This window comes from Sabethes cyaneus, chromosome 1 (genome assembly GCF_943734655.1).
Source record: "Sabethes cyaneus chromosome 1, idSabCyanKW18_F2, whole genome shotgun sequence".
In the NCBI taxonomy this organism is placed as follows: domain Eukaryota; kingdom Metazoa; phylum Arthropoda; class Insecta; order Diptera; family Culicidae; genus Sabethes; species Sabethes cyaneus.
Window position 1 is genome coordinate 59,053,881 of NC_071353.1, and position 60,231 is coordinate 59,114,111.

The following is a 60,231-nucleotide window of genomic DNA, read 5'->3' on the forward strand; positions in this document are numbered from 1 at the left end:
GCAGCGTTACGGGACACTATCCCTACTATGCAAATCAGGTGCTATTTCATCAAATCCTTTGTATTCAAGCGGAAGATAATGTCTTCGTTAATCAACTATTTTACAAGGTATTCGTCGAAACATTTGGGAAACAGGAAGCATTCCTTACAGTAAAAACGGGTGCTAATTGTGTCCCGTAACGCTGGAATGTGTCAGTTACGTAACTATAAAAGCATTAGTAGTTTAATATACAGATTTTCAATTTTTCTTCACAGGAAAGTAGAAAACAACTCCTCCCATTGCTTAGCCAGATAAAATAAAGCAAATACAATTTAAATATTCGCCATGATTGTATAGCATTTCGCCGAATACCATTTTGCGGAAAACCAATTCTCGGTTGACCAGAAAACCTATGACGTAGGTGATTTCTGTGGGGGTCCTGCACCCCCTTGCAGTGAAACTCGAGAAATTTTAGACTCTTCCATAAAACATTAGTCAATAACAAGACCATTAAAAACTACCTATAGTAACACTAGATAATGCAACACCCGCGGCCTGCGACCGTGTTACTAGTGTTACTATAGGTAGTTTTTGATAGTCTTTTTATTGACTAACTAGCTGACCCGAAAAACTTCGTATTGCCACAAATCAACCTGTGTTGTACATAAATCATGAATCTCGGATGATCTTTGTCACAATCTCGAGTTTTGCAAGCCCCCCAGTGGGCGGCGCTTCCGACGGCGGGTCACCGGCAACACTCGCGACCGTCTCGTCCTGAATGATCTAGTGTTACTATAGATAGTTTTTGTGGTCTTGTATTGACTAATGTTTTATGGAAGAGTCTCGAATTTCTCGAGTTCGATTAGTTTTTGAGTTTCGCAAAAAAATCTGTTTTATTTGTATGAGAGTCCATAATCATATCCCCCTGCCACAGGGGTGAGAGGTCTCTAACTATCGTAAAATAAATTCAAGACTCCAAAATCTCCCACATGCCAAATGTGGTTCCATTTGCTTGATTAGTTCTCAAGTTATGAGGAAATTTGAATTTCATTTGTATGGGAGCTCCCCTCTTAAAAGGGAAAGGGGTCGTAATTCACCATAGAAAAAATTTCTGCCATCTAAAACTCCCACATGCCAAATTTGGTTCCATTTGATTGATTAGTTCTCGAGATAAGAGGAAATTTGCATTTCATTTGTATGGAAGCCCACCCTCTTAAAGGGGAGATGGGCCATAACTCGCTTTCTAAAGAAGAGAGGGGTCTCAATTCACCATAGAAAAAAATCTTGCGTCCAAAACCACTTACATGTCAAATTTGGTTCCATTTGCTTGATTAGTTCTCGAGTTATGAGGAAATTTGTTTTTCATTTGTATAGGAACCCCCCCCCCCCCCCCCCGCTCTTAAAGCGTGGAAATCCATAGAAAATATACCATAGAAAATATTCTTGCCTACAAAAACACCCACATGATAAATTTGGTTCCATTTGCTTGATTAGTTCTAGAGTTATGAGGAAATTTCGTATTTCGTTTGTATAGGAGCCCCCCCTCTTAAAGTTGGGAGGGGTCCTAATTCACCATAGAAAATATTCTTGCCCTCGAAAACTTTCACATGCCAAATTTGGTTTCATTTGCTTGATTAGCTCTCGAGTTATGAGGAAATTTGTATTTCATTTGTATAGGAGCCCCCCTCCTGAAGTGAGGAGGGGTCCCATTTCATCATAGAAAAAATTTTTGTCTCCAAAAACACCCACGTGTCAAATTTGGTTCCATTTGCTTGATTAGTTCTCGAGTTATGAGGAAATTTGTATTTCGTTTGTATAGGAGCCCCCCCTCTTAAAGTGGGGAGGGGTTCTAATTCACCATAGAAAATATTCATGCCCTCGAAAACTTTCACATGCCAAATTTTGTTCCATTTGCTTGATTAGTTCTTCAGTTATGAGGAAATTTGTATTTCATGTGTATAGGATCCCCTCCTCCTAAAACGGGGAGGGGTCCCAATTCATCATAGAAAAAAATTTTGTCTCCAAAAACACCCACATGCCAAATTTGGTTCCATTTGCTTAATTACTTCTCGAGTTATGGGGAAAATTGTGTTTCTTTGGTACAGGAGCCCCCCCTCTTAAAATGGGGAGGGGTCCTAATTTGCTATAGAAAATATTATTGCCCTCGAAAACCTTCACATGCCAAATTTGGTTCCATTTGCTTGATTAGTTCTCGAGTTATGAGGAAATTTGTATGGAAGCCCCCCCCCCCTTTTAAAGAGGAGAGGAGTTATAATTCCCCTTATAAAGAGGGGAGGGGTCTCAATTTACCATAGAATAAATTCTTGTCACCGAAAACACCCACATGCCAAATTTTGTTCTATTTGCTTGATTAGTTGTCGAGTTATGCAGAAATTTGTGTTTCATTTGCATGGGAGCCCCCCCTCTTAGTGGGGGGAGGGGTTTCTAACCATCACTAAAACCTTTCCTGGCCCCAAAAAACCTCTACATGCATATTTTCATGCCGATTGGTTCAGTAGTTTTCGATTCTATAAGGAACATACGGACAGACAGAGAGAAATCCTTCTTTATAGGTATAGATGTTTGATGGAAGAGTCTAAAATTTCTCGAGTTCGATTAGTTTTCGAGTTACGCAAAAACTTCTATTTTATTTGTATGAGTGTTCTCCCCCTGCCGCAGGGCTGAGGGTGAGGGTTCGCAAATCATCGAAATAATCCTCCACATGGTAAATTTGATCCCATTTACTTGATTAGTTTTCGAATTATGAGGAAATTTGTGTTTCATTTGTATAGGAGTCCCCCTCTAAAAGGAGGGAGGAATCTCAGTACACCATAAAAAAAAAATCTGCCTCCAAAAACCCCCACATGTCACATTTGGTTGCTTAGTTTTCGAGTTATGCAGAAATTTGTTTTCCATTTGTTTGGGAGCCGGCCCTCTTAAAGGGCGAAGGGATCCCAATTCACAATTATAAAAAGCTTTTCCGGTCCCAAAAACCCCTGCATACAATTTTTCACACCGATCGGTTCAGTAGTTTCCGAGTCTATAAGTAACACAGACAGAAATTCATTTGTATACGTATAAATAATCTTATTAACTAACGCATCTTAGCGAAATAAGCCACTTTTGTGCTTTACTTAAAATCGATCAAATTTTATATGGGATTGTTATGCTTTTATGGGCAGTATACCTGCGAAAAATAAAACTGCGAAATAAATTGTTATCTGTTTGACGAATTCTGCCCCACTTTTAATATTCAACTGAAAATCAACGTGTTCAGGTAGCTCAGAAAACGTAAACGAGTTCAGCACGGTATTCGATTATTCCTCACTACATACGTCTACGTTCGTAAATGTGTGTTGAGACAAAACTTTGTTTATCAATGCATTATCATACATATACGCATAAATATCGCAAATGATTCAGCAAACATCACAGAGGATATATTATGGACCTCCTCACATGTCGTAAATAATAAGTTCGAACGCAAGACGGCTAACTCTCTGTTTTCCTTCATACTTAAAATAATGCATACCATGATAAAAAAATCGTAATCCATAAAAGGTAGAAAAGTTTTTCTATTCAATAGAACAAGTTTGCAACAAGCGCAAAAACAAAACATTGCAAACTGTGCACAATTGCACGTCATACACAAAAGAGAAAGAGGGCAAAAACGTTGTCTGATCAGCCTGCCTTATTGGGTAGACGCTGAATTACCGGTATCAGTGTTATTTCTTCAGTTGTACTGACGCGATGATGGTCACTCGTAGCCGGGTCTTGTGACCATATTGTGCCGCGTTGGAAAACGACAGTTGGGGTACAAACATCGTTCGTGAGAAATACCTGCAGGCTCAGTCCATCACAGCATTCGGATAGGATTGGATTGCCGAAGTGCGAGTTTCACGCTTATCGTCTACTAACTACAAAGATACGTTTAGGCAATAGCATTTTATTGACTCAAGTGATAAAATGTATTTCGACGGTAAACCGGTTTCGTAGTTAGAGAGTAATTCATCTTTTTTACATGCACGAAGGCAAAGAAGTCGCATTGGTAACTAACTGGTGGTGCGTTTAAACGAGTGGAAAAAATATGTTTATTCGGCAGCAATGAATCAAACATCGAACAGATCAAATATTGATGCATACTCGCTAATTTAATGACCGTGTATTCGATACTGATTAAAGGTGATACCCATTGAAAAAGAGCCGATAAGAAGCTCTGCGAAAAATTTCAAGTTGCACAAGTGTAGTTGAATTTTAAATTATCATAAAAACGAAAGAAGCATGAGTGAACTAAAACTTAAGCCTATTGAAAATTCCAATCTGTACAAACGACGAACTACCTCGCGGGAAAACCTCCTTCATGCGACTGCATCTGGTGGTTCAGACTACTCGCTGACGGTGGCAGTGGGTAATTACGCAAACTTGTACTCACCCGAGCACAACCACTCCTCTCAAGCAATGCAAACGAATGAAGGAATGCTTTATCAGAACACACCAACGGCGATAAGAAGTATACAGTATGTCAACAGTAATGCTGTTAGTGCAAATGTAGGCGAATTTACTGCTAACCCAAATCGAAGTCTGCGCGATGCGGACAAATTCGGCGAGAAACACACGTTTTTAAATCAGCATCGTCAAATTACTGATAATAACTGTGGATATAGTGTAACCGGCGAGAGTGCATTTCCAGCAAACGTTATTCGTGAGTTTAAAAGCATCAATTTGGGTACACGGCAATCGCCATCGATTGGACCATATCAAAATCTACCCGCGGCTGACTCAACCTCAAAACCTAGAAAAATGGAACTCAAGGATCCAACCGGACGTAGCAACGTGGAGGTTATTGGGTTTGTACTTTCATTATAATTTTAGGCTCTTAAGATAGTTTCGAGTTTTACGCGTATCGTATTTTGGAAGCGTACCGAAGGCGATCTTCCTCTCCGTGGCACTGTGACACATAGTTCTAATCAGCCCCAAATTCCGAATACTCATACGAAATAGATGTTTACCATAACCGTAAATGAGTGTGTTCAGATATTCTGCTATGGATTTGTTTGTCAATTGCTCAAAATATTACTATTTTTGACACGGCATGCACCTTAATGGTAGCAAAAAACGCCATCATGTGCGTATGTTTTCATAGCCGACGTGTTACATTAATCAGTTTTAAGATCATTCCAACATCACAGTATAGTATTTTCTTTTTTATCTTTAAATGATAAGTAAAGCCAATAAGTGTGTTTCATTTCATATACATATTTACTTGGTTACGAAATTTATTTTATCACATTTACCGATAGGCAGTAGGAATCGCCATTTTTCCACGTTCCTAGTTCCGAGTGATGCATCAGCACTAAGTTTTCGTAACACTCAATGCGAGTGACACCGCCATTAATCAAGGGGGCTGGGGGCTTTAAGCATAAGCATAGCCCAAGGAACATTTTTGTTGTATAGCAGCTTATCAAGCGCTTGTTCCATTGGTTTTAGCAGTATAATAGTTGAATAAGCTACTCTTAAACAAAAATGTTTGTTGGGAGGATACCGCCCGTGTGTTGCTACTCCGTTATTGACCAGTACCAATGAAGATTGGACTATTCCTCATTGTGCAAACTTATCAGGTCCCTGCATGCTGATCAATACCGACGCCGGCCACGTCCGAATGCGGGTCCTGGTGGGATGGGAAGCAATGTTAGTCCAAAACTTGTTGCTACTAAAGATCAGGGAATCCTCTGCATCTTCACAAGCATTTCGGGAAAGGAAATGTTGTTGGTAGAAGGGAAGAGCTAGATAAAGATCCAACTTAATGGATAGTGTAATCTATCGAAAGCTACACGCGGTTTCGGTATGGTACCGTTTCATTAAAACGTCCGCGAAGTCTCTTAGCACCGACTAACTCGTATATTCAATTCAATCATGGGGGCTGGGGCTTTGACTCAAAATGTTTTATATGCATATTTTGGTCGAAGAATTACAATACATTAAACTAAAACTGTAACTCTGATTTTTTTTAGGAATATGATATGAATATCAGTTTTGCCGGTCACTTTGTATCGCTCTGAGTACTGTATTGTTTGGGTTGAAAATTCTGCATTGTTTGCCCGAAAAGAAACAATTCCACGAAGATAAAAATTATTGTAACAGTAGGGGGGCTCCGTAGCCGCAAGGTTACCGAATCTGCTTTGACGAGCGAGTGGTTGTGGGCAGGGTTGCCACATGCACAGATTATTCTGTGTTTAACAGATATTTGAAAGAAATCGCCTGCACAGAATCTATGCATAGAATACAGATTTTCGCCAAATTACACAGATTAAACAGATTTTTGACCTTTTACATGAGAGTGAAAGAGACGGAAATAGCCAGCAAAATGACTCTCTATCTCTTTCACTCTCATTGTTTTACATTGGACAGATTTTTGCACAGATATTTTTCCTCGCCGTACAGATTGTCAGATTTTTCCAACAAAAAACACAGAATTATATGTGGCATCCCTGGTTGTGGGATCGAATCTTAGTACGATCAGGTCATTTGATGTGAAGTGACTTTAGCATGGGTTAATTCTCAGGCCCTTCATTACCCTTCCTTCATGCTCAACTCTGTATGACCCCCATGAAAGGCACTCTTGACAGTGCAAAGAGTCACTCTTATAGTTAAATGTACTGGTGCGCCTAGCCAGGGATGGCTGTAATTGGAGACAGTACTGGCATTAAGGAGCAAGGTAGGCAAATTGGTAGATAGCATTGAAGGAAGGGGTAAGCTCCACTACACGCAAGCACACAAAAAATTTAATGAGCATATCGCTCATTCAATAGCGATTATAGCAAAAAAAAAAATGCAGTGCATGTTATACAGCAAACACCCGGACGATATCACAATAGATCAACGATACTGGTCGCAGTGATGAGTCCATACAGGGAAAAAAATTGTAACAGTAGGATACAAAATAAAGTAAACATAACCATAAAGATAACCAAACCATCAAACTTATTATAGTCCACCATAACTTTCATGGTTTTGAGAGATTCTATTACAAAAATGACGGGTTGTAAAGTATCTTAACAAAACTAAACTCCAGCACGCTCAGCATACTTTCCTTTCCTCAGCAGCCGATGAACACGACCAACTGACGACGATGTGCACCGTAAGGCAAACAATGTTTCAAATACAACCTTTAAAATTATGCCACGGATGTGACTCGAAAGCTGCCTGTCCGATGTGTCGCAAGCTAGCTGCTTGCCGATGTGTCGCCAACGAAAGCCGCTGACCGACTGACGATGCGCAGTAAAAGGCATAGCAGCCAAAACCATATCGTTCACTGGCGGATGAGTCGATGTATTCTTCGGTTTGTTGGCGTCTCGCTTGGTGAATTTGGATGTCTTCGTTGCCTTATCCGGGGAAGCAGCAACAGCTGAAACTCAACAATTTTCAATCGGATTCTATAGGGCGTAAATTAAATACAGTCATAGCTCATATCGTACATATTTCTGTTATCCGTGCTAGGAAAGCACTGACGTGGGAAGGCAAAAAGAAATGAAAATAATTCAATTTTCCAATAACGCGCATTGAAAATCAATGGTTTTCTGTATTTTCAATATTTTCCAAATCGATTTTCCGATCAACTGGTGTAAATATCTTGGAAATCTATTGAAAATTGACTGAATTACAAGCCGAAGCGTGAAAACGCATTTCCAGTTTGATGACGACATTTCCAACAACCCATCACGAAGCGAGAATTCTGGTAAAACATAGGTTCATTATTTTCAATTTTTCAATAGTTCAATATCAAGAATCCATACTTTTCTTCATTTCTGCCAATTCTTAGAAGATTTTCCAATCGATTGGTGTAAGAATGTTGAAAATCGATCGAGAAACCACTAAGCTAGTAGCGTTCAAAACCTGACCACTTTTCGAGAAAGATTTTTTGGAATGACACCCTATACCAGTTACCTTCCTGAAAGCCGTAGTCCTACGTCAAAACAAGATTCTGCACCGTCTCACCAGGCGAAAGCTACACAGACTTGGTGTGAGGACCATTTTCCGGATTTTCTTTGTTTATTTGTTTTCTTGTCTTCGATATAAAATCGTACAAACTCAATATTAATCTACGTGTCTTATGATAGTCTTAAATGTTTTCGTAATACCAAACTTGTGGACACTGCTAACTACATTAAATGCTCTTAAACAGGAGGTATATGAACCATTATGTCCATAACTGGTTCTATGGACGGATAAGTTGATGGCAGGAAAACTTCTCCGATTTCTCCGAAGGACGTTGAAGTTGATTTGCTACAACAACTCAGAACAATCAATATTTCCTTCTATAATGTCGAATACAAACATTTGCTGGAGTTGTCTTCGCTGTGCTGATAAAGTTTCCAGACCAATGAGCATACAACGGGAAGGGTAGTGAGTCAGGCAAATTTACTGGGTCATTCCATGGGAGTCCACGTAGTGCGTAGCGGATAAATTGCTTTTGCACTCGCTCCAACTTAACGACATGCACCACCTGGTACGGCGCCCAAATTGGAACTGCATATTTATTTCTTTGAAAGAGTCACCTTCCTTTTCGCTTGATTTGTATCCTCTCGACTTCTATGCATGGAGTTACATACCAGGCAAACTAGGGCGCACCAAAGGATCGATTGTGGATGCCTTTAAGCAACATTTGGAGAAGACTTGGGCGGATGAAATGCATTACGATATCGTGCGTGTCTCTTGAAATCACGAAGTTATATTGAGAACAAACCATCAGTTTAAAAGTTATGCTTAAGGGGGGACTCTGGAAAGTTAGAAAAATCGAATTTTATTTTTTTGTATTTTCGAGGCTTATGCCTTCAGAAATGTTATTCCAAAAAGAATTTTTGATATCAGATCTCATTGGAAAGTTATGACAAAAACTGTGCGGTCACCTCAAGAGAAGTGCATCTTTGTACGAAATTTTAAGCGCGTTTTTCTCGATACCATGTTTGTTCAGCTGGCGGTACGTGTATCTCAGAGTTCAGTAGTCCGATTTGGCTGAAAATTTTTTCCAGCCCGTAAAAATGAATTATCTAAATTGCTACGTAGCCGTTTTTTTGATATCTCCATTTTTCAATTTTTGGCGACTTGGCGAATTTTGATTAAAAAACACCTCTTTTTGGAAAAATTTGCGTCAATTTCGCAATTTTTCGAAAACCGTTACCTAACGCTTTAAAATTATCCTTTAAATCCGTTCTTCGATACCCCGTTGGTTCCCGGCACGTGCCGCCAGCAAGCAACTGTTTTGTAGAGAACATCCGCGCGCTCAGCTGCCACCAGCATAATAATTACTATTTTGGCATTTATAAAATACAAAATACATCTTTAAATATACCTTTGCATTGGTTAAGTAAAGACTACCCCAACACTTAACTTCAATTCCAGCATCCGAAAAAAAAAAATTACGAAATTATTTTTCGACCTTCCAGAGTAGGGTCCCCCTTAAATTAATTATCGTCTGTTTCTCAGAGATGGCTAAAGCGATTTGTGCGCTATTAGTCTCATTTGAAAGGTAATATACCTCATAGCTATGAGCAATCGGGTAGACACATTACAATAGGTTGATTTTAACCGAAATAGTTTATGCTATCTGCTAAAAACAAGAATTAGGTTGATCGGTAAAAAAATATTTAAAAAAAGTTAAGTAAATTTTATTGATTTCAAATTAACGGAATAGTAGTGTAATGGTAGGAGAGTAAGCAAAACTATAGTTTATAAATATTGTCGAATCACCTAAACCAATTATTACAGACAATATACGTTGAAGATTAAAATTTTCATTTAGAAGATACATATTTATGTCTTACTAGCTGACCCGACAAACTTCGTATTGCCACAAATTAACCTGTGTTGTACATAAATCATGAATCTCGGATGATCTTTATCACTTCTCGAGTTTTGCAAGTCCCCCAGTGGGCGGCGCTTCCGACGGCGGGTCACCGGCAACACTCGCGACCGGCTCGTCCTGAATGATCTAGTGTTACTATAGATAGTTTTTGTGGTCTTGTTATTGATTAATGTTTTATGGAAGAGTCTCGAATTTCTCGAGTTGGATTAGTTTTTGAGTTTCGCCAAAATTTCTGTTTTATTTGTATGAGAGTCCATATCCCCCTACCACAGGGGTGAGAGGTCTCTAACTGTCATAAAATAAATTCAAGACTCAAAAATCTCCTACATGCTAAATTTGGTTCCATTTGCTTGATTAGTACTCAAATTATAAGGAAATTTGTATTTCATTTGTATGGAAGCCCACCCTCTTAAAAGGGAAAGGGGTCGTAATACACCACAGAAAAAAAATTCTGCCATCTAAAACTCTCACATGCCAAATTTGGTTCCATTTACTTGATTAGTTCTAAAGTTATGAGCAAATTTGTATTTCGTTTGAATGGGAGCCCCCCGCCCCCTCCTAAAAAGGTAAGAAGTCCTAATTCATCATGGGAAAAATGGTTGCCTCCAAAAACACCCACATGCCAAATGTTGTTCTATTTGCTTGATTAGTTCTCGAGTTAGGAGGAAATTTGTATTTCATTTGTACAGGAGCCCCCCCTCTTAGAGTGGGGAGGGGTCCTAATTCACCGTAGAAAATTTTCTTGCCCTCGAAAACCTTCACATGCCAAAGTTGGTTCCATTTGCTTGATTAGTTCTCGAGTTATGGGGAAATTTGTATTTCATTTGTATTGGAGCCCCCCCTCCTAATGTGGGAAGAGGTCCTAATTCATCACAGAAAAAAATCTTGCCTCCAAAAACACCTACATGCCAAATTTGGTTCCATTTGCTGGATTAGTTCTCGAGTTATGAGGAAATTTGTATCTCGTTTGTACAGGACCCCCCCTCCTAAAGTGGGGAGGGGTCCCAATTCATCATTGAAAAAAAAATTGTCTCCAAAAACACACACATGCCAAATTTGGTTCAATTCGCTTGATTAGTTCTCGAGTTATGAGGAAATTTGTATTTCATTTGTACAGGAGCCCCTCCTCTTAAAGTGGGGAGGGGTCCTAATTCACCATAGAAAATTTTCTTGCTCTCGAAAACCTTCACATGCCAAATTTGGTTGCATTTGCTTGATTAGTTCTCGAGTTATGAGGAAATTTGTATGGAAGTCCCCCCTCTTAAAGGGGAGAGGAGTTATAATTCCTCTTATAAAGAGGGGAGGGGTCTCAATTCACCATAGAATAAATTCTTGTCACCAAAAAAAACACCCACATGCCAAATGTTGTTCTATTTGCTTGATTAGTTCTCGAGTTAGGAGGAAATTTGTATTTCATTTGTACAGGAGCCCCCCCTCTTAGAGTGGGGAGGGGTCCTAATTCACCGTAGAAAATTTTCTTGCCCTCGAAAACCTTCACATGCCAAAGTTGGTTCCATTTGCTTGATTAGTTCTCGAGTTATGAGGAAATTTGTATGGCAGCCCCCCCTCTTAAAGGAGAGAGGAGTTACAATTCCTCTTATAAAGAGGGAGGGGTCTCAATTTACCATAGAATAAATTCTTGTCACCGAAAACACCCACATGCCAAATTTGGTTCTATTTGCTTGATTAGTTCTCGAGTTATGAGGAAATTTGTATTTCATTTGTATAGGAGCCCCCCCTCCTAAAGTGGGGAGAGGTTCTTATTCATCATAGAAAACATTCTTGCCTCCAAAAACACCTACATGCCAAATTTGGTTCCATTTGCTGGATTAGCTCTCGAGTTATAAGGAAATTTGTATTTCGTTTGTATAGGAGCCCCCCCCCCTCTTAAAGAGGGGAGGGGTCCCAATTCATCATAGAAAAAAATTTTGTCTTCAAAAACACACACATGCCAAATTTGGTTCCATTTGCTTGATTAGTTCTCGAGTTATGAGGAAATTGGTATTTCATTTGTACAGGAGCCCCCCCTCTTAAAGTGAGGAGGGGTCCTAATTCAACATAGAAAATTTTCTTGCCCTCGAAAACCTTCACATGCCAAATTTGGTTCCATTTGCTTGATTAGTTCTCGAGTTATGAGGAAATTGGTATGGAAACCCCTCCTCTTAAAGGGGAGAGGAGTTATAATTCCCCTTATAAAGAGGGGAGGGGTCTCAAATTACCCTAGAATAAATTCTTGTCACCGAAAACACCCACATGCCAAATTTGGTTCTATTTGCTTAATTAGTTCTCGAATTATGCAGAAATTTGTGTTTCATTTGTATGGGAGCCCCCCCTCTTAGTGGGGGGAGGGGTCTCTAACCATCACTAAAACCTTTCCTGGCCCTAAAAACCTCTACATGCAAATTTTCACGCCGATTGGTTCAGTAGTTTTTGATTCTATAAGGAACACAAAACAGACAGACAGACAGACAGACAGACAGACAGACAGACAGACAGACAGATAGAAATCCTTCTTTATAGGTATAGATAAGCAAAACAAAGCCCAAGTGCTACATTGCGTTTTCAAGTCTAGATCTTTTGTTGTTATGTCACAGACTTCTGTCACTTCGTTTGGAAAATACAGGACAATTGCGGAGACAGTCCTAAGACCCTGTTGACTCTAACTCTTGTTAGACCACTGCCGTACCTCGAGGTGAACCGGGAGGCAACGTAATGATAAATGTCTACTAAATAAATAGTGTGACTGTGACTAAATCTTAACTGCTTAGAACGTTAATAGTATTTTTTAAATTTAGCTTTAACTCTCAGCTACTTGTGCTTGTATCATTTTACAGAGTTTCGGCCAATATGTCGCTTGGCACCATGATGTGCACCAGGTGCGACGAAGGCTTCGAACCACACGAGCGGATCGTCAACTCGAACGGACAATTGTGGCATACACAATGCTTCGTGTACGTATTTTCGACATTTTACAGAAAGCTATCGGAAATGATTGTATGTTTTTACACCGTAGATGCGCACAATGTTTTCGTCAGTTCCAGGATGGAATCTTTTACGAGTTCGAGGGTCGCAAGTACTGCGAAAAAGACTTCCATATTCTGTTCGCTCCGTGCTGTAACAAGTGTAATGATTTCGTTATCGGGCGCGTCATCAAGGCGATGGCCGCCAACTGGCACCCGGAGTGTTTCACGTGTGAGAGATGCAATATACCGCTAGCCGATTCCGGTTTTATTCGAAACCAAAATCGCGCACTATGCCACGATTGCAACCGCAAAGAAAAGGAAGTCGGCTTGGGAAAGCATATTTGCAACAAGTGCCAGTAAGTATTACCAAAGCTAATAAGGTTGAGCTTATCTTTATAGTTAATCGTTTACAGTGGTATAATTGATGAAGCTCCTCTCCGATTTCGTGGAGAGGTATACCATGGTTACCATTTCAATTGTACTGCTTGTGGAGTGGAACTGGATTCAACTGCCAGAGAAGTCAAGAATCGCACTGGATATGCTGCCAATGATATGAACGAATTGTATTGCTTGCGGTGTCATGATCGCATGGGCATTCCGATTTGTGGTGCTTGTCGACGTCCGATCGAAGAACGCGTTGTTACTGCTCTAGGCAAACACTGGCATGTGGAGGTAAAGCTTCTATTCTAAAGTTAATTCATTATGTAAAATAGGAACAATTTCTTCAATTCGGATTAAATAACATTGTAATATTGTTACAGCATTTCGTCTGCGCCAAATGCGAGAAACCTTTCCTTGGGCACCGCCATTATGAAAAACGCGGTTTAGCATATTGCGAAACGCATTACCATCAGCTGTTTGGTAATCTTTGTTTTGTTTGCAACCAGGTTATAGCTGGTGACGGTAAGTGTATTGCACTAAATAATAAGACAAAATATATAGACAATTGATTCATGCTGCTTTCTTTATTGCTAGTGTTTACTGCTCTGAATAAAGCATGGTGCGTTCACCACTTTTCATGCTCGATTTGCGACAACAAAATGGATCAAAAATCTAAATTTTACGAATACGATGAAAAACCGGTATGCAAGAAATGCTACGAGCGCTTCCCAGCTGAACTACGACGTCGCTTGCGCATTGCCCACGAGAATACGTTAAAAAAGAATGTCAACTAAATACGATCATTATCTTGAAGCGTCAAGTACGAGTGTATTGCTGAAAGCATGATTCATGCAAGCCCGTTCACCGGCAAACGAGTATTGTAACTGCATGGCCAAAACGCAAAGGAATGTAGTAAACATTTTATGCTATTTACATTTTTCATTCAGATTAACACAAAACGTGGCTGATACATGGTCAGCTTATTTTTTACTGTTGTGCCTTGAATTTACAAATCTCGAAAAAAGAATAATATATTAAAACTTTAAAGTTTAAAGCTCGATTTTTAACCCAGGTATAATACTTACGATGCTAATAACAAACAAAAACAACATGACCCAATTTATATACTTTTGTAGTCTAATCCGTGTAGTAAATGTGAAACTGACATGTCAAATCGCAATTATGAAAATAAATTATTTTTATTAACAATAAGTTTTATGCAAAATCACAATTTCAACCCTAGTACGTCGGAGGCGGAATATACCTTGTAGGTACTTGTCCAGTATCGTCGTTCTTTTACACCAATGGACTCCAACGTTTTTTACCAACTACCAAACTTTAGTCTTTCTACATTCATCCTAACCATAAAGCAGGTATGTGTGCAGGAGTTCCCAACAAATGTTTTATTTGAAGAGCAGCCCCATGAGGCTTCCAGCATCGAAAACGTCGATTGGATACTTCGTTGTGCATATCTGTGGGTCAATGTTAAACTTTCAGACCGCAGCCTATTCTTAAGCTTAATCTTTTTACATCCTGATTGCACCAGAGACCTTAATATTCTGAATCTAAGCATTAATTCGATTAATGGAGTAGCATCTACAGCATCTACATGGAATGACATTATTATTCTGGGCAATTTCAATCTGCCTGGCGTTAAATGGCGTGAATGTGGGAATGGGTACTTGTACGCTGACCTTGATTCGTCAACTTTATCACCAAAGCACAATTGAATTTCTTGGTTACTAGAATACTGTATCCGTTCAACTAGTAAACGATATACCCAACGAAAATGGGCGACTCCTTGATCTATAGTTTGCTAGTTTTCACAGTCAGGTCCCAAAAGTGACGATGGTACCTTTCCATGTTCCGCACGTTCAGCATCATCCAGCTCTGCTAGTTACTACTAGTCAACAAGTACCCTGTAACGTAAATATTGCACCACTGGCCGTCTTCATACGATATCGCCCATGCTGATTTCGGAGTTATTCTAAATATTTTAAATAGCATCAATTGGAGCATAGTTTTAAAGTGGGCACTGTTAGAAAAAGACCTGCGAGCACACGGAGTTTTCGAACGGCGGGTGCTAACAACCATCTTTGGCCCTGTGATGCAAGAGAACGATGTATGGAGGCGAAGAAAGAACCACGAGCTCGCGCGTCTCTACGTCGAACCCAGTGGTCAGGAAGCTAAGCTAAGCTGTACAGATACGTTGGGCAAGTCATGTCGCTAGAATGTCGGACAGCTATCCTGCAAAAGTGATTTTCGCATAGAACAAGGAACGAAAGAACAAGACGAAGAGGGAGCAGGGAGCGAGGTGGCATAATCTGGGGCCCTACTCGCACAGTCACCTCACCTAATTTTTTTGGGTGAGAGCACAATTTGCGATTCTGAGGATGACTGTACCAATCAAATGGGGCCTGTAAGGTGAGAATAGGGCGCGTGAGAGAAGCGAGGTGACTGCGAGAATAGGGCCCCATGTGGAGCTAGAACTGGCGAACACTGGGTGCTCGCAGAACTGGAAACCAGTTGCCATGGACCGGCATAGATGAAGGAATGACGTTATGCAGGTATTGTCATAAGACCACAGAACAGAAGTGGAAGTCCGAACGATTCGGCGATCAAAACTGGTAACAGAGACTTTTTTGTTTTTCTTTTTCTTTGGGAAGGCTTTCGCAGAGAAGCGAATAACAGCAATATAAGCAGAACGCTCGCTGCCAATCGCATAGCAGCTTTCACATGTTTTCGTGTGCATTCGTATGCGTTCGTGTGTTTTCGTGGGAAAAAGTGAATCGCTACCGCCAGGTTCGCTAGTACCTGTAGAAAGTAGCATGTACGTGTTTGGATTTCTACTTCCACTTCTGTTCTGTGATAAGACGTTAGGCCAACTAAGCGATATATTGGCGATAGTAGCAACGCCGTGAAGTTGAAACTTTACCGGTCTATTGGACCGAACGGTATATCATCTATTTTCCTGAAAGACTGCATCCACACCCTAGCCCCTCCATTGAGAAATTTTTTCCAGCTTATCCGTCTACTGAGGTTTCTTTCCTTCAGCATCGAAATGGATAAGCTAGGCATTGATGGCGTTGCTGCATTGGTTCCGCTCATACCTATCCGATAGCCATCTAAAGGTGAATAGCGACGGCCGTCTCAGGATCTTTCACTGCTCATTCAAGAGTCCAACAAGGCAGCCACCTTAGTCCTTTAATATTCCTCATCTAAGCAGAAGACCTCCAGTTGAGAATTTGTCCGACGCTGCTGTCCTTCAGGAAGAATGATCGACCTTTGAGAAATGGTGTGCCGACAACCGCATGCTAATAAATCCCAACAAGTGTAAATTCATCACATTATCCATTAAGTTGAGCCTATTCGTCTTTGAATACAGGCTGTCAAATATGCTATTAGGTAGCGAAAACTGCGTTATAAGGAACTGGGTATACTGCTCGACTCCAAGCTTACTTTCGAACAGCACTTCGTCGTTCGGACACTAGCATGGGTATATTCTCGGGATTATGGACCTTGTACCTTGCGCAATAGCCACTTTCTGCACTGCCAAATCGACACAAGATATTGTTGAGATCCAAGCATTGTGCTTCTCACGAGAGAGAGCGAGAGAGAGAGAAAACGCTCAAGGACATTTCTGTGCTCTAGGCATACTCATCAGTTATTAGTCTAACAACTATAAAGAAAAACTGGCAGCCAGCGTTTAATTCATAATTTGATATTTTGAAGACATAAAATAGTCATAAAATGTATATTTGTTACATCCTTTAATTATACTTTATGGCAGGAAATCCAATGAAATCAAGAACCTCCATTTGTATAATTCGATTTATGAGATTTACTGGCAATATCTTGTTCAAAAACACAATCTCCAGCAATCCAGGTCGATAATACATTCAGCGAATCGTCCAATAAGACAAAATCAGCATCGCTATCGTATTTCAGAGTTCCTTTCTGCTTGTCTATTCCCAAACAACGAGCAGGATGCAGAGAAGCCGCCTCCAAGGCATATTCGATTGAACAATCTGAAATACGATAAAACATATGGAAATCCACGTGAACACTATATATTTGAAATCACTCACTGGATGCTTTCTGGAAAAATCGTATACATTCATCCATAGGCGCAATGCTACCGCACAATGTATCAGTACCAGCGATGTAGGCTCGTCCTTTGCGCACTTCCAGATCCAGTTGTCCTATTCTATGACGCCCTTCGGTTAGACCCATGGCAGATATCGCATCGGTAACTAAAATTAAACCATCTGGATGTGTTTTGTAGGCGATCCTCAAAGCCGCTGGATGGGTGTGCACTCCGTCAGATATGATTCCAAAATAAACCATAGCATTCGGTGGAATGTTATCGGTAGTCAGTAGGCCAACCAGGCCTGGGTCACGATGGTGAAACTATTATAAAAAATGAATAAGGATAGCTCATTGCGTTATGAATAAGAGATTATTATTAAATGACCTACCGGCAGCATAGCATTGAATAGATGCGTTATCAGTTTAGCGCCATGTTGTACCGCCACTTCTCCATCACTAAGATTTGCCATTGAATGACCAACAGCAACAGTGATACCTCTCTCACTCAGCTCCCGTATCACATTTGAAGCCCCTTCCTTCTCGGGAGCAATTGTAATGATGCTTATGTTATCAAGCGAACCATACATTTCGAGTACAGTCTTAAAACCCTTTAAGGAGATAGATCTTTAGTGTATACTGTTTGTTTTCCTATTCGAAAATTATAAAACTGACTTGTTCAAATTCCTTAATACACTCCAGTGGATGGGCACCTTTTTTATCGCTGTTGATGAAAGGACCCTCCACGTGACATCCAAGAATCGTGGCGCCATGATGACCACCAGCTTTTTTGGAAATTTTCGGTAGCACTGTATGATATGTACTGGAAGGTGATGTAACCAGCGTTGGACAGAACGATGTAACACCATGGGCGAGCAGATTCTTTGAAACTTTTCGAACGCCTTGTTCGACTGTAGTCACATCGTTGGAAAAATCGACACCATAACCACCTGCAGTTTAAAACGTATTTTAGTAATATTTTCATTTCGGGACAACTCGGCCTAATGGAATACTGTCTGAAAAGAATAGAATTTGAGATTGTCTGAAATTCTTTCTCACGAATCACCGCTCGAAAGTTTCCCAACAGATTCATTTAAAAAGTAGCTGCTTATTTGACCTCTAACTTGACTAATATGCGGGAAACAAACAATTTATATGCTTTATATTATGCAACCAAAATGTTTGTTGGGTTACTATATCAGGAGCGATTAAATGAACCGTAAACAACTTTCCTCAAAAGAAATCAAATTGTACTTCGATATGTGATAATCATATTCTACTTCGAACCATTGCACAGTGGGTCAAAAAAGTCCTTTATATCATTATCTCCAAATGCCGCTGGGCTACATTCAATGTTTTGATATCGAACGGAAGGTATTATTATGTGGATTCCATTGATGTGATTCTTGTTTACGGCACGCGTCTGTTCCTAACAGTTTGGGCCAAACAAAGGGGATTTTACCCTTCTTTTCTATAGGAGTACAGAGATATATTGATCAATTACACTGGAACCCGCTGGGATAAAACCGTTTTTTTTCGCCGCAAGAAAGCTAACTCTATGTAAATTCCGATTGCAGGGTATTTGATCGCGCAAAAACAATAATTTTATTCATTTACCTTCCTACTTTTACTCTCAGTTAACGTTACCAAATCTAGCATGATTATTATTTGACCAAAACTACAAGAAACTCAGGAGAAAAAAAAATTATGCCAGCGAAATACTGAAATGTTCACTCTTATTGATAATCATTGAAAAAATTAGAAAAAAATGCCGTTTATTCGACCAAAACAACAAGACACAACCATTTGTCGTAAACAAATACCATGTCGTCGAATTCTTCTTGAAGATAGCTTATTTAGTTCGGAGTTCGGGGATACTTTTTTTTCGAAAAAATCCCCACTGAGCGTTGTATGATTTAACTTGTACCTTCTTAAGCCTAACCCGAGAAGGACGGGGCTTCGAATAGAAAATGCCCTGATTTTTAGTTAAACCCATATGGTCACCCAAATTAACACAGACAATTCCACAGACCTACATATTTAGCTTATTTGTACATTAATTCGTAGTTTTTTAATATAAGTACATTTGTTAGGATATCCAGTATCTCGGAGTGTGCTACAAATGTCTAAATAACTGAATAATTTACCATCTAGCTGAGTAATTGAAATTTGACACCATACTTACCATTAATCTGCAGATCAATGAAGCCTGGTGCTATGATGGCCCCGTTGCAATTTATTTGTAAGCTTGCTTGCTCCTGTTCATCAAAAAACACTTTTTCAGGATCTATAATCTTTCCTGCACGAACCCAGAGATCATCCACAGTCAATCGATGGTTGCGCAGCAGACGACAGTTTTGAAATTGAATAATTTTGTGCTTGGATGCCATTACTACACTTGGTTCAACTCTTAGTCTGTATATTCTAATATAACAGTCACTTTCAGTTTATCAATGGATAAAATACAAAACTAGTTTCATCAGTTTAGAGGCACACAGAAAATAGTTAAGTCACTCAATCGTTTGTCTTTATTCGTTCAATGTATGTACACTTGAATAACAAAAAGCAATTGCAAACGTTGACGAATACTTTCAAGTGTAACTTTCTACTGAATGCTGAGTTCTTTGAATTCTGCTTTATATGAATTGCAAGGTCTATAAACCAACAATCGTACATCTCAGACTGGGAATAATTTATTCACAATGCTTTGTCGAACAGTACAAAAATTGATAACAGAAGTGTGTCATCCATCAACGATAAGAAACTTTAACCACCATGGCTTCTAATTTTGGAAACTTTTGACCAACAACGATTAACAGCTGATCGTGCTTCTTAGCATATCTATAACACAGACCACAATCAACAACCGATAAGATTTTATGAATGATAACAAAATATGTGTCATCAATTAGTCAGTCAGAAGCTCAGAACAAAAAACAGTGTTCGTTGCACTTTCAGGCGTTTCAATCGTTTTGTTTCATCTGTTTCATCCTACAGGGATGCCAAATTTATTTCTGTACTTTCAATTGATTCCAAATGAACCAAATTCGAATAAAACGTTTGCCGGGTTTGCCGACTAAAATTAAAACTACAAAAATACAAAATCACTTACTTACTTACTTAATCAGCTCCAGGCCGTGGTTTCCTCTGCTGTACGAAGAAGTCGTCTCCATTCTACTCGGTCCATGGCCGCAATTCGCCAGCCACGTAGTCTACGTAGGGTCCGCAGGTCGCCTTCCACTTGATCGATCCATCTTGCTCGCTGCGCGCCCCGCCGTCTCGTTCCAGTCGGATCGTTATTGAGAACTTTTTTAACCGGGCAGTCGTCCGACATCCTCACGACATGCCCAGCCCATCGCAGGCGACCGATTTTTGCAGTGGCAGCGATGGGTGGTTCCCTAAGCAGCTGATGCAATTCATGGTTCATTCGCCTCCTCCACGTTCCGTCTTCCATCTGCACTCCGCCGTAGATGGTGCGCAACACCTTCCGTTCGAAAACACTAAGGGCGCGTTGGTCCTCCACGAGCATAGTCCATGTCTCATGGCCGTAAAGGACTACCGGTCTAATCAGCGTCTTGTAGATTGTTAACTTCGTGCGGTGGCGAATTTTGTTCGATCGCAGCGTCCTACGGAGTCCAAAGTAGGCACGATTTCCTGCCATAATGCGTCTTTGTATTTCTCTGCTGGTGTCGTTGTCTGCGGTAACCAGTGAGCCCAGATACACGAACTCTTCTACCACCTCGATTTCATCACCGTCTAAATGAATTCGGGGAGGGAGGTCAGCATTCACTTCTTTAGAACCTCTTCCTTTCATGTATTTTGTTTTTGATACATTAATGACAAGTCCTATCCGTTTGGCTTCAGCTTTCAGTCCGATGTACGTTTCCGCCATCCTCTCAAAGGTACGTGTAATGATGTCAACGTCGTCAGCGAAACCAAGAAGCTGGACGGACTTCGTGAATATCGTGCCACTCGTGTCTATACCCGCTCTTCTTATCACACCCTCCAAAGCGATGTTAAACAGCAAACATGAAAGCCCATCACCTTGCCGTAACCCTCTTCGAGATCCAAAGGGACTCGAGACTGCCCCTGATACTCGAACAACACACATTACTCGATCCATCGTCGCCTTGACCAATCGCGTTAGTTTATCCGGAAATCCGTAGTAGTGCATAATCTGCCATAGCTGATCTCGATCGATCGTGTCGTACGCCGATTTGAAGTCGATGAATAAATGATGCGTGGGCACGTTGTATTCGCGACATTTCTGCAACACTTGCCGAAGCGCGAAAATCTGGTCCGTGGTGGCACGGGCACCCATGAATCCCGCTTGATATTGCCCCACGAACTCCTTTGCAAATGGTGATAGTCGACGACATAAAAGTTGGGAGAGTACCTTGTAGGCGGCGTTCAACAGTGTGATTGCGCGGTAATTGCAACAATCCAACTTGTCGCCCTTTTTGTAGATCGGACACACGATGCCTTCCGTCCACTCCTCCGGTAGTAGCTCATCCTCCCAAATCTTGACAATGACCCAGTGCAGCGCTCTAGCCAGTGCGTCACCACCGTATTTCAGCAGCTCGCCGGGTAGCTGATCAGCCCCAGCCGCTTTATTGTTCTTCAGCCGACCGATCTCTTCTGCTACCTCCTGGAGGTCAGGGGCTGGTATTCTGTCGTCTTCTGCACGTGCTCCAAGATCTATTGCCATATCGTCACCTCCATGTTCAGCTACATCGCTGTTAAGGTGCTCGTCATAATACTGCTTCCACCTCTCGATCACCTCACGTTCGTTCGTGAGAAGATTACCGTCTGAGTCTCGACACATATCGGCCTGCGGCACATGGCCTTTGCGCGAGCGGTTTAACTTCTCGTAGAACCTCCGTTTATCGTTAGCACGGTACAGTTCTTCCATCGCCTCGCGATCCCGATCTTCCTGTTGGCGCTTTTTCCTCCGGAAGACTGAGTTTTGCCTGTTCCGTGCTTGTTTATATCGATCCACATTCGCCCTCGTACGGTATTGCAGCATCCTCGCACGTGCTGCATTCTTCTCCTGCACTAATTGCTCGCATTCGCCGTCGAACCAATCGTTTCTTCGGTTCGGATTCATTGTACCTAGTGCCGCTAGTGCAGTGCTACCGATGGCGGTCTTAATGCCTTTCCAACCATCTTCAAGAGTTGCTGCGCCAAGTTGCTCTTCCGTTGGTAGCGCTGCTTCCAGCTGCCGCGCGTATTCCTGGGCAACTCCGGTGACTCGTAGCTGCTCGATGTTGGGTCGCGGCGTACGACTTCGACGCGTGTTATGCACCGTCGAGAGTTTTGAGCGCATGCAAACTGCAACTAGGAAATGATCCGAATCTATATTCGCACTGCGGTAGGTGCGAACGTTTATAACATCAGAGAAGAATTTACCGTCGATTAGAATATGGTCAATTTGGTTTTCTATTCGTTGGTCTGGTGATCTCCAGGTGGCCTTGTGGATATCTTTGCGGGGGAAGAAGGTACTTCGGACTACCATTCCGCGGGAAGCTGCAAAATTTACGCATCGTTGGCCGTTGTCGTTCGTTGCGGCATGCAGGCTGTTTGGCCCGATTACCGGTCTATATATAGCTTCCCGTCCTACCTGCGCGTTCATGTCACCGATGACGATTTTCACGTCCCGTCGCGGGCAGCCATCATACACCTGCTCCAGCTGCGCGTAGAACGCCTCCTTCTCGTCATCGGGTCTCCCTTCGTGTGGGCAATGCACATTGATGATACTGTAATTGAAGAAACGGCCCTTAATCCTCAACTTGCACATCCTTGCGTTGATCGGTTGCCAACCAATCACACGCTGGCGCATCTTTCCCAGTACTATAAAGCCGGTTCCCAGCTCGTTGGTGGTGCCACAGCTCTGGTAGAAAGTAGCCGCTCGATGCCCGCTTTTCCATACCTTCTGTCCTGTCCAGCAAAGTTCCTGCAGTGCTACGACTTCGAAGTTTCGGGGATGTAATTCATCATATATTATCCTATCGCAACCCGGGAAGCCGAGCGATTTGCAATTCCATGTCCCGAGTTTCCAATCGTAGTCCTTATTTCGTCGCGTGGGTCGACGCCGATTGTTCCGATCCCTATTTTCTTCTTCGTTGTTGGTAACTTTTAGTTTTCCAGGGCGGCTTGTTGGGCCTGCCCCTAACCCCCTGTCTCGCCGGAGGACCATCGTGCACAGCACTGTTTAGAGTCCCTGCTGGCATAAGGACGAGTATAATACTCAGCCGCCCCTAACATGGAGAACAGACGCTGTTTGAGCCGCACCTCCTTGGTGAACAGACGCTCGTGTTTGACGAAGCATTTCCTCTACCGCCATGCTATGGTTACCGCGCCAGTATTCGCATCGCACCTCCTCACTTCGCTATTGTCAGATTGACAACATTGCCCAGGCTACGCCGCATTTGGTATCATATGACTCGTGGAGGCGTGAGGCGGGAGCTTGTGAGGACCAGAGCTGTGTTTGACGCTCCTTCCAGGTTGTCAACTCACCATTTGAAGCAATACAAAATCAGCTTATATTTTTTTAAATAATCTGCGCATATCTTAGCAGTTTTGAATCACAAATCGGGTTTGAATTCATGAAAACTGCATTTTAATCTATTATCTGTTTTGAGCGTGTTGAGTTCACAAGAGACCCATATTCGCAGATAACTCCCATATCGATTTCTATACCGTTTTTGAGTTGGGTGAATAACAAACAATTACTTTTAGTATAGTTTTTAAAGCATTAAAATTGACATATTGTTTTCTACAGGATACAAAAAATACTAAAAAGGACTCGCATAAAGTCCCATGTCCCAAACCAGCTATACTGCGCACTCGTTCGGAGCGTTCTTGAGTATGGAGTTATTGTATTGGCAGTTGGCACCCTACTACGCTGTGTATGGGAATAAAATAGAATCCAACCAACTTTATAACTTTAGATTAGATACGTATCCTAATACCGTGGAACGGTACAATAAATCTACGCTTGTTGACTGCAGCCCTCTTCTTAGCCAGATATAGGTTTATACATATAGATATATATTTATACATGTCCCTCACAGGCAGCTGCGTAACTATAAACTGCTATGTCATCATCCCCACCGTACCAACTATGGTCAAAATTAAACCGTGGGGCTCTGTGCCGTTAAAGTTAAACGTTAAAGTTTATGAAGAAGTACCCATCAGTACTCGCATATAAGCCCCACCTGCTTGTTCTGTTTTTGTTTTTAAGTCTAAAATAATCGGATTGAATTTTAATTTCGATTGCAATGATTAAGTAATGATGGAAAGCAAATATTTTGCTAATATGCCTTTATTCATCAAACTTATATTTCGCCGAAGTAAAGTTTATCGATTGATATCATCTGAAGTAAGCATACACGTTTCATCTTCGCTGCTGCTTGAGCCTTCAATGTCATTCATGCGAGCAATGGCTTCCTTTGACCTTTTCTTTTTCTTCTTTTTATTCTGTTTTTTAATGGATTTTCTCGCATTTTCTTCAGTCCCCATCTCATCTTCTGGAATCCACTGGTTACTTGCATCTGATGCCTTAGGCAACAAAACAACGGAGTTATTGGGCAGAGATACTATTGTTTCGTCTTCCATCTGTTCGTCCTCCTGTTCGGCTTCAGATTTTTTTACAACATCCTCGTCACTTTTATCCTCATCTTGAGAACTTTGTTCCATTACTTCCGTTTCGCTATTCTGATCATTTTTGTCTAATTTGAATCTCTTTAGACGAATATAAAGCCTATCTTGCACTAACGCTGTTATTTCACTATGCCGTATGCATTCACTGAATCCGATTGGCTCATTCTTTTTACGTTTATCAGCGTCTTCTTGAATGTTATCCTTAATTTTTTGGACAATCGTTCTAGCACGTTTAGCAGCTTTGGATGCCGTTCTCAGTAAAACGTCAGAGCTCGTCAAAGTGATTCCTCCCAAATGAATACCACAAAGTTCTCCGTAGGAATTCATGCCAAAGACGATTTTAGCTTCTGCTACGCGCTCCTCCAAATTTGTTGGATCGGCAATTGCTATTTTCCCCTTATTAAAAATTCCATAGCTTACGCAAATTGGGAAATGGTTGATACTAACTGGAATTGGATCTCTTTCGTATATTGTATGTATGACAACTTCCTCCCCATTTAAGCTTACATCAGGTCTTTTGAAGTGTGCTAAAGCGGTTAGCGCTGCAACAGAAGCACAATCTATTATATTACCCTCGTGGTTAAGGACATTTACATCCACTCGCAAGTTCCAAACTTTTTCATCCGCTACGAGACAAAGTGACTCTAAATCCACACAACCAGAGTCTTTAATGGCTCTTTCCAGGATTCGGTTTAGTTGAACACTGGCTTCTGACTGCCGAGCCGGCTCAAAATGAGCTGCTGCCATCGGGCCTAATTCAACATTAATAAACAGTGTCCCTTCGTTGGGCCTTGTTGCTCTTGGTGTTACTACCTCACAACTGACCTGTGCTAGAACTCGTGTCTCACCTAGGGACACATGAACACTGCCCCATTCGGAACCGAAATTAATACGTAACTTACGAAACTCGTCTATAGAACGACCATCAACTCTCTGAAAGTATGAATCTCTTATTTATATAGATTATTGAAATACAATAGTAATGTACCGTAGACTCGAGCACAGCTCGTTGTACAAATAATTTTTCACTATTGGATAACAAACGCTCTTTCATGTTGGAATAGATTTCAAGAAACGATGCCAACACACTATCACACTATATGAGAGCCAAAAGTATTTTATTTTTATTTAATATCGCAATAATAAATTTCTCGTTCACTGCAGGTTATATTTTGAAAAATTCTGTACTTAGAAAGGTTAAGTTTCGTTTGGATCGACGAGTGACGACTGACGACTGTCACCTAGATCGCTATAAAGTATGAGACATTGTAGGGTTTTAGATTTGTTCACTTTGGCGCAAGGGGTTTCCAGTCAGGTGGTATATAATGCTTAGTAATCAGAGATTAATTTTGTAATCATTTACGAACAGAGCTGCCATAAATACAGATATTTGTGCATGCATAAATTTGGGACCCTACCGTTTTCTCCGGAGTACTTAATTTTCTCGATCTAATCTTTTAAATAACATAAATAGTTTATGGACTACTTTAAAATTCAGGAACATTAGTAGAGCCAGAAATCACAGCAACTGAAATAATTGATGGATCCCAAATTTATGCATGCACAAATATCTGTATTTGTGGCAGCTCTGTTTACGAATAAGTCAGGTAATCAATGATAATCCTATAAGTAATCATTGGTAATCATGATTAATTTATATAGTAATCACCTCGGACAGGACATGACACGTTGCATCGCAAAAGAGCCAATTTGCTATCAAAAAAGAGCCAGCTTCATGATTAGCTGATTTCATGCGTGCAACTGTAGAAACAAAAATTCACAAGGGGAGCACAAAAGTGTTGCTAGAAACCACAGCAAACCCAGAAACAATCAAGTTTTTCACGTTACTAGGTTTTTAAGAGTTTGTTTATCGTGGTGTGTTAACATAAAACAAACTAAATAGAAATGTAAGTATTATTCGATCAAATTGGATCTATTTTTGTGTAATGAGGGATCAACTAGGACAAGTGGCTTCTATCATAAACTGCAGCTGCATTCTTGGAAACACTTTTCGCTTGCCGTATAGATCATTTTGCGATGACGTCATTATGCCGTCAAATGACACCACTTGGTGGTTTGTTTATATGTTTTTTGTCCCATCCAGCAGTTTCGATTTGAAATTTCGTGAAGGATTACTGCATCAGTTTCTGTAAAATGCATGTAAGGCACTTTATCTTCAATAAAAACTATAAATTTTTATCATTATCTGCCGGACAAAGATAGAAAACTCAATTCAAAATTTAACACCATGTAAACAAACCACCAAGTGCTGTCAAAAAAGTGTGGTTAGGAGCTCCCGTGTAATGATCTATAGTAAATTTTGAAAGGGCATCGCCAAAACAAGAAGAAGAAGAAGTCACATGTCATGGCTGTCATGTCCTGTCCTACACTCAAAATAATATTCACGTCGAAATTACGGGAAAAGTTATGTGAATATTTTCCATCGTGAATTATTTATTTACGTGAATTTCACCTAATTTGCATTAGTATGGATGCATTTACTTGCAAATCAGATAGATGTTATTGTATTTTTCAATAATGTTCAACTCCCTGTAGAGAAATTTACGTGATTTTTCACGTGGAAAGGACGTGTTTTTTTTTTAACGAGTAAGGAAATCTGCTATCAGACACCTGAGAAGACAACTCAGGGAGTGGGGTTTGGTATCCCGACCCCCCTACTGGGGCGTGAGGATCCAGACCCACTAAAACCCTACTCGAGTCTCCAGCCTCAATCCCCCCTGGAACCACCTTATCGGTATTACTTCAGGGAGGGGCTATTGTGCTTAACGCACGCTCTTAGATAACTACTGGACTATGGTAGTTAGGCTGTTTATTCGCCGTTGATCGGCTTTCCAGCGGTTTTGCAGCTCAAGTACGATCTGGGTAGCAGCCGCATTGACCGCACCCCAGACGTCCGAGCTAGAGCACATCCTTTGGACTAAGTTATCCGGAGTAGTGTCCTGTCCGCTAACTGCCATCATGTTGCTTCTCACGCCCGCGAAACGAGGGCATATGAAGAAAGCATGTTCTGCAGTTTCCTCAACGTCCGCGCATTCGGGACACTCGGGGGACTCCGCATGCCCAAATTTGTGCAGATACTGTCTAAAACAACCATGCCCTGACAGAATCTGTGTCTGGTGGAAGTTGACTTCGCCATGACGCCTGTTGACCCATCCGGATAGTTCCGGGATAAGTCTATGTGTCCACCGGCCTTTTGTGGAATCAGACCATGCCCGCTGCCATGTGATCATCGAGGGCGATCTTGTGGTACTCCGTATGCCTCTAGTTCCACGTTGGTTGAAGCACTCTACGTCCTCGCTGATGATGATACCAATAGGCATCATACCCGCTAAGACGCAGATTGCGTCATGTGAAACTGTGCGGTACGCACTCGCCACTCTTAAGCACATGAGACGATAGGTGCTTTCCAGCTTGGCTAGATAGCTTTTGGTACCTAACGCCGATGACCACACCGGCCCGCCATACCTGAGTATGGACTGGGCCACGTTGGCTAAAAGCCTTCGCTTGCTGCCATATACCGCAGAGCTATTAGACATCATACGAGACAATGCCGAAATAGCTGTGGAAGCCTTCTTGCAGGCATAGTCGACGTGGCTCCCGAACTTGAGCTTGTCGTCGACCATGACTCCAAGTAGTTTTAAGAACCGCGTTGACGAAATAGTGCAGTCGCCGACACTGATATTTGCTTGCTGCACCGACTTGCGGTTGTTCACCACGATAACCTATTTGCACTTTTATGATGCGCTAGGTCCAGTCTCTTGGATCGCATCCAATCTTCAACAATGCTTATAGAGTGGGCAGCCGTCAACTCAACCTCTCTGATAGATTCACCGTAGACTTCCAAGGTGATATCGTCCGCAAAGCCGACAATCACCACCCTGTAGTGTCTGGTCGTTTTTCTACGCCAAATTTCCGAAATACGCACAACGCACCAAAAGACGTCCGTCCAAATCTACGTTCGTCCAAAAACTGACGCGCTCGTTTCGGGAACGATATTCATACTCTGATATCCGTGCGTCTCGTCTCGGACCTCGGACGATCTCCGATCTCCCTCTTTGTCGTACTATTCGTCTCACGAAACCAGTGAGATTCGAATTACACAATGTATGTTCGTTCTCTCGTTCTTTCGAACTTTCGGAATGTCGTATGCATGCATGTATTTCAGTTGCACTGAAACAAATGATACAATCGATCCAGATTCATTAACTCGCTAATTCATTTAGCCTGACATGTTCCCTACATTCACCCCTTCCCCTACTCTATTGATAAATATGACACGAAATCAATTTCCTTAGTCTTTCCGGTTTTAATCACCCTTTTGATCACCTGGATGACAGATATAAAATCAGCCAAATTTTTCGTTTAGACTCTCGACTCTAAAGCCCGGTGGATGTCACTGGCGTTTAAGCATTATTTACATGCAAATTCTCGACGCCACTGCAAAGATTTCATTAGGAAATTTCGAACGAACACGCTGAGCCCAACATCAGAAACGACGTGTCCTTAACGGGAAATTAGTAGTCTTTAACTTTTCTTCGGAAAGCCCAATTTCGAAAAGTTTTCGAGCACAACAAAGGAGTTTTGTATCTAAAAATGTATTCACTGCATTCTTCTTGTCAATCTGAACACAGTAAATATATTGTCATGAAAAAAACGACTCATTTTACCTTAATGGGCATCGATCTAGAATTTTTTATCATCATCATTAACGCCATAAAAATTTACCACTCTATCAAAATCATCATATATCATGCAAATCATCAACAGTTTCAAAATCATCGTCATCCATATCATCAAAGTCGTCAAAGTCATCAACATCATCGATATCAAAATCATCAACTCATCAAAATACTCATCACCATCAATTGATCAATACCATCCACATTATCAAAATCTTAAACACTATGAACATCATCACCATCCAAATTATCGTCATCAATATCCTCAACTGCATCAAAATCATCAGAATGATCAACACTATCAAAATAATCAATATCATCAACACCATCCACATCATCAAAATCAATAACATCAACAATACAAAAATCTTGAACACATCAAAATTTTCAGCATTTTCTGGTGCTCATCATGAGCAACAACAAATTCAAAATATCAATGAATCAATATCATCCACATAATCAAAAACATCGTTATTATAATCATCAACACCTGAAAATCATCCAAATCATCATCAATATCCTCCACACCACCAAAATGATCAACATCATTATAATCATCTAAATCGTCAACATTATCAAAATAATCGGTATTAGATTAGCAACACCATCAACATGATTAATGCCACGCAGATCATCAATATTATCAGCATTATCGATACCAAAATCATCAACACATCAAAATCGTTAACATTATCAAATTATCTATATCATCATCATCAATATTATCACAATCCTATTCAAAACAATCAAAATCATCTATGCCATCCACATCAACAAAATCGTCAAAATTATACGTCTCAAACCTCATATCTTCAAAACGTTCAAAATCATCAACGGCAGCATCATCCAACATCACTAACCCTATTAACTTCTTCAACCAAAATCATCATCATCAATATTCTCAACACCACCAAAATCATCAAAATGACCAACATCAGTCATCAAAATCGTCAACCTTATCAAAGTCATCGCTATCATCGTAATCAATGTAATCAATCCTTCCTAAATACTCGAATCGTAGCACTGATATACATAAACCAAAGCTTGGCATCCTCTGTAAATAACTAATAGATATTTACCTAATGTCTGCACAATCAAATGGTTGTGACAAATAGCCTTCGCAGAGGCATATAAGCGCGTTACTAGGTGTCCCTCTCAGGACACACCTTTCGCACACAAACGCATTTTCAAAGCCTTCCCAGAGGCGCTCAAACAACGCGTACTAGCTTATTTCAACAACGGATTCTGCCTTCCCGCAATTGCACAACATGCTATCATGCATGCAAGCAGTTGGAAATGCTAAAGATGTAGCCCTCACGTCACAGGGGCAGTTTACAAAGTCGGACGCGCACAAGCATCTTTTTTGATATCGCCTATTATATTATATTGGCATATTGGCAATTAAAACCGTCAAAATTATCATCTTCAAAATCGTCAACATCATTAAAATTATCAACGTCAACAGCGCACGCAAGCGCATTTTCATAGCTTGCCCAGAGCGTTCAAACGGCGCACACAAGCGCATTATTCGTAACCCTCTCAGAGGCACACAAGCGCGTTTTCATAGCCTTCCCAGAGGCATTCAAACAGTGCACACAAGCGCATTATTCGTAGCCCTCTCGGAGGCATTCAAGCAGCGCAAACAAGCGTATTTTCATAGCCTGCCCAGAGGCATTCAAGCAGCGCACACAAGCACATTTTCATAGCCTTCCCAGAGGCATTCAAACAGCGCACACAAGCGCATTATTCGTAGCCATCTCGGAGGCATTCAAGCAGCGCAAACAACGTATTTTCATAGCCTTCCCAGAGGCATTCAACCAGCGCACACAAGCGCGTTACTCGTAGCCCTCTCAGAGGCATTCAAACCGCGCACACAGGCGCATTTTCATAACCTTCTAGAGACAGTCTAAAAAGTCACCAGATGCGCACAAGCATCCGTTCATTTTTCAATACCACATGCTATATCGCTTACAACACAAAGCCGCTTCTAATTTGCAGCTCAGTAACGATTTAGCACACAATATTTTGCCGAGAAAACTATACTCACACTTTGAGAGCGTTACTTGCGCCAATGTAGTGTCTGGTCGTTTTTCTACGCCAAATTTCCGAAATACGCACAACGCACCAAAAGACGTCCGTCCAAATCTACGTTCGTCCAAAAACTGACGCGCTCGTTTCGGGAACGATATTCATACTCTGATATCCGTGCGTCTCGTCTCGGACCTCGGACGATCTCCGATCTCCCTCTTTGTCGTACTATTCGTCTCACGAAACCAGTGAGATTCGAATTACACAATGTATGTTCGTTCTCTCGTTCTTTCGAACTTTCGGAATGTCGTATGCATGCATGTATTTCAGTTGCACTGAAACAAATGATACAATCGATCCAGATTCATTAACTCGCTAATTCATTTAGCCTGACATGTTCCCTACACACCCCTACCGGGAACTTTAGCTTCAACACCTCGTCATACATGACGTTCCACAACACCGGGCCCAGTATGGAACCTTGCGGAACCCCTGAGGTGATTGGAACGCATTTCTGACCCTCCTCCGTGTTGTAGCATAGCACACGATTCTGGAAATAATTTTCCAGAATTCTGTACAGCGACACCGGCACTTGGACGTTCCGAAGCGAGCTGGCTATGGAGTCCCAGCTAGCGCTATTAAACGCATTTCTCACGTCGAGCGTGACAATTGCGCAATAACGAATACCTGTCCTCTTGGGCTGGATTGCCACCTCGGCTGTCCTAGTGACAGACAAGATGGCATCCACCGTAGATTTGCCTTTTCGGAAGCCGAATTGGTTCCTTGACAGACCGTTTGTACTGTAAGTAACTTTTTTCAAAGGTGCGTAGTAATCATTGCTGTTGGAAACCACTTGCTTTGGCGTCATGCACAAAAGATGTCCGACGAACAGGCGGGTGGGGTTTCGAAACAATGGACACAATCGGACTACTGATGGGGGAGGAAGGGTTTACGTGATTTCGGACGTCCAACCACAAAAATCGAAAATAATTAAAAATCAAGCAAATTCAATAGTTATCACTCAGTTGTAGCAGTAGAATCAATATAAATAGAATGCCAGTGTCGCTGCAGTGCTCGTGGTAAACATCACACATTTGAAAATTATGTATTTAAATTGTCTGTGCATATGTGTGAGTGCTCGATTCGAAACGAAAAGTAGATTACAGAGGCGCAGAGACACTCAAAATTCGCTAAATTTTGAAACAAAACGGAGAGTACCATCTATATATTGCGCTTATTATCTAAAATTTTTCTTTCGTAGGTTTAGTTGTGCGCCTAACAGTTGCGCGCAGCTCTGTTCTGGTTGCTCGCAGTCAAAGTATCTCTTTTACACTCACAAGAAATCTCGTAAGAAACTGTTAACGCAAGGGTGATGAGAAAAGCAACAATATTTCTCTCTCGCTCATCAGCTGAATGCTAGGGTAGCTTGCTTCTGTTGGACCTAGGTAGATTAATAGAAACACTACTATTTATCTAGCCTGAGTAAAAGGTAAAGTTTATTGGTAACATGTATCGAGGTCATGATTCTTGGTTACATTATAATAGCGATTGATATGGAAACAATACTTATCTATACCTATAAAGAAGGATTTCTGTCTGTCTGTCTGTCTGTCTGTCTGTCTGTCTGTCTGTCTGTCTGTCTGTCTGTCTGTCTGTCTGTCTGTCTGTCTGTCTGTCTGTCTGTCTGTCTGTCTGTCTGTCTGTCTGTCTGTCTGTCTGTCTGTCTGTCCTGTGTTCCTTATAGAATCAAAAACTACTGAACCAATCGGCGTGAAAATTTGCATGTAGAGGTTTTTGGGGCCAGGAAAGGTTTTAGTGATGGTTAGAAACCCCTCCCCCCACTAAGAGGGGGGGCTCCCATACAAATGAAACACAAATTTCTGCATAACTCGAGAACTAATCAAGCAAATAGAACCAAATTTGGCATGTGGGTGTTTTCGGTGACAAGAATTTATTCTAGGGTAATTTGAGACCCCTCCCCTCTTTATAAGGGGAATTATAACTCCTCTCCCCTTTAAGAGGGGGGGTTTCCATACAAATTTCCTCATAACTCGAGAACTAATCAAGCAAATGGAACCAAATTTGGCATGTGAAAGTTTTCGAGGACAAGAAAATTTTCTATGTTGAATTAGGACCCCTCCCCACTTTAAGAGGGGGGGCTCCTGTACCAAAGAAACACAATTTTCCTCATAACTCGAGAAGTAATTAAGCAAATGGAACCAAATTTGGCATGTGGGTGTTTTTGGAGACAAAAATTTTTTCTATGATGAATTGAGACCCCTCCCCGTTTTAGGAGGGGGGATCCTATACACATGAAATACAAATTTCCTCATAACTGAAGAACTAATCAAGCAAATGGAACAAAATTTGGCATGTGAAGGTTTTCGAAGGCAAGAATATTTTCTATGGTAAATAAGGACCCCTCCCCACTTTAAGAGGGGGGGCTCCTATACAAACGAAATACAAATTTCCTCATAACTCGAGAACTAATCAAGCAAATGGAACAAAATTTGGCACGTGGGTGTTTTTGGAGACAAAATTTTTTTCTATGATGAATTGGGACCCCTTCCCACTTTAGTAAGGGGGGCTCCTATACAAATGAAATACAAATTTCCTCATAATTCGAGAGCTAATCAAGCAAATGAAACCAAATTTGGCATGTGAAAGTTTTCGAGGGCAAGAATATTTTCTATGGTGAATTAGGACCCCTCCCAACTTTAAGAGGGGGGGCTCCTATACAAACGAAATACAAATTTCCTCATAACTCGAGAACTAATCAAGCAAATGGAACCAAATTTGGCACGTGGGTGTTTTTGCAGACAAAAATTTTTTCTATGATGAATTGGGACCCCTACCCACTTTAGGAGGGGGGGGGGGCTCCTATACAAATGAAATTCAAATTTCCTCATAACTCGAGAACTAATCAAGCAAATAGAACCAAATTTGGCATGTGGAGGTTTCTGGAGGCAAAAATATTTTCTATGGTGAATTAGGACCCCTCCCAACTTTAAGAGGGGGTGCTTCTACACAAATGAAATACAAATTTCCTCATAATTCGAGAACTAATCAAGCAAATGAAACCAAATTTATCATGTGGGTGTTTTTGTAGGCAAGAATATTTTCTTTGGTATATTTTCTATGGATTCCCCACTTTAAGAGGGGGGGCTCCTATACAAATGAAAAACAAATTTCCTCATAACTCGAGAACTAATCAAGCAAATGGAACCAAATTTGACATGTAAGTGGTTTTGAAAGCAAGATTTTTTTCTATGGTGAATTGAGACCCCTCTCTTCTTTAGAAAGCGAGTTATGGCCCGTCTCCCCTTTAAGAGGGTGGGGTTCCATACAAATGAAATGCAAATTTCCTTATAACTTGAGAACTAATCAAGCAAATGGAACCAAATTTGGCATGTGGGAGATTTTGGAGTCTAGAATTTATTTTACGATAGTTAGAGACCTCTCACCCCTGTGGTAGGGGGATATAGACTCTCATACAAATAAAACAGAAATTTTTGCGAAACTCAAAAACTAATCGAACTCGAGAAATTCGAGACTCTTCCATAAAACATTAGTCAATACAAGACCACAAAAACTATCTATAGTAACACTAGATCATTCAGGACGAGACGGTCGCGAGTGTTGCCGGTGACCCGCCGTCGGAAGCGCCGCCCACTGGGGGGCTTGCAAAACTCGAGATTGTGACAAAGATCATCCGAGATTCATGATTTATGTACAACACAGGTTAATTTGTGGCAATACGAAGTTTGTCGGGTCAGCTAGTAATTCTATAAACACATGATCCTACAATAAGGTCTTGCACGGGCGAGCATAACCTCACTTCTTTGACGTCTATCAGTGGTTTGTTTACATGGACTTGGAACATGGGTTAACATGGTTGAAACTGAATATTGCTTAAGGCCTTAGCGGCAAGTCAGAAAAGCACATGAACTGCCATTCCGAGTAGTTTGGAGGGTGACACTGCTGCATAATACGCTTTCAAAACGTTTAATTCCAATTTATGCATATCGTGTTCGCCTAACAAATAGTAAACAAACCACGAGTGGATGTCAAATGGGTGAATTGCGTTCATTTCGGTTCACTCGTGACGTCACCTTGCAAAACCTTATAGTGAGTTGTTTATGACAGCTGGCGTCGTCTGACAGCTGGAGTCGTTTGACAGCTGACGTTATGTTGACAGCCGGCATTCTGCTGGAACCGTATAACAGTTTCCCTGCTACACTGAACGACAAATTGGTGCGGTAATTCATTTCAACACTTCCCCGCAATTTGCACGTTCAACACATTGAATAACCTTCTATGTGTATCTTTAGGTAACCCCTTTGTGAATGCATCAGCTGGTTGTTCTGCGCTGGGTATGTACTGAAGCTTTAGCCTGCCATCCTTGATTTGATCCCTGATGAACAGATACTTTATATCCAAGTGTTTTAACCGTTGGTGTGATCGGGGTTCCTCTGCTATGCTGATGCATGGTGTGCTGTCTTCCATTATTGTGAAAGGATTTATTGGTATCCCCAACTCATCCAGAAGCTTTGTTAACCACATACCTTCTTTTGTTGCTGCACACAAGGCAATCAGTTCAGCTTCCTTTGTCCCGCTCAATCCTGTAACAATATACCTTGTTACATGTGTTTATGTACGTTGAAATTTAGGTGCAAGTTCGAGTTAGCAAATGATAAGTTACAAAATTTTCGAATGAAACGTTGTGTGGGTACGACTTGCATCGTTGCATATAAGATAAAGCGACACCTAGCGAGGAATAGTAAAACGTTAGATAAGACAGAATACACAGTGTTACTGGATGGTATAAATTGAGGCGTATTTCTGCCACGTTGTACCGACGTTATGACATCATTCGGGAAAGTTCTAGAAATTTTCCATAGAGTATTAATTAATAAGCAGATAGGTATATAGGCACATAGAAAACGACCAATCAGAACACAGCACGAGAATACCTTTCGATCACTTGAGTTGGAAAACGTGATCGACTCTTTCACTTTGGTGGAGACCGTACTCGAGTTTAGTTCGCTTTTCGTTCGAGCAGTGATTTTTTTTTAAAAAAAAAGCTCTTAGTTAACGCGCGTGTAGTGTGCATCTGTGCTGAACAGATTGTAAGTTTAAAAAGTGTGATTCGATGAAATATTGGACGATCAAAATGGACTTTAAATTAGTTTTTTCGATTCATTGCAGTGCGCGTTCAGAATTAAGTTCGACTTGAAAAAATAAGTCAGTTTGTAATTTAAATTTGTGCGATTCAGGTAAGACTCAAATGTATTAAGCTGAAAGCGAAAAATTAACGTGAGTGCGTTGAATAGGTACACCCACCAATTCAACGTGGGTGCTAGTCTAGGCTGAAAACTCGAGGGTGGATTGTGGTCGTGCTGTTTGGCAAGCCGTTGGTTCTCCACCGACAGTATTCCGGGGACGCATTTACCCCGAGGAAGTATTAGCCGTCGTCAACATCGGCTGCGGTGCCGCCATCCAGCGCTTACGACCTGCCACTGGACACTCTGCTCGCCTAGAAACCTCGTGGGAGCTCCCGACCGCCGTTGGATACCCGTAATTCCGGACTCGGTAAGCACTCACGTGAGAAGAATAAAGCCAATAAGAAGTGTATACGCATCAGATAGCAAGTTAGTGGGGCCCAAGAAAAGCTAGTTAGAATTTGCACAAATCTAAATTGTTGGTTTGAAAACGGTTCGAAAGTTGGAAGTTGAAGTGGAATAAAACAAAAGTGCAGTCGAGAAAAGTAATAAAGGCATTTTGATCGGTTCGTTACTGTTCGCCCTGCTCGATAAATATTTCGCTCGGAGATAATTCCTGATAGTGCGCCTCCACCCTCGTGAAAAAAGCTAACGTGGTTCTGATTTGGTCTGGGGTCAGTATACGATTTTCGTAGTAATTTGGTAGGCTTTGTGGTCTGAATTCTGCTACACCCGCCCGGTGGTAAGAGTCTCTGGCCGGACATTGACGTGCTCTAGTGGTCTTCTCTGTTTCAGGGAAGTGGCGCTTAAGCCACTAGAGTTGCTGTAACTGCCACAGAGTTCCAAATACGAACGATTTTGATTGGTACGAACGAAAGGCTAAGTTACAATCCGGTCTTGAACCATTTAGTATTTGTATCCAATGGTGCCCCCACTGGCATACAATTGCTCATTCCATATCTCTTCAGCAGTTTCTCTACGTATTGAGATTGGAAAATCCCTAGCATCTGTTTTTCAAAGTCGCGATTTATTCCCTTATCTAGGAAATGCTTAACTTTAAATAAATCTTCCATTTGGAATAACCTTCCAAGCTTTTTCTTAATCCATATTCTATCACCAATAACCTTGGCAATGAGCAAAATATTGTCGGTATGTGCATCCGAGAATGTCCATTTTGAATAGACAGTCTTTACACCTTTTGGAACACAGTTGACCACTGTCCAGGTGTTATCTTGATGTAGCGAATCTATTTCTTCTTGAATAGCACGCTTCCATTCTTGCCAGTGTTTGAGTTTCTTTAGTTCTTCTATTCTCTGAGGTATCCCCTCTTTAGTCATAGTGGCTGTTTTGGCTGCAAATTCTTGATACCAGAACCGTTGTCTTTTATCCTTCTTTCTTCGTCGTAATGATTGTTGCTCTCTATGATCATTTCGAAGATCATAATTCTCGACTTCCCCACCATTATCGAATCTGACAAAGTACATGTAGTTATGTTTAAAGGTGTCTAAACAACGATAGCCATCGTTTGTTTCCTGCTCTATGCTTCCGCAAACGTCAGAATGTAGTAGTACTAATATTCGGCTTCGTCTTGGTTGTTTCCAAAGATAAAATTTAAAAGCTGCTTGCTTCCCTGCCAAACAACCGTTATATTCATTTGCTGCATTTTTTATTGACGTATAGTTGATTCCCTCAACCATTTGCTTCCTCTTTTGAATGTTGATTTTCTTTATCTTCTCCGAAAATCTTTCAAAAGATAATAGTTGTCGCATGTTTACTGCGCTGTGCTTCCGTAAACATCCGAATTTTGCAAATTCTAATAACCATTTTGATCTTAGCTTTATAAAGCATTGGAATTTGAAAGCTGGCTGCTTTCCTACCAAACGTAGATCTGCTGTATCTGTCACTGAAGTATAGTTGATACCCTCAACCATTTCCTTCTTCCTTTTCGTTTTCTTCGACAATCGTACGTTTACTGCTCTATGCTTCCATAAACGTCTGAATTTGACCAATTCTAACAATCGTCTTAATCTTGGCTTTCTTAAGTTTTGAAATCTGAAAGCTGCTCGCTTCCTTACCAAAAATACATTCTCTGTATATACTCCTGAAGTGTAGTTGATACCCTCAACCATTGCCTTCTTTTTGGTTTCCTCCGACAATCGTTTATTAGACAACGATAACAGTGTCAGGTTTACTGCTCTATGCTGCCGCAAATATCTGAATTTTACCAATTCCAATGGTTGCTTTGATATTGGCTTTTTCATGCTTTGAAATTCGAAAGCTACCCGCTTCCCCGCCAAACAACCATTACATTCATTTGCTATCTCTATCACTTCTGAAGTGCAGCTGATACCCTCAGCCATTCCCTTCGTGATTAGCATCTCTATTCCCGGATTTGTCAAGTACGCTAGTCTTTTATGCCAAGTATTAAGACTCACTTGATATCTATCCAATGCTGAGCAGATTTCTTGTTTGTTCAATCCATTGACAAACTTCCCCGAAGTATCAACTTCGTTCTCGAAAATGACCTTTTCGTTCGTAAAAGTAACCCTTTTATTATCTTCACTCGATTTAATTATCGAAAGTGATGCACGCTTCGTAGCCCAAAGGTTTCCATTAACTTTTGGAGTTGTTTCCTTGATTGGTTTACGCAACTCCTCTTTTTCCGACAGCGACTCGTCATTCGCTCTGTGGTCGCATGCCCCTGAATCTGCTATGGCTCTGATTATTTTGCTAGCCCTATTGATGTTCCTGTCAATTCTCATCACGTATGCTCTCTTGGTTTCTGTCTTATTCTGCAAACGTATTTCTTTTTCATCGTACCTTTGCAACAGTGGACAATTACTTTTATAGTGCCCAATTTCATTGCATATAAAACATCTGCTGGTTAACTTCTTAGACTTCAATGCAAAGTTATGACGTTTTTCTTCTTCGGGTTCATCAACTTCTGCGTCCAGGAATACCTGCTTTAATTCGGCGATTGTTTTCCTACAGAGCTCTTCATGAGATTGAATCATTAGTGACCCTTTGATAAATTTGTACTTCGTCGGTATAGCAATTAGTAGAGCATGCACTTTCTCTGCATGCGAGATGTTAGCACCCATACGATCTAGCTCCTTTATCACTAAATCGTACTCGTCGAAGGTCTTTTCCAGTGTCTGCAGATTCTTATACTTTATGCCGAAAAGTCGGTCTCGCATATTTACTACTGCGGCTGTACCGGCTTTCTGGTACGACTTTACAAGAACGTCCATGACTTCCCTTGCATATTCCAGACCGATGACCTTGTTCAACACCTCGTTGTTGATCAGCATAATAATTTCATCCATGGCTTCAATGTCTTCAAATAATCGCTTCTGCAGCTTTTCCTTTCTTGCTGCCTCCTGCTCAGGAGTAGCTCCTTCTACTGGTTTATAGAACGTTTCCTCCATCGGCGTACGCAGCAGTGTGTGTATCAGACATTTTTGCCAGACGATGCTCCACACGCCACTTCCAGACTGGAAAGGTGGCTCGTTTGCCATCGAAGATTGTTACCCGATCGAAGCCTCGTACTGCAGTCAACGGCAATATGAACTCGAGAGTGCCCCTCTCGTAGCCACCGTTCCGTCGACCGCTGCCGCCGTTGTTCCTATCCGCCATGTTGGCAGAATCGAAGTATGCAGAGAATTACCGGGTTAACCACTTACAGTAGTATTGCCGCAATCGGATCAAATGATGTAAAGTCTCGTAAGTAAATTATACTCGAACCATTCGATTAACCACCGAAAATACACGTTCAGCAGTTTTGCTGCAACAGGATCAAAGGGTCTGACGTCCCGCGAGTAAAGTGAACTCAGGAATTATCCGGTAAACCACCGAAAATATCACGTCCAAAGTGTCCAATGTCCCACGAGTAAATCGAACTCAGGAACCATCCGGTTAACTACCGACAATGTCACGTTCTGCAGTTTTGCCACAGTCGAATCAAAAGATGTGACGTCCCGCAAGTAAAATGAATTCGGGAACCATCCGGTTAACCACCGAAAATATCACGTTCAGCAGCAGTACTGCACCAGTGTCAAAAAACCTGAAGTCCCGCAAGTAAATTGAGCACGGGAACTATCCAGATTGAACCTCTTTCACCGGTTGGCTGCTCTTCCGTCAGTTGCCGCTAGGTGCGCCGGTATCTCCAGTTAACGACTGGGTAAGTGGATTTCCAGTTTACTAGTGGATTCGTGAACTGCCAGTTACCTACTGGGTCTGGCCTACCAGCTGACTACTGGTTAGCTTTTTAAATAAAGGAATTTCTTCCTAGGATTAGTAACCCTAATCCACAAAAACTCTAGTCTCCACTAGATGATCTTGAGGTTGGCTGGGCCCATAACCTGTTGGACCTAGGTAGATTAATAGAAACACTACTATTTATCTAGCCTGAGTAAAAGGTAAAGTTTATTGGTAACATGTATCGAGGTCATGATTCTTGGTTACATTATAATAGCGATTGATATGGAAACAATACTTATAATTCTATAAACACATGATCCTACAATTGGCCTTGCCAGCGTTGCTGATATTGTTCAGGGTTTTGCGTGAGAAAAAAAGAAAGGGAAGTATTTTTGCTTTTGTCAACACTCACGCGTTGACAGTTCGGCACGAGATTTCCTGTAAGTGCGAGCAGCCTACGAAATCTTTTTCAACGCTGGCAAGGCCAGTGAGTTGTTTATGACAGCTGGCGTCGTCTGACAGCTGGAGTCGTTTGACAGCTGACGTTATGTTGACAGCCGGCATTCTGCTGGAACCGTATAACAGTTTCCCTGCTACACTGAACGACAAATTGGTGCGGTAATTCATTTCAACAGCTTCGTGATTGCCCGTTCAAACATGGACAAATTTTTTACAAACGCAATCCGCATTTAAATTTTATCATTTTCGGTTAACGTGCGACATTGTAACTGTGTTGTTTGTAAGTCTGCACGTAATAGAACAAAAAAAGTTATCTAAGCAAAGAATAAGAGCATAAACATAGAAAACTTACACATGCTTACACTGTCAATAATACATTATTTACCTTTGCGCACAATTATATAAAGCTGAAAAACGAAATATTTTCTCGGGAAGCACAATATAAAGGCCCTCATACACGTACGTACATGTTGGCCGAAAATGTTGGTGAATTCATGCTCGTCGAACACGTTCGCCGGTGTGTGAGTGCCACGAACCAAGCTGACAGAAGAAAATGTTCGGCTCGCCACTCGACCGGAATGACCCTCCAACATTTTGTTCATTACCAACCCAACATATGCGTACGTGTATGGGGGCCTTAAAAAAGTGAGCGTGAGTATGTTTGTATGTTTGTATGTTCCACTATAACTTCAGAACGCCTTGACCGATCTCCACCAAACTTGGCACACATGTTCCTTGACATAAGAGAATCAGCACTGGGGAGTCGACAAAAAAGGGGGGAAGGTTCCCTAATAGTTGGGGGAGGGTCTCTAATAGGGAGGGGGAAGGCCATAACTCCGAAACGCCTTGACCGTTTTTCATCAAATTTGGCACACATGTTCCTTGACATAAAAGAATCAGCACTGAAGGCATTGACCAGTGGTTGGAGAATTCGCGAAAAAGTGATCGTTTGAATCGATGAACCTCCCTCATGAACACACACTATTCGCCTGCCTCGCCGATAATGCACGCATCAGCTTTGAAGTTTATCACGAACAGAACCTCAATGTGAATTCGTTCAAAAATTGAATATTGAACATTGAGTGTGTTCGATTTATCGGATATAGAATGCCCGGGGACCACGGAAAGTATTCAAAATAATATTACCACGAAAAGGGAATAGTTTAAAGTAGTGTTAGTAGCTTTACAAGCAGCAGAAAGTAGTAATTTGCACTTTTGCGTTGCTCACGATATTCGTATATTCAGCGATGCTATGAAGCGTGAGTGTATGTTGCTCATTGTTATAGGCGAATTGAACCACTCGCGTAGCTGTTTTATCATGATAAAAACCGTTTGCCGATGCTCGGCGTATCTATTCATTTTGCGAGTTTTCCAACCTCTGGCATTGACAAAAAGGGGACCGAAATGTTTAGACGGTTCTCCCATAAGTGACGGTAGGACAAAAGAGGGAGCTGATGACCGGAGGATGCTGTACGAGACGAGAAGGGGGGTGCAATGCTCGCAGCTGTAGATTTGTCAAGTGTAATTATGCACCGAATCAAAGTGACCTGTATAAAAAGTGTTAGATTATTAGTGCTAATTGTTGTTGGCCGACTCTGTTTAAGCCACAGGGGCAATCATTCGAACAGCGTGGAGTTCATCTGAGAACACCATTTTGTGCATACTTGCTCCTGGTGGTGACACTAAAACATTGTTTACAAACAAGTTTTGTCTCGAAGTGAGACGAAAGACATGACAGGTTTGTTGTATCCATGGAAAAACACTGTTGCACCTTCTACTTTTTTTTATTAGGACAGCATGTAATACCAAACTAATAGCGAATTCATAAATTAACCTGGCTCAGGTCGATTAGCACTCAGTTTTAATCGAAGTGCTGTCAAAGCATTCATAAATTAACCGAGATTGCATCTCGGTTAAACTGACAGCATTCAGTTTGAAGCGCAGGTTAAAACTGTCTAGCATTACGGTTTACGGGTCGATCTGTCAAACTGCCCGTATCGTTCATAAATTTCGGGTTCGAGTTAGCACGAACCCAGGTTAATTTATGAATTCGCTATAATAAATAAACAAAAAGCTGTGTTTAGAAAAGTACAATAACAAAACTATTCATTTCCTATGGGATGGCCATTGTTCAAAGCGGAAGGTGCAAATAGGAAAAACGGCTTTGTTTTTCTTTCTTTATAGGGTTTTATAGAGCTTTCTGACAGCTCAACCACCCACACAGCAAACACGAAAAACGCGTGTATATACATGATGTTTGCCTCATTTTGGCAAAGGGCTGATGCTTGTTTGCCTCATTTTCAGGCACCAACACACAAGAATGGAAAGGTCTATAGGGATTTACGTAAAGAATACAGATGTGCTGGTGGCCGGGTAGACAAAAGCGGGGGAGCTGACAAATGGGGAGGAACGTCAGAAAGAGGAACAAGCGTTAGATTTTGCATTATAAGCATTTCGGTTACAATAACCGATGTACAAGTGGCTGTGAGACAAAGGCTCCTCGAGTAAGATTGGGCACTCAGCTAGTCATAAATAAAGGTAACTCTCCACTTTCGTTCAAAATTTAGCGGTTTTTGAGTGTCTCGACGCCTCTGTAATCTATAATAATTTCAAAAGCATTGCGTCAGCTCGGATTTATCTCGAAAATTGAACGGGACTTCAAGGACCCCTACTGTCCCAAATCATTATATTTTGTGCCCTTGTTCGACCGCTGCTTGAGAATTGTGGCTTGGTATGGTGTCCTCAACAACTAACGTGGACTTTGCGTATTGAACGAGTACAGAGGAAGTTTATCCGGCTTGCCTTACGGCACCTACCATGGAATAATCCTCAGGACTTACCACCATACTATGACCGTTGCCGCGTAAAACCCACCAGGCTGTTTTTGTAGCAAAAATCTTCAATGGTGAGAATCAACTATTAAAAACTGCCTTTTGTCACTCTTGAATTTCCGCGCTTTGCAACGTAACCTAAAGAACGACCGGTTTGCTGCATACACCGTTTCACCGCACCGCTTTTGGATATAACGAGCCAGTTACGGCATGCATTAGAACATTTACGAGAATGGAAGAATTATTCGATTTCGGACAGCCGTCACATAGGTTTGTGCCGAAACTAAGAAATAGCAATTTGTTATAAGTAATTGTATTCATGTAGACTAGTGTCAGATGAATTAATAAAATAAATAAATAAATAACTGATTTTACCATAAAACTGACGGGTTGTTAAGTATCTTAACAATAAAAAAATCTATTTTTTCGCGAACAAAAATTTTCATCTACAGTGAAGCACAGAGTGTTTCTGTGAGTGAAAGTTATCGTCCTTTTATGGTAAATAAAATAAAATATTATTTTAGAAAGCAGTAATTTTGTGATGAAATATGACCAATTCTATTGCATAAGATTAGAAACAATAACATGAAAAAATTTGAATTTGAGACACTTTTACAAGAAATTTACCATAAGTTTCAATGTCTACAATAAAAACTGTTGTAGATGCATTGGTTATAGTATAAAATTTGATGTAAATTTTTCTACGGACTGTTAGCTCTGATCTCGTCGTGACCCTCAGAACGGACCACTGTAGTCGTACTGTATCCTGCCATCAATATCATCCCAGTCTTGTGATCGGTGTCGTGAGTATATTAGCCGGTCAGCTATCGGAGATCAGCTGGGATGCATACTACAAGGCACTATGAAAGCCCATGTCGGCTTTGACACAATCATGACCCTCAGGATGAATAGCTACAGCACTATCCCACCATCAAAGTCGTCCCGGTCTTGTGGTTGGAATCGAGGCAGGGGTTCCTCAGCCTGTACCTCCAAATCGTACTGCCCCTGAAATGTTTTTGCCCGCAGCGATATGGTTACGAACCCACTAGAGTCCAGTCATCCAATACCAGCTATCGGATTTCGACCGGGACGCACACAACAAGGCCTCTGTTAGCTCTGATCCCATCGTGACCCTTAGAACGAACCACTGTAGCCGTACTGTATCCGGCTGTATTCTAGGAGAAAGAGTTTTCTTTCTCCTAGTGAATAAATAAATAAGTTTTTTTAAATAAATAAGCTGCCTAATATTGCGGAGATTCCACCTATTTAGATTCCACCGGAGATCCAGAGATTCCACCTATTTAGATTACTACCTATTACTAGCGGGTTGTTCATTCCGTTCATTCGGGTCGGGATGTTGAATCGCAGTTTTCCCAGTATTTCGGGGCAGTCGATGTTGTCAGTCAGGGTATCAAATACTAACATGCGTTGAAGGAATATCCGCCTGCCTGAGAGCGTCGGCAGGCCGATCAGAATGCACCGGCTTTCATACGGTGGCAGGTTTGTTCTATCCCTCCAGTTAAGATTTCGGAGAGCCTATCGGACGAAATACTTTTGCATACGTTCAATCCGGTTTATGTGAACAGCGTGATACGGTGCCGGGGCCGTAACTGTAGCGATGTGTTCCAAAAATCTCAATTTGCTATCAATGAGAATTCCCAAATCCTTCAATGTGCCACTCCGCTTCAAGCTTTTTATTGCCATAGTATAGTCAAAGGTTACCAGCGCAAGCGATCGGGTAAATGAAATCACACAACATTTATTGACATTCGTTTACATTCCCTCATAGTGCACCATTCTACGAGCGTGTCGATGTATGTTTGATGTGCACAGTAGTCAGTCAAAGTCGTAACCACACGGTAAAATTTGAGGTCATCAGCGTATAGAGGTTTTGATGATTTCAGTTTCACACATATATCGTTGAAGAACAGAATGAGAAGCAAAGGCCCCAAGACACTGCCTTGGGGTACACCAGACAGAATAGGGAACGGGATAGAATAAACTCCGCCAACTTGCACTGATGCGCTGCGTCCCATGAGATACGACTGAATCCATTGGGTCAGCCAGTCCGGAAGCCCTATTCGTTTAAACTTTTCAATCGCTAGAATATGTGGTACTTTGTCGAAAGCTTTAGCGAAGTCAACATATACAGAGTCGATTTGTTGTCGTTTTTTCATCTTATCGACAAGAGTTGACACAGCTTAACAAGTTTGTAGTGGCCGAGCGTTTTTTCATGAAGCCGTGTTGGTCTGTAGAAATGATGGATTTGAAAGATTGGTACAATATATCGTGCACCATACATTCAAAAACTTTAGGCAGACAGCTGAGGATGGAGATTCCGTCGATAATTTTCCACGTCGTTGATCGAGCCAACTTTGTGAATCGGTGAAATTAAGGCAGATTTCCAAAGCGTAGGAAAGTACCTGTCATTAATGGAACGGTTGAACAAAATACTAGCAGGATATGCAAGAGCACTAGCACATTGTTTAACAAAGAGAGGAGGTAATTCATCTGCCGAGTCCTTTCGATCCATCGATGGATTGTAGCTTGAGCAGAATATCGACAAAATGTAAAGTGTCGATAGTAAAAACAACAATGACATCAACAATCGACAAAAAAATCACTGGTGATCGTCTTATGTCTCTCAGAGGTCCCAGCTCCAGGTCTTGGGCAAGTTCCTTTGAAACCTGCCCCGGCTGGACATAAAATAAAGTGTTTTTTCTCAAATCACTAAAATAAATGGAAATACAGACCAATGCGCGCGGCTGTAAATCATGCGCAGCGACTATGCTTTCACGGTAAACTACATTGCACAAAAATGTAAATACAATGTACATAATAATACATAAAAACCAGTAAAGAAACTGATACAATTGTTGAGTTTCAGTTGAATCAGATCAAATTAGATATATATTTTAATCCAACACAAGTGTGATGTCATTCTAAGTACAAAAGTCCCGTGCGGCACACCCAAAATACGGCCAGACTGATCTTCATTATCTTGTTGCTATTTTTAGATGCCGCTGATCGAAGCAAACGCCCACATTATATGTATTGCCAGGCTACCGCATAATACCTAGCAGTCGAATCATGCGTGCGTTTTGGTATAGAAAACTCAACAAGCGACCTGTTTTTATTCTAAGCTAAATCTTAAATCCGAAACGTAGGCGCAGGTTACGTGTTTTAACATAGTTGCTGCTGTTTAAAAATCAAGCAAATTTCATCTTTCTCATATCTCCAAAATTTTACAGTATCCATCCCAACGCGGAAACTCAGCATTTTGAAATTCAATTGCAGAATACCCTAGAACAGTTTCACCGCACCTATGTAGTGTCACAAAAATGTGATTTTAAATAAAATTCCTTCATAATTAATCATTGCAATTTGGAAGGGTGCAAGAGAGAAGGCGATTTAATGGCCTTATTCTTAGTAAACGCTCTCAGTTCAGTTGTCCAACTGGCTCTCGATGTTCGTCACAGAGCATGATAGTAAAGTATGCAAATAATGTTTGCTTTACTGTTTTCTGTCGACCTCAATAATAAAGAATTCACCAACCTCGTTCCTAGAAACAGGCAGCGGAACAAGTTATAATTTGCCCATGGTCAACAGGCTGCCAAGAGATAACAGAATGTTGCAGAAATACAGAATTCGGCAGGTAGGAAGAATATGAAGGAACCAGAGAAAAAAAATAATGCTAAAGTCATTTAACATCGGATGGGCTAACTCACTTACTCACTGGTCCATATCCGTCGGTCCGACAGAACAAAAGGATGGCATGACAGATCTCCACTGCGGACAATTACCCACCCAGGGTAATTGTCGCCAGGATAAGTTCTCGTCAACTGCCCGGATGTCGTTGGCTAAACCACAGAGAACAGACATCCATTCAGGAACAAATTTTTCGGGAATTCTCGGATAAAATTTCAAATTAAAATCATCTAATATGCCAGCGTCACCACCACTATAGCACACTATAGTTTCCTAACTAAATGATTCTTTTGATTTGCACACTGACAACCTTGGGCTGCTCTGGCGCTAGTATATATGGACTACAAGCGTTATGCTAGCGCCAGAAGCTAGATGTTGTGAGTTCAGTGTAGAATTTTATGCGCCTTTAGCGACATCATCCCTATAGTTTCCCAACTAATTTGACATAAGTTTTATTCAAGTGGGGACCTTTCGCTTGGACGTTTGTTCTCTGTGGCTAAACTGCGTCGCTATGAGCCTCTTGATCTACCTCTTCTTTGTTGTCCATACCCCAGTCGAGTGTTACTCTGCAGATCTCATTCGTTCCTGTACAGCAATACGGATTAAACGTTTGAGTTGAAAATTCGAGTTTTGGTATAGGGTAAATTAACCATTAGTGCCATTACCAATTAACCAGTTAGTACTTGAGTAGTTTTCTTCCACGAATTATTTTAAACTGGTAACGCTAAAGACGCAACCGATGGCACTTACAATACGATTAATTTTCGATTAAACCTAAAAAAATATCAATTTATGTTGCAAATCTCTATATTTTACATATTTTTAAAATAGATTTAAATGTCCGTTTTCTTTTTATGGACCTTATGGTATACAATAGGATAGCGACCGGGTCCATTAAAGGAATTCTAGTGTATTTTGCATGAAGAGGGTCCACTAACAGCGACATTTCGCATTGTCCACCATAAAATGGACCCTAGCTTGTTTAAAATGTCGATTCTAAGGCATTAATCATTAAATTCAGCTGAAATTTTATAATCTGAACTGTGTGGTATGTTTAGTACTTTTTATTTCATGTCATATATCCTCGGAAATAAGAAGCACAAGCTAATAAACGCCGAAACTGTACACGAGGTCCATCATAGGTAAAAGGTCCACTATAGGTTAACGTACCCTATAGAGTGATCTGATTTGAGCGGTTAATATTTCGCAGACCTACACTCAAAATAAATTTCGAAATCGAAATCATAGGAAAAGTTATGTGAATATTTTCCATACAGCTTTTTCTATACTATTTACGTGATTTTCAGGTAGTTCGCACGCATACTAATGCGTCAACGTGAAAATCAGATTGATGTTATTATTTTTTCCAATAACAATCACCTGAAAGTCACGTAACTCCCTGTAGAGAAATTTACGTGATTTTTCACGTGGAAAGGACGTGTGGATTAGTTTGAGTGTACGGACACCCCTGGCCTTTCTGATCCGTGTAGCTATACTAGTCTTGGTACCACCATTGGGCGTTGGCCGGCTACCAAGATATTGAAAGGCTTCCATCTGCTCAACCTGTTGTTCCACTACTGTAAAGTTGGTGGGATTGTCAGTGTTCACTACCATAGACATAGTCTTTGCTACATTGACTGTGAGACAAGCTGCCTGGGAGCTCTCGGAGAGGTCATCTAACTTGCTCTACATATCGATTTGGGGTTGTGCGGGCTAGACAATGTCGTCGACTAGGTCGAGATCATTTGGCTCTCCATCGTTAGAAGATACCAAGGCAATCCTCGATTTGGTCTACTGTCTTTCGCTCCAAGTAATAACTCATCCATAACGATGAGAAACAGCAGCAGTAATAAAAAATGCAGCCCTGTCTCAGATTGTGACGCCATTGTGCAACACCTTGCACTAGAATGCCTCGTACTGAGCCTCGATGAGATGAATTAGCTTTTCTGGAACTCCTATACGCTTAAGGTGAAATTAGTGATCATTAAGATATCATCATTTTATATTTGTATTGTTTTGCGAATAGAATAGAAACTGTAAGCGACAAATAGCCAAAAGCATTGTATGTGTACATAGTATAATCAATACTTATACAGTCAACCAAAAAAGTATTCGGACAGCAGCGCATAAAATTTTCTTTTAGTAATTTTGCACAGCATTTTTGCAAAGAATGGTAACACATATTTTTTAAAACAATGTTTAACTAAAGCATATTTAGATGCACAACACAAATTCGAGGAAAAGCTTTTCGTTTTGAAGATAGGGTACATATAGTTTGAATTGCTCAAAAATGCAGCCAAAAAAGTATTCGGACAGTTAACTATTAGTTGCAACAAATGTTCTTTTTCGCTCAACTACTACCTTGTAGGACCATTTACATTCTTGATGACCTGTTTTAATCTGTTTGGGATAAAATTAACAATTTTTCAAATATCCCTCTGTGAAATGCTGACCATTTTTTGCAAGAGCTCGGTTAAAGTCAGTTTGATAAGAAATCGAATGATTTCTCATTATAGAAATGAAATTATATAAAAAGATTTTCAAAAGGGTTCAAATCTAGACTGAATGCTGATGTTTCGATAGCTCTAGGACAATTGTATGGTGCCTACAGCTTACAATTATCGACAGTATGGGACCATGCAATAATTACGTAAGGCCTTTTTCCTCATTTTTGAACCCCCTCCCCCCTATATAAGATTTTATAAGATTTTGGCCAATCCCCCCTCCCCCCGTACAAATTCTTAGTAAGATTTTTTGAAACATCAAAATTCAAGTTTTATTTAAAAAGATAGACATTGAAAGAATATTGAAACAGTCAACAAAGTTCAAACAAATTTATAAAAAAAAAAACAAATAATATCAATTATCTATTGTAAATCCCTTAATCCCCTCACGAACAGAACGTATTTCACCATTGAGGTTGTCAATAAATGTTGGTGTATGCTCAGAAACTCACTAGCGTTCACTTAATTCGCATTGATCCAATCTAAATCGTCTGAAAACGTGTCCTCGTCAAGTAGTATACAAAGAACTTCTTTGCCTCTTCTAGATGACACGCGACATGGTCTTATGTTGGAATTGGCACTGCGTTGCGTCTAATGTACAGATCTGTAATGACCGCGGTTTCCTTCGAAGCAAAATACTGACCCCACTCTGGCCACATACGGCAGGCAAGATATTTGGGAACAGAAGAACAATATATCCCAAGAAACATTTTTGTTGTATAGTAGCTTATCCTGCACTTGTTCCATTGGTACAGCTATACATTAATTGTGTAAACTACTTTTAAACAAAAATATTTCTCGTGATATCATAAGGGATTGCGGCTGCCTTGCGGGATTGAGATAGGAAATTGCAACGAAATATGTTGGAATGATTCCGGGCAATCTGTAGAAACGAATTTGGTGAATTTCACATCGTTCTGCATAAATAGTATGAGCGCCAAAGCGCAAGTGGATACAGTTTATACTGATTTGAAGGCCGCTTTTGATACCGTTAATCATACTATTCTTTTAAGCAAGTTGGAGAAACTTGGGTGTACCACAAGATTGTGCAGATGGTTGGAAATTTACCTTACGGATAGGCAACTCTTCGTTCAACTTGGCAACTGCCGGCCCGCCGCGTTTACAAATGGTTCTGGTGTGCCACAGGGTAGCAATTTGGGACCATTGCTATTCTGTATCTACATAAATGATGCAGCGTTACTACTCAATGAAGATGGAAGGCTTTTCTTCGCTGATGATCTGAAAATCTATCTTGAAGTCAGAAGAATCGAGGACTGCAGAATGTTGCAGAAGCTTCTGGACTTGTTAAGTGACTGGTGCGTAAGGAATCAATTGTTACTGAGTGTGGAGAAATGTTGCGTCAGTTTCCATCGCACTAGAAGCGCAATAGAGTTCGATTACGAAATTTCCGGATCAAAATTGAATAGGGTAGAACAGGTGAAGGACCTTGGAGTATTACTTGACGAGAAACTCACCATGAAGTCCCACATTTCTGCCATCGTTGACAAGTCCAATCGTAGTCTTGGGTTCATATTTAAGATTGCTGGTGAATTCAATGACCCGATCTGCTTCAAAGCTCTCTATTGCTCTATTGTACGGTCAACGCTGATATTTGCGAGCATCGTTTGGAACCCGCACGAGTTTATCTGGTCCGCCAGACTGGAAAACGTACAGCGAAAATTTGTTCGACATGCACTTCGTCACCTTCCGTGGAGGGATCAGCAAAACTTAACACCGTACGAAGACCGCTGTCGTCTGTTGGGTTTTAGCACGCTAAGTCGACGTAGAGAGGTTTCGCAATCGTTGTTTGGCTGCAAGCTTTTAACTGGCGAATATGATGCACCGGACATCCTATCGCAAATCGGACTCTACGCACCTTCAAGAGTCTTACGACCCAGAATGATTCTACAGGCAGACTCCTATACAACGCAATATGCTGCCAACTCTCCCATCGCTTCCATGATCAGACAATTCAACTGCTTTGCTGACCTTTTTAGTTTTGACGAACCATCACGCATTTACCGCTAACGAATTCGTGCACTTGACAATGTAAATACTAACAATTAAGTAACTTTTAAGTATTCATTTAGACCCAAATTGTCCTATGAATTATACGAATAAATTATAAATTATAAATAATAGCATAAACCGATGACATCAGAGACTCTGGAACAAGTAGGCCAACTGCTGTTTCCTTGAGTGGACAAGGCTAAAATACTCAGCAGGTTGCTATGCATTTCCTTGCAGCATGAAAGATTTCGACACTTCACAACTTACCTCATCAATTTAAAAATTTTTGTAACAAATAATATGAGTTGCTATTAAAAATGTGACTTTTTCATAATTTTTTCGTGTTTGAAAATCTTACTTAAGAAATGATTAAGCCCCCCTCCCCCCCAAATAAGATTTTGTAAGATTTCGCGGAACCCCCCCTCCCCCCATAATGCCTTACGTAATTAGTGCACGGCCCCTATGTTTAGATTCAACATTCCGGTACAATATGTATGTACCGCACAATTACAATTTTGCTTTAATTTCACCTAAAATTGTTCAAATAATTGAGTTTAAACTTAGTTCTATCCAAAAATATATATGTTTGCTACCTCGGAGCTTTCCATGCATCCCAACAAGGTATGGCACTAACCGCATTGCTTGTTTACTTGCTGACGAGTGAGTTTTCTCTTGTAATCCTTCTCTTTTAGTTATTCTTGCATAAGGGTTGTTGATGTCATACCTTGTTGGGGTGCATGGAAAGCTCCGAGGCAGCAAAGATATATATTTTTGGATAGAACTGGATGGAAATTGTTAATTTTATCCCAAATAGATTAAAACAGGTCATCAAGAATGTAAATGGTCCTACAAGGTAGTAGTTGAGCGAAAAAGGACATTTGTTGCAACTAATAGTTAAGTGTCCGAATATTTTTTTGGCTGCATTTTTGAGCAATTCAAACTATATGTACCCTATCTTCAAAACGGAAAGCTTTTACCCGAATTTTTGTTGTGCATCTAAATATGCTTTAGTTAAACATTGTTTTAAAAAATATGTGTTACCATTCTTTGCAAAAATACTGTGCAAAATTACTAAAAGAAAATTTTATGCGCTGCTGTCCGAATACTTTTTTGGTTGACTGTAGAATACCAGTGTCGCTGCAGTGCGCGTGGTAAACATCACACATGTTCAGATAATGTATTTACAATATATATGCAAACGTGTGTGTGTGTGTGTCTGAGATTCATCAAAAGGGGAATCTCATTGTCAAACTTTGACAACCAGTTTAAAATTTCAACTATAGATCATTACACGGGAGCTCCTAACCACACTTTTTTGACAGCACTTGGTGGTATGTTTACATGGTGTTAAAGTTTGAATTGAGTTTTCTATCTTTGTCCGGCAGATAATGATAAAAAATTATAGTTTTTATTTAAGAGAAAGTACCTTACATGCATTTTAAAGCCCCTGATGCAGTAATCCTTCACGAAATTTCAAATCGAAACCGCTGGATGTGACAAAAAACATGTAAACAAACCACCAAGTGGTGTCATTTGACGGCAAAATGACGTCATCGCAAAATGATCTATGGCTGCCAAGTAATATGATTGGAAACTTCGCTTGCTTCAAATTTCTGAAAAAATCGGTGCAAAAGGGCGTAGTTTTGGGATTCTATTCATCCGGACGAAAAGAAAAAGACATTTAAAACCATTTCACTGGCATAAAACACAGCGGAGAGCGCACTGATGACAGCAGCAACCAGCGCACAGATAAAGAACAGATAAATAACAATGAGCAACTTTGACAATGAAGTTCTCGATGCACAGACTTGATACAGATTGTTAGCATCGTGTTTACCACAATGAGTCCTGTAGAAAAACAGCGACACTGGCATTTTATATATATTGATTCTACAGTGTACAGGCAGTTTGACGAGCAATGTTATTAAAAAAACGGGAGTATTGTATAACATATGATGAACATTTCAGCTAAAGTCACGCGAGAACTTAACACAAAATTCGCTAGTATTCTTTACCCAACGTAATGTTGCCATATCTTCCGTTAGATTTCTTTACTTACTTATACTTTACTTTATTTTAGTGGCAACGGTCCGTTACCGATCCTGCGCCGAACGAATTATGGTCCTCCAGTACCGTCGGTCCTGGGCTGCCGTTCTCCAATCCCCACGAACACCAGCTGAACGTGCATCGTCTTCGACAGCACACACCCACCAGGTGCGGCCTCTTCCTGGTTCTCTGCTGAAAATAGTTTTGGCTACTCTTTCATCGGGCATTCTGGCCACGTGTCCAGCCCACCGCAGCCTGCCACATTGCACTACCTTCACTATATCAGCATATTTGTATACTTGGTACAACTCGTGATTCATGCGTCTGCGCCACACTCCATTTTCCATTTTGCCACCAAGTATAGATCGCAGAATTTTACGCTCAAAAACCCCAAGCACTCGCCGATCAGCTTCCTTTAGCGTCCATGATTCGTGTCCGTAAGGGGCCACCGGGAGGATTAGTGTTCTGTAGAGCGCCAGTTTTGTGCGAATTTGCAAACTACGGGACTTCAGCTGGCTACGTAATCCGTAGAAAGCCCGATTCGCAGCTGCAACTCGTCGTTTCACTTCGCGGCTTACATCGTTGTCACATGTCACGAGTGTACCAAGGTATATAAATTCCTCCACTACTTCATATCGTTTCCCATCTAACTCCGCCTCGGCACCAACACCACTTGAGCTCCCACGTTCCCTACCAGCAACCATGTACTTCATTTTGGCGGTATTAATGGTAAGTCTGAAACTCGTAGCTTCCCTTTTAAATGGCCTGAAGGCCTCTTCCACTGATCTACGGTTGATTCCGATGATATCGACGTCATCCGCAAAACCAAGAAGCATGTGAGATTTCGTGATGATAGTTCCATTCCTTTCCACGTTTGCTCTTCGTAACGCACCTTCAAGGTAATGTTGAATAGCAGGTTAGCGAGTGCATCCCCTTGCTTCAGTCCATCCAACGTCACGAAAGCAGCTGAGGTCTCACCCGCTATTCTAAAGCATGATTTGGATCCGTCCAGCGTCGCACGAATCAGCGTAACTAGTTTCGTCGGAAAACCATGTTCTAGCATTATCTGCCACAGCTCATTTCGTTTAACTGAATCATATGCCGCTTTAAAGTTCACAAACAGATGGTGTGTCTGCAAGTTGTACTCCCGGAACTTGTCTAGCAACTGGCGCAGGGTAAACATCTGATCCGTCGTGGAGCTACCCTCACGAAAACCAGCTTGGTACTCGCCGACGAAGGACTCCGCTAACGGTCTCAGTCTGCAGAACAGGATACGGGAAAGCACCTTGTAGGCAGAATTGAGCAATGTAATTCTTCGATAGTTTTTACACTCCATTCGATGACCCTTTTTGAAAATTGGGCAAATGAGGCCATCCAACCACTCCTCCGGCATTTATTCTTCCTCCCAGATCCTGACAATGATCCGATGGATTGCTTCGTACAGCCGCTCGCTCCCCGCTTTTAGAAGTTCAGCCGGGATACCGTCCTTCCCAGCAGCCTTACCGTTTTCCAGCTCACTGATTGCCTTCTTAACCTCCTCCTGTGTTGATGGCTCCACAGCTTGACCATCGCTTACAATTTCTATCCTGTCCCTGCTGATCTCCGCATTTACCTCTCCATTCAATAGTGTCTGAAAGTACTCCTTCCACCTGGCTGCTACCGCCGTTTTGTCGGTAAGCAGGTTACCAGCACTATCATTGCACATCACAGGCATGGCAAAATTCCTGCATCTCACCGTTTTATAAAAACTCCGTGTGTCGTTGCTGGTGTATCGCTCCTCTGCGCCAGCGAGCACGTGCTCCTCGTACTCGCGTTTCTTTAGACGATGGATTCTTTTTTCCGCAGCTCTAGTCTCTCCGTAACTCTCTCTGTTTTGACGCGTTGCCGCAGTGAGCATGCGACTCCTGGCCTGGTTCTTTTCGTCTGTCACTCTCTGGCATTCGGCGTCAAACCAGCTGTTACGCTGTCTTCCACGCATCGTGCCTACCACCTCTCTCGCTGCTGTTTGGATGGCACCATGGATGTTCCTCCACAGCCCATTTATATCTTCTTCTTCTACCTGCTGTTCTGCGATTCGCTGGTCAAGCTTCCTGGCGTACTCCACTGTTACGCCGTCTGCCGTTAACCGCTGGATGTTGAAACGCAGCGTCCTTTCAGTGCGAGCTTTCGCCGTGTTCGACAGCCTTGCGCGAATCTTACTCACTACGAGATTTATTTACTACATGACGAAAAAACCACAATCTTAGTATTTTGTATGGCACCACTGGGTTACTACGAGCAAGAGACAAAAGAAAAAATACGATAATCCCCCTGCCGCATGAAATAGCTGCACTCTGAAAAATCGATACGTTCATTTACCGGAATGATTTTGGAAACATCTGGTTTGCAGTCGGCATGCATTTCGTCTTATGTTTGGCTTTTTAGAAGGAATGGCTTCTATGAGTAAAAGTCGCTAAAACGCAAATTTTTGGTGAAAAGTTCGATGGATGAAAGCTGCGCAAGTTTTTACGCCAGTTGTACATACATATTTTCCATAGTGCATGCAGAGTGTCTTTTGCATGCGCAAATGTAGATTAGGTGCTCGTGTGCTTTCATATTTTGTAAATTTTTGCCAACTGCGGTGGTATATTGACGGAAAGTGAGCCAGATATTGATGTGCTACGATTAACTGTTTCTAACTTCTGCATTTCAAGTGAATGAAGTTAGTGTTGTGTGTGTGTTTTATGCTTTATGTTTTATGCTGAGATGATTTTGAAGTGCATGTGCTCATAAGCAGTTTTTTCGTCAGAATGGCATTTTTGTCGATGGAACTGAGTTGCATATTGAAGATTATCGATAATGTGAGACAAATAAACATTTATCCTAGCGAATCTACTGTACTACATTTAATAAATTGCAACTAAAGAGCCTTTGAGACCTATTTACTAACACACTCAAAGCAATCATGGTAGTCATGAATACATGATGAGGGCTAATTTCTCGTTAAGTACGCCCATATGTTTTTTGGCTGTGTCGATCGAAAGATTTTTCGAAGTCAACGAACACCAACAGAAGAGAGACCTGGAATTGATCCTAGAGTTGATCTGCTTTAATATAATGCGGTGCGTTGTGATATGGTCTACAAATGATTGGCTACAAATGAAGATATACATTTTTGTCTACGACATGTAGGCTTCATCAGTGTCTGATTCAGCTTCTTTTATTTTCAAATTCTGCTCAACACTCAACAAAGAAGCTATAGTCAATAAAAAAAAGTCAAAAAAGAGCTATGGACGACCCATTTAATCTCCTTTAGGGTTAAAATTACATTTGACATACTTGTTGATTAGTTTGTTATCGTTCTATTGAAAATTTAAATGATTTCCACATTTGAGTGTTCGTAACGGGACACCATTTGCAAGAAACTGTTTTCAGTAAAACCCATGATGCCCTGTTACGAAATAGAATTAAGAATATTTCTTATCTCGATTAGTTTTTCGAATATTCAAGTATACAGTTCTATTCTGTTTGGTATTTAGAAAAAGTCTTTAGAACAAACTAGGACCGAAAAACTATTAATAGAGCAGAAATATGTAATTGAATCACTGATAATCGAAAAACGTCATTTCTGCGATGATGTCGCGGTACGAAATGTAACTTGTTATACCTACCAAAATAACAATCCAAATCAAAAAGTAAATACCACATCAGAAAGTACATTTAATAAGCATAATTTAACACCTATTTAATAACTTAGTTACAAACGTAATTCCCGCTTGCAAGGGAGCAAAATATCAATAAAAGTCGGCTCCTCGTGGTGTCGCGTTACGCTGGAATGTGTCATTTGCAGGCGTCAGACGATAGCTGAAGAGCAGTAGGCTGAAACGTTACGCGATATTATCACCGAAAATTTTCAACTAAACATGAAGATTATTTTATACCTAGTAACCACAATCCCTAGTAACAGTTACAATCGTTGGATCAAAAATGGCAGCGATTGTTTGCCTCAAAAGACGTGCGGATGAAGATCCACTAGATGCCTTTGTGGCGAACTGTAAAAGGCGGCGAACAGAATATGGCAATAGCTTGGTAAATCCTGCCGCAACTGGTGAAACATCGACGGTTCTTAAGATCGCCGGAACGTTTGATTCTGAATCGGCAGCAGCCACCCAAACAGCGTTTCGGGATGAAACGGATTATTTGTATGTACCATAGGAAACATTTTTGGCTCCAAAAACCCCCACATGCCAAATTTGGTTTCATTTGCTTGATCAGTTCTCGAATTATGAGGAAATTTTTATTTCGTTTGTATGGGAGCTTCCCCTCTTCCACATGCCAAATTTGGTTCCATTCGCTTGATTAGTTCTAGAGTTATGAGGAAGTTTGTATTTCCTTTGTATGGGAGCCCCCCTTCCTTTCATTTGTATAGGAGCCCTATCCTAAAGTGGGGAGGGGTCCTAATTCACCATAGAAAAAAATTGATTAGTTCTCGAGTTAAGAGGAACCCAGATAACACAAAATCGTAATAGAAAGTTCATAATAAATCGTTTTCATGTCAATTTCACATTGGAATTGTATAATAATTAGAGTATGTCAAATCGAAGTGAACAATAAGTTGTTTTGCAGTCGTGCGTGCCTTCATATACAATTCATGACTGTGAATTATAAAGCAGTATAGACGATTGCAATATTTGATTATATCTTAATGATATATTCAGGAGTATTTAGTTGCGTGTTATAAAAACTTCGCAAAAAAGAATTACAAATAATTGTCAAAGCTTTCGCGCGTATATCGCCTCCACTTTGGTACATATATGTTCTTATATGGCGTGAAATATAACTTTTTCGTTCAGATATGATTTCGTATATCTCAGTTGCAATCGAGATATACAAACCAAATGGTATACAGGGAAATTTGTATTTCATTTGAATAGGAGCCCCACCCCCATCTTGAAGAGGGGAGGGGTCTCAATTCACCATAGAAAAAAATGGGACCCCAAAATCACCCACGTGTCAAATTTGGTTCCATTTGCTTCATTAGCTCTGGAGTTATGAGGAAATTTGTGTTTCATTTGTATGGGGGAGGTATTTGTATTTGTGTTTCTTAAAAAGGTGGAGGGGTCCTAATTCAGCATAGAAAAAATTCTTGCCTCCAAAAACCTCCATATGCCAAATTTGGTTTTATTTGATTGATTAGTTCTCGAGTTATGAGGAAATTTGTATTTCATTTGTATGGAAGCCCCCCTCCTAAAGTGGGAAGGGGTCCTAATTCACCATAGCTTGCCAAGTTATATAAGTGTATGCCAAGCTACTACCAACAAAACAAAAAAAATGTTTGTTTCAATACGTTGTGTAGTTTCTGAAAAAAAGGTACATAAAGTTTGAAAATCATAGTTTTCCTGGAGCGGCGTTTTATTCCGCCGAAGTTGTTCCACGTTGCACTGGAATGCTTATGTGTATGATCGTTTTTCGGCCACTTCCCGTGGTCGGATTATTACAAATTTGGTATCAAAATAAGCGGAAAAGACTGCAGAATTAAAATCTGAAACAAAAAAATAATGATTTTTTCAAAATTTTTAGTCGTTTGTGTCCCCTTAAAAATCACCAGGCA

General features: G+C 40.9%; 3 protein-coding genes across 3 annotated transcripts; 1 reads left to right on the top strand and 2 right to left on the bottom strand.

Annotated features, from left to right (window-relative positions):
- Window positions 1–3,642: 3,642 nt before the first annotated feature.
- LOC128732798 (LIM and senescent cell antigen-like-containing domain protein 1) lies at window positions 3,643–14,360 on the top strand. The gene is made up of 6 exons (XM_053826192.1): window positions 3,643–4,826; window positions 12,676–12,792; window positions 12,855–13,160; window positions 13,218–13,476; window positions 13,566–13,707; window positions 13,780–14,360. The coding sequence occupies exons 1-6, from the start codon at window positions 4,261–4,263 to the stop codon at window positions 13,977–13,979; spliced, it is 1,590 nt and encodes a 529-aa protein (XP_053682167.1). The 5' UTR covers window positions 3,643–4,260; the 3' UTR covers window positions 13,980–14,360.
- A 2,529-nt stretch (window positions 14,361–16,889) lies between these two features.
- Window positions 16,890–20,166, bottom strand: LOC128739283 (N-acetylglucosamine-6-phosphate deacetylase). The gene is made up of 5 exons (XM_053834763.1): window positions 19,457–20,166; window positions 17,947–18,221; window positions 17,664–17,882; window positions 17,274–17,595; window positions 16,890–17,213 (listed from the first exon to the last, which is right to left on the bottom strand). Exons 1-5 carry the CDS (start codon window positions 19,659–19,661, stop codon window positions 16,990–16,992), a joined length of 1,245 nt encoding a protein of 414 aa, XP_053690738.1. The 5' UTR covers window positions 19,662–20,166; the 3' UTR covers window positions 16,890–16,989.
- Window positions 20,167–24,571: 4,405 nt separating this feature from the next.
- On the bottom strand, window positions 24,572–26,124 carry LOC128745121 (exosome complex component RRP45). The gene is made up of 2 exons (XM_053842113.1): window positions 25,922–26,124; window positions 24,572–25,866 (listed from the first exon to the last, which is right to left on the bottom strand). Exons 1-2 carry the CDS (start codon window positions 25,985–25,987, stop codon window positions 24,631–24,633), a joined length of 1,302 nt encoding a protein of 433 aa, XP_053698088.1. The 5' UTR covers window positions 25,988–26,124; the 3' UTR covers window positions 24,572–24,630.
- Window positions 26,125–60,231: the final 34,107 nt, after the last annotated feature.

What these genes read in the sequence shown, in the direction of transcription:
- LOC128739283 (XM_053834763.1), bottom strand. Translation starts at nt 19,661, where the DNA reads ATGGCATCCAAGCACAAAATTATTCAATTTCAAAACTGTCGTCTGCTG. An exon ending in CATTGATCTGCAGATTAATG is followed by an intron (nt 18,222 to 19,456) that starts GTAAGTATGGTG and finishes TTTAAACTGCAG; the next exon opens with GTGGTTATGGTGTCGATTTT. An exon ending in ATTTTTCCAGAAAGCATCCA is followed by an intron (nt 17,214 to 17,273) that starts GTGAGTGATTTC and finishes ATCGTATTTCAG; the next exon opens with ATTGTTCAATCGAATATGCC.
- LOC128745121 (XM_053842113.1), bottom strand. Translation starts at nt 25,987, where the DNA reads ATGAAAGAGCGTTTGTTATCCAATAGTGAAAAATTATTTGTACAACGA. An exon ending in GAGCTGTGCTCGAGTCTACG is followed by an intron (nt 25,867 to 25,921) that starts GTACATTACTAT and finishes TCATACTTTCAG; the next exon opens with AGAGTTGATGGTCGTTCTAT.
- LOC128732798 (XM_053826192.1), top strand. Translation starts at nt 4,261, where the DNA reads ATGAGTGAACTAAAACTTAAGCCTATTGAAAATTCCAATCTGTACAAA. An exon ending in TGGCATACACAATGCTTCGT is followed by an intron (nt 12,793 to 12,854) that starts GTACGTATTTTC and finishes TTTACACCGTAG; the next exon opens with ATGCGCACAATGTTTTCGTC. An exon ending in GCAAACACTGGCATGTGGAG is followed by an intron (nt 13,477 to 13,565) that starts GTAAAGCTTCTA and finishes ATATTGTTACAG; the next exon opens with CATTTCGTCTGCGCCAAATG.